The sequence below is a fragment of the Trematomus bernacchii genome, unplaced genomic scaffold (genome assembly GCF_902827165.1).
Source record: "Trematomus bernacchii unplaced genomic scaffold, fTreBer1.1, whole genome shotgun sequence".
NCBI lineage: Eukaryota > Metazoa > Chordata > Actinopteri > Perciformes > Nototheniidae > Trematomus > Trematomus bernacchii.
Window position 1 is genome coordinate 400534 of NW_022987518.1, and position 72089 is coordinate 472622.

At 40.3% G+C, this 72089-nt stretch overlaps 2 protein-coding genes and 1 long non-coding RNA gene across 4 annotated transcripts; 1 reads left to right on the forward strand and 2 right to left on the reverse strand.

Moving 5' to 3' along the window:
- Nucleotides 1-15921: 15921 nt before the first annotated feature.
- LOC117471635 (cationic trypsin-like) lies at nucleotides 15922-18606 on the reverse strand. Its single transcript, XM_034116774.1, has 6 exons — nucleotides 18549-18606; nucleotides 17611-17785; nucleotides 17245-17430; nucleotides 17074-17135; nucleotides 16223-16368; nucleotides 15922-16126 (listed from the first exon to the last, which is right to left on the reverse strand). The coding sequence occupies exons 1-6, from the start codon at nucleotides 18589-18591 to the stop codon at nucleotides 15944-15946; spliced, it is 795 nt and encodes a 264-aa protein (XP_033972665.1). The 5' UTR covers nucleotides 18592-18606; the 3' UTR covers nucleotides 15922-15943.
- A 4383-nt stretch (nucleotides 18607-22989) lies between these two features.
- Nucleotides 22990-24269, forward strand: LOC117471652. 2 transcript variants are annotated; one of them, XR_004554806.1, is made up of 4 exons: nucleotides 22990-23063; nucleotides 23217-23404; nucleotides 23508-23569; nucleotides 24020-24269. It is a non-coding gene; the product is annotated as an uncharacterized LOC117471652 (long non-coding RNA). The 2 variants fall into 2 exon arrangements; XR_004554805.1 differs by having other exon boundaries at nucleotides 23217-23364.
- A 3847-nt stretch (nucleotides 24270-28116) lies between these two features.
- Nucleotides 28117-39400, reverse strand: LOC117471594 (cationic trypsin-like). Its single transcript, XM_034116713.1, has 5 exons — nucleotides 39358-39400; nucleotides 34208-34391; nucleotides 33847-34035; nucleotides 33697-33737; nucleotides 28117-28304 (listed from the first exon to the last, which is right to left on the reverse strand). Exons 1-5 carry the CDS (start codon nucleotides 39398-39400, stop codon nucleotides 28117-28119), a joined length of 645 nt encoding a protein of 214 aa, XP_033972604.1.
- Nucleotides 39401-72089: the final 32689 nt, after the last annotated feature.

Genomic DNA, 72089 nt, shown 5'->3' on the forward strand with positions numbered 1-72089 from the left:
TAGTGCAGATCTCGAGTTTCTGCAACTCTGCTCAAGGCGGAGCTGTAAGAAGCTCCTCAATGGTGGTGTTATAGCATTGTTAATGATCCTGAATACCAAACGAACTCTTGAAAGCTAAATTAATTTATCAAAACGTAAAATAACAAGCCCTAACTCTCTTTAAAGTGACATCCTGTATTCCTAACTCCTTCAAATAATTCCTCACCATCTCCCTCTGTGTTTCACACTTTTCTGCATCTCAGTACTACGTGTTCAACTGATTCCTCCTCCTGACATTCCTCACACAAACCGGTCTGGTGTTTCCTATTAATTTCACACAACGCTTTGCTCAACCTCTGCAGTTTAACCCGGAAACATCTCCAGAGTCAGTCACAACAATCCTTCTTTCACAACCTTCAGCTGTACATGGAAGCTGCTAGAAAGGCTGCAGCCCGACAGTTTGTTTGTGGTGGAAACAGTGAACATCTGTCTGTCTATGGCCACTCTGCATCTGACACCCCCCCATGGACACAAACTGTTACTGCAGGTTCAAAGATATTGATTAGTTGAATTGTGCAGAAATGTGTTCACGTGACGCTGTATTCATAAACAAACAAACAATCAGTGAAATATTGATTTTGACTCTTTATTTTATTTTAAATGACAACATTAAACAAAAAGTTGATTTTGTGGGAAAGACAAGAATTACATGCATTACTTCAGATTGAGCTAACAGAGAATGAGATCAGCATGCTCAGAAGAATAACAGACTATATTATTATATTATATATTTGGACATTTGTTGTTTTAAAAATGCAAACTCTGTATAATATTGTGCAAATTATTTTGTATTGAGAAAAGGTTATCATTTTGCGATGGGTTCCAAAATTAAATTTAAAAAATATACATTTGTTATTTTGTACCGTAACAAAAGTTTGCAAGCAAGAATGTTCTAACTAACATTTATAACTCAGACACCACCTTCTAAAATGATCTTAAAGAGCTTTTCTAATAAGAGTTGAATATTTAATATAAACCAACCAATTGTAAATGTATCATCAGCCAATTTAGAGTCAATCAGAATGTTTTAATACATGTGAAGGTCTGTTCAATGACACGACCTCTCACCCAATTAAAACTTTATCATGGAAAGCGACGACCGGTAAGCCCTTCGATCCAGACCTTGTATTCGTCTGCACAGAGGTCCATAGCTGTTGATGGTCCAGTACAAGTCTTATTATAACCGCGAATATGCACTCCGTAAATCATCTTGTTGAACATCATTCCTCCACCGAGTCCCCCTGAGAGAGAGAGAGAGAGAGAGCGCCGAGGGTCTGATCACCGGTCGAGAGAAGAGATTGCGAGAGACGAGAGACGGTGAGAGAGAAGGAGAGAGAGAGAAGATGAGAGGGAGAGAGAGAGAGAGAGAGAGAGAGAGAGAGAGAGAGAGGAGAGAGGACGAGGGAGAGAGAGAGAGAGAGAGAGAGAGAGAGAGAAGAGAGAGAGAGGAGAGAGAGAGAGAGAGAGGAGAGGAGAGAGAGGAGAGGAGAGAGGAGGAGAGAGAGAGAGAGAGAGAGAGAGAGAAAAATATATATGTACAAATTGTTAAACACAGACTTTTGCATCATTTACTGGAATACTTATTTATTACAAGCTGGTTAATCAGGTCAACTCACGGGTCTTGTATCCACTCCATTTTTTTGATAACAGAATACTTTTTCAAATGTATGGAAATTGATCACTTTATCGAGATTGCATGTGATCACACAGTCGTCCACCATGGTGTTTGCACATTGGAGAGTGGCTGGCATACTGATCTTGTATGTACAGTAAAAAACATTTTAAATTCATGTTTTTCCTGTGTATGTAAATATTTTTCAACAATGTTACCAACTTCCCTGGACACCTAACTGCTGGAAGAAACTACCAATCTTTTTAATTGGCTGCATCTCAACAATTAAAATGAAAATCCTACCAGAAAGAAACTACCTATTTTCCATGACCCTGTGAACCTGGGCTGGTTCTCCTCTCAGAACTCAATAGTTAATACATTTTAAGGAAAAAAGCCAAGAATCAAACTACACTTGTTACGACATAACATGTTTTGTATTTATTTATTTTCTTATGTTGCTTGTAAAAACTCGATGTCTCACAGGCTCAGGTAACTTCAGCAGCGCGATGTCATGGATGCCATTCTTGTCATATATTTCAATATGTTTGATATTGATAACAAGAGGTTTTTGTTTTGCTTTGCCACCTGGATGCACACCTAGAATTGCTAACACCGTACTGCAAATAATTAAAGTTTGAAGAGTGACATCAGTAAATTACTGCAAATGCATCAAATTGTAATTGTTGAGGTTATTTAACATGGACACAAGACAAGTACATTTTTGTCTCAAATCAGATTTTTTGTTTTTAGATTGAATGTATGTAAATAATTAAAGTAAATATTTCTCACCTCCCTTTCGTCACACAGTGAGCTGCAGTCAGAATCCACTGTTCACTGATCAGAGATCCACCACAAACCAGTGTGATTGTCACATCCTTTATCAGCTCCACATGGTACAGACGTTCAGTAGCATCACATGTTTGACCCTCCGTATATTCTCTTCTGCAGATCCACCACTCTGCCCACTGTCACACCTGAAAGAGAAAACCCACCACCAGGAGACAGTGGTTGTTGTAGAGAGGGTTGGGAGGGTCAGTTACGTGATGAGGAAATGTAATGAGTAACTGGATCTGAGTATCAAAATATTAAAGTAATGTAACCTGATTACTTTCTGTTACTTTTGGATAACCTCAATATCTAATGCAGTGCAAATGAATAGAAGATAAAATAAATATCAATGAGATGTTTTTTTATTTAAGTGTATTACAGTATGTAAGACAACAGAAGAATGTGACCTTAGAAAAGAAGACACCAAGATATTTAGGATTATAAATGATTGATTCTATAGGAAAACCTGCCTTTCATTCAGCATACTCAGTAGCCTATACACCAACACTGAAACACACAGTTAAGCTCACACACACTATTTTATGAACATATAGGTTCATCTGTTGAATTAAAAACAGAACAAATGAAGCAAAGAAAGTGAAAACCATGAAGCAGATTCAGGCATATATATATATATATAGATTCACACTTAAAGTATTAGAGAACAGAACAGTTTACAGAGAACAGAGAACAGCTGATCTTTCACAACAAACACTAGATGCTCTAACTACAGTTAATGTATTAAGAGTGTTAGAAATTAAAATTCAATGTTTTATGGCATGATTTAGTCTAAAACATACCGTCAGTTCAAAAGCAGTCAGATGAAGAACTTATTACTTTTAGTATTGTGTTCACACCTTAAATGGTGTGAAAGGAGGGATTGTTAGAAATTAAAATCAATGTTAAACAGCATAATTCAGTCTAAAACATATTGTCAGTTTAAAGCTGTTTTATTGTGGAAAAGCCCGGAAGTTCTCAGGAAATCAATGCCAAGCTTTTATTCTGAAAAATCCTTTATCCGGTTAGCTTGTGACTAATGTTGCGTTTTCTGAATGTAAAGTGAAAATGACTTGGAGTGTTACACACAAACGTACGGACTTTTCACACTACTATCTACTATCGATAGACGTTAAGATATTATTACTGCTGAATATTAAATGAAGGTCTAGTCGATCGTAGTGTTTACAGATACGTGAGAAGCTATGACGTCAGAGGGAATTTCCGTAAAATAAGAACTGTGCCGGAGCGGAACCACTAGGACTTCTAAACTAAGTATTACAGCTGTTTATAAGGTATTAAATAGAAAGTCATGACAGAGATAATGAGGAGAAAATGCTTAAGGAAGTAGGCAGAGAATATCAATGTCGAAATCATCTGTGCTCTCGCGATATCGAACCGGCAAATGAGTAGGGGGCCACCCACTATTTGCACAGCGGGGGACAACGAGACGTGGATAAAAAGGCAGGACGAAAGATAACGCGCTCTCTTCCCTTCGCTGCAGCCTCCCTCAAGACAACACCGGCTTTGTCTCTCCATTCACCATGCTTGTTCTTTAACCACGTTACTTAATTAAACTACCCATTTGAACCTTTTCAGAGACTCCATTAGTCTTGTTATTTTAAGTTTCTTTCCTGGGAGCGAGAAGATCACAAATTATCAACATTTGGCTGACCCAGACATGTGATATCAACACTGGGAGAGAAATCGCTAGTTTCGACGGAGATTCCGCCAACCAAAAGACACACAAAGGGCCCATACACAAACGGTAAGGAGAAGCCAGTTATATCAAATTCTTCAATAGCTTATATAGAACCATTTAGATTTGTGTGTTTTGCGGCGAGCAGGACATCCTGAGAACAGCTGTTAATTTAATGTTAAAAATAAATTTAAACCAAACCACGTGGCGTTGTTTTACAGCAAGCAGGGTGAGTCTATTTTCCTTTCTTTGATTCATTAATCAACTGCATGTTTTTTTAAACCAACTGCATGTTTTTTTAAACCAACTGCATGATTATAATGTATGTGTTTTCCAAGCCGGATATATTAATGTGCTTTTAAGCCGGTATTTATATAATCTTTTAAAAAAAATAATAATTAAAAAAAAAAAAATAAAAATAAAATAAAATTAATAAAAAATAAATAAATAAATCCCAGATATTGTTCGGATGACATAGGATATTTGTTATCAGGAGCGAAGGTACTATTCAGTAGATTAGTGATTCATCTTTGATACATTTAAGGACTATATCCAAACTACTTATTATATTGTGTTTGACGACTTATAGATGGACTCTTGTCGTTTTGTATATTCTCAAGACAGATGGTATCTTCTTGACAGAGAAATAGATGGTATCTTTTCTCGTTATTAGCAAGTTAAAGATGGAATCTTCTTGTTAAAGAGAGTTGATGGCATCGTCTCGTTTTTAGTCTCAAGATCAGATGGAATCGTCTTGTTTCATTGTCCCAAATAAGTGAGATGGTCTCTTGTTTAATTGGTGATAAGAGTCTGTGGAAGTCTGAAGTATACTCTTTAATCATTGCGTGTGCATTACGGAAAGAAATGCGGCATTCGTGCGTTAGATAGACGATATTCTCCTAATAGTGTTTGACTGGCTTCCCATTTGGTCGCATAATAGCGTGAGAGTTGCTCAGACGACCATAGGCTAAATAGTTTTGATGGTCTCTAACTATTTTGTATTAACTTGTTTAAATTGTATAGCATATTGAGAGCGTCGTGCTGATATACTGCTCTGAAGTTTAGCCTGGAATGAGGTCTCCTTGTTGAGATCAACACCTCCAGGATTTCAACGCATCAGAGACGGCCATTCTTCTTGCAAAAAACTCTTTGTTCTGCAGGTCAGCATTTGAAATCAGTTGCCATCTTGTTTTGACCTCATGTTGACAAACAATGACATGGCAGTCGCCATTCTGTGAAATGCTAATTCAGAGGACCAGTTGTTGTCTTTTTGAAATCCATTCAGTTTCACTCACATGAGGCTAATTCAATATTCATGACCTCCATAGTGTGTAGAAAAAAAATCATTCTTCTTGAGTCAAAGTTGGAATTAGATATTCCATTTTGCTGAATCAGGTTATCTATACCGTTGGAGTTTGGTTTTTGAAGAAAAAGATTATTGTATTTTCTAAAAAGCTCAAATCTGATTTTTGAAATATTAGTCCTTGCAAAGGAGTTTTACCTGCTTATGCTTATACTGTGCGATGTGGTTTGGCTGTTTTATGCTTTGTCGATTAATCCTAAAAATTGTGTGTGCTGATGGCTGTTTTATGCTTTGTCCATTAATCCTAAAAATTGTGATTGCAAGTGTATTCGCTGGTTTAAGTTTGACTGTTTAATCATAAAGTGAATTTCTTTCCCATATCAAAAGTAGTTTTTAAGAAAATAAGCTTCTTGTTAAAAAGAAGTCCGTTTCTAGAAAAATTTAAAAGGGGGGGAAACAAAGCTGAAAATTACAACAGCGCACTCTGCTGGTTGTACAGAATTGTGCACAAGAAATAGGGGTAAAAGGACAAACGTATAAATACAACACCAATTGATTATAATTATGCTAAGGTTTACTTTCAAGTATTATAGATGAACGCGTACTTCATCACACATAGATAGAATCACAGGTGGTTCCTGATATTAAGATAAGAAACCTTACATAAGTCTTTCAACCTAGACTGTAGAATACCTAAACACCACACAATTGAAGTAAAAACATAGTTTATGACATTAGCATAATTTCATGCACTTTGGAATACACTATACACAGTAAAGCCAGATTTTTACGAGATTTCTATTTGCATATTTCAAAGCCAAGCCACTGTACAAGGTTTAAAAAAAAAAAAAAAAAAAATAATAATAATAAAAAAAAAACTTTTGCATATTTTTATATTTCTTTATTAATCTTAAAAAAAAAAAAAAAAAAAACCCAGATATTGAAGTTAGGTTCGGATGACATAGGATATTTGTTATCAGGAGCGAAGGTACTATTCAGAAGATTAGTGATTCACCTTTGATACATTTAATAACTATATCCAACTACTTAAGCAATATGTCGCCAAAATACACTAAGTTAGGAGCACCCGCAGAGCCAGGGTCAACTGCAGACATCAAGGCAAAGGTACATGTCAGATCAGATGCCACAACACATGCATCAGACAGACAAAAGAACTGGAAACAGATACAGGAATTGTTTGATCAATGGCAAACAAGAGGGTTGATTCCACCAGATGATCAACCTGGACCAACAAAAGCCCATAGAAGAGCAGTACTCGACTATGAACAGGAACAATGCCTACAACAGCTAAATGTATGGAGGGAAGCTGAACAAAGGTTTATAAGAGTTACAAGTCTAATACTCCATCTGGAATATGCCAGCCTATTGACAGACAGCATAAATGTGGTCCAAGTAGCAGACCTACCAGTGAGGGAAGACATAGCAGAAAAAACTAAAGACGCTCAAGTTATCCAAACTCCAAAGCTGTATCTAAGCCTGGCCGAAGTCCCTCCTCCCTCCCCAAATGTTGGATTTATAGAAGCATTGCAGTTCAATGGAGTCTCCACGGACAAAAGTGTCAAAGAATTGGAGTATGAAGTAAGAGTGCTAACCAGCAAATCCAAACAGCTGATGGAAGAGAACATACGATTAGAAGAAATCACAGAAGAAAGACGACGAGAAAGACAAACACAAAAGACAGAGCGGGAAGCGCTACAGATAAGACTTTTGAAGATGCAAGTAGCTGAGAAAGACATTGAGGCTTGTAGGAAGAAGACAAGGAGAAGGGAGGAGAAGCTTTCAGAGAAGGCAGGGCGAACACCTCTAACAGTTCAAACTCAGGAAGAACCAGAGAATCAAATGCAGAACCAACAAAGCGGAGGAGGAAGTTTCAGAGGAAGACGTTTCCAGAATGGTGGCTGCTACACATGTGGTCAGACGTCACATTGGTCCAATGCATGTCCCACACAACTCCGTCAACAGCAAGCACCTGTGTATCTTCCTACCCAAGTACAGCCACAAGCACCACAGTATCTTCAACAGCAAGCACCTGTGTATCTTCCTACCCAAGTACAGCCGCAAACACAGGTATACCCTCCCATACAACGAAGGGGCAGAGGAGGAGGACGTTTTCAATCAACAGCAAGAGGTTCCCAAAGTGAAGGATGCTTCAAATGTGGTCAGCTGACACATTGGTCCAGAGAGTGTCCGCAGAACATTGCACCAAACAACGGCCCTCCACAAAGTTACCCAAGGGGAGGTTTCCATGACTATAACAGAGGCAGGGGGTCTCAGGGATGGCAAAGAGGAATAGTATTTCCAAACATGAATGTCTTGAATGTTATTTAATAATAGTGAGTAGCATATTGCATTTAAATATAAATCATCCACAGATTAGTATAAGAAGATTAAAACATAGTAGAAAATTTAGCAGACTATTTTTGTAATTATGAGAAGGAAAGAGATTACGAGTGATGTTGTTCCCCCACACAGAAAACTATTGTGCCCACACAGCTAGTGAGGTCAAGAAAATGGGTTTACGCCCAAAAGATGAAGATGAAAGCCTAGTCCTCGCCCAAGACGGAGGGTCCTTACCAAGTCCTCCTGTTTAAATTGACTGCAGTTCAAGGGGCAGTACAGGCTACACCTGATGTGCAGCTGCTAAGACCAAAAAACAGAAACTCGATTCTGCTGTGGTGAAGTCTGGCTACAAAGGGAGGTGTTTCAATAAGATCGCTTGTCTCAAACCAGTGAAGAAGTCAACAAGAACCCAGCAGAACTAGAGAGTGACTGTTAGCGGGAGAACAGTGACAGAGTGACAGAAACTGGCACAACATTTACCAGCCACCATAGATAGACCCCGTCAGAAGACCGGGGCTGTGTTTAAAGGGGAACTTCATTTATTAAGTTGAGGTATATATGGAGTCAGATTACATTCTCTCATAAACACATTTTTATAATAGGTCTGAAGTTTCTGATTTAAGGCATGAGCTGCCAACTAAATAACATAACACTGAGCTTGGATGAAGAAGTTGTAGGGTTTTTTTTTTTACAACAGTTTCAAGAATCAGTCTTCATTTATTTATGTTCAAGTGAATTTGTTGATTTATAAAGTAGTGCATAAAGCAATATCTATTTTTAAGTGAGGGACATCAGCCCTTCATGTTCTTCTGCGTGCAACCCTCTGTGAGAGTAGTTCGTATTTCCCACTAGTTTAAAGACATATTATTCTGTCATGATTTGTTTGTTTAACAGTGTCAGCCAATCTCTAATACTAGAGCTATTAAGACGTATTAGCAACACCAGTGTGGTTTTTTCGCAGCAACACTGATACATAGTACCATGACAAAAGCCATTATTGAACCAACAAGAAGTAAACTATATTTTTGTACTAATGACAGATTTTTAGTCAAGGTGCATTTATACCATTGGAAGACGATACATCACACAACATCTTTGTACGCCTTGTGGGTACACAGAGGATTTATATGTGTTTGCTACGACGTTATGGGTTTTCCATGTCCTATCCATAATAGAGTAATCATTGCGATATTAATTGAGCATGTTATGCTCAAAGGAGGGAAGGTCATGATTAGTCAGATAATGGATTTCGGTAACGTTGTAGTTGATAAATACTAACATGCTGTCAACAATAGGTCGCATAACAACAAAAGGTATACCAAAGCTTGGGCCTCCTCCAAGGAGGGAGTGGTCCAGTTTTAGATATTAGACAAATAGAAGTGGATGAATATGTCAGAGCTTTGAGTAATATTTTCCAAGTTTTTGTCTACACAGGCTAGGAAAGACTGCACAGATACCAGACGAGACATCAGAAGAGACTCCTGTTCGGCCAGGTGATTGGGTAAGGGTGAAAGTTCCCAAAACACAGTGGGCTGATCCCCGGTGGTCGGAACCGTGACAAGTTGTAAAGAACTTCCCACGCGCTCCGGTTTAAAGGTAAAGAAAAAGGAGCAAATTGACACCACCTCACACATTGTCACCGTTCACTGGCAACTTCCAGAGAAGTTATTGGAAGCTAGGACTGATTTGGCAGAGCTGGAACAAAAACAATAAATAGAAATACGATTAAGATCAACAGCTCAAGAGACGAATTGTCTTTAGATTTTTATAGATTGTACACTAAAGTGAAAACCTATTTTGTTTTTTCACCTGAAAAAGAGTCCAACGTTTAGTTTCTGTTTTCGTATACGTTATTTTTGTACTCATTTACATTCTGTAACTGACAAAACCATGGATAAAATAGAGATTATGTCAAGAACAAAGCCAAAGCAATTGTGGGGTCCCCTAAGGATAGCCCCAGAATAGCATTGTTGATTGTGCTCATTACACTTGGCACCTTTCTGGTTGGATGGGGAGTACAATATCATGAAAGACATGGATCCATTAGTTCACTCGTAGAAAATGCCCACATCACTAACAAAACACCAGCTGTGTTTCAGAGACTTTCACTTATCCCCAGAGCCAAAAGATCAGTTGAGCAACAAGAGGAGGAGTTAGAAATACTCGTTCACAAAGATGAGGAGGTTACAATCAAGATCATTCACCCCCCCTATATGCAGTTCTTGTACCAAATGATGAGATGGGTTTAAGTGATCGGAATATTTAAGTGATGGGGATTTACAATTTAGGGGAATCTCCAAATACACTGGATCCATGTTTTAGTCTGTACCAGAAACACCCCCGTTAAGACTATGGACAACCGACTGGTGACCTGAGCACAATTATTGAAAAGTTATTATAGTAGAAACAGGGTACTAACCCACGAGGACAACTGTATGTACAAACTCTATGAACAAAATTCCCCAACAGATTGTGGCGACAGTGCACAGATGTATCCAGTCACAAAAGTTACTATTGCGCTAAGTAATAGTGAGATTTAAAAAATTCGAGAATATATGGGGACGTCCTTTTATAGTGTGTGAAATATGTGGTGCTTGAAACATGTAAGTATTTCAATTTATAGAAGAAGATGGTTTATTGGATGAGTTATTTGGAGTAGATGTGTTACAGTGGCTGAAAGCAATGTTTAGGGATTTAGTAGACATTAATTGTGTTTAGATGGCATTTAACAACTAAAACAGATGGTATGATTAGAAGATAGAGTGGAGAAGGTTGGATTTACTTTACCTCAGTGTGTTAGAATTTCTATAGGTAATGCGTCCCGAGACCTGGACTCTCTCTCTCTGTCTGTCAGACTACTACGACCCCTATCAGACAAAAGACCTCACTACAGGAGACTCGTCCTCCTTCTCCATCGAACAGACAGAACCAGAGCTGAACCAACAACGACAAGACTGCATCCAGAACCAGAACAGCATGCTGACATAAAGAGGCATACTCTCATCAGGACATGAAGTTCCAAGCTGAGCCACGAGATATGGCACAAGAGCAGAGTGTGGGACATGAAAGCAGAATACGCCCTCCATACAACAGCGAAGAGACTATAAAGAAGGAGATGAAATGCAAAGCAGTTGGGCCACTGAAAAGAGTACCAGCGGAAGGGTTCAAGAGCTGGTGGACTGAGGAGAAGAAGGAACCAGAGGAGAAGACGGAACCTGAGGAGTTGGCATGGTCGAACAGAATGTGAGGGGGTCGTGGCTTGAGACAACATGAGGAGGAGAAAAAGGAAAACGGGAATTAGTGAGTTTATACATAAACACACTTATTCACAAACAAACTTGAATTGACTTTGACGTAAAGACAAAAAGATTTATTAGCCATGAATTAATAGATTGGGAAATTAAAATAGCAATAAAGAGGAAATAATCCTAAAACACACTGAGGGTACTATGAGAAAAAGGGGCAGACATGATGGAAATATTCACTACACTTTAAACAGTGAGTGTTTTGGGACTTAGGAGTACAGAGTAGAACATATTCTTCAATCTTTTCATCATGTAAACGAATTATTCCCTAAGAGATACTTATTCATGGGTGAATTTGGTAGAGATCTAATGTGTTACAATATTGATCTCCAGTTAAAGGGATAGTTTTAGTGACCACTCTATAAGAACAGACACATCTGTGTTTGTTGGAAAATGTTAAAGGGGACTTAGTACCAAGCCAAATATAGTATCCCAATCTAAAGTATTGTTTTCGCCATTGTAGCATAGTTATTACCATAGGAGAACTGTTTGTCTCCAAGATGGAGAGTTGGAAAAGACACTGGGCAAAGAGCGATTGAACATTTAATTTTGGAAAAAGCAATATCATTGGGAGTAATACATGCGGGACCTTGGATCACTCATTGCAATGGTGCATATTATTGACAACCCATATCGTTTAGGGAGAAGGGGTCACTCAACCCACCCAGCAGTTGTTTTAAATCTTACTTGCAGCTACACAGGGAGCGCACGGCACCAAATTATGAGTTTAAAAGACAAGCGTCACCACCTCCTAATGGTCATCCATTTAATCAGGGATGACCTGAAATTTAGAGATGTTATTTAAAGTAGAAACATATCCGCCATAAGTGAAAATTCCTAAATTGAACTACAAACCATGGATGAAATACTTCTGTTTTTAAAAAAAATCCTTGATAAAGGAGGGAATAACTGTTACATGCTCGGACGCCCAAGGTTCCACACACTGTTAAAGGGGTTAGCATAGTTCTTTAAGCAGACCAGAATTGAAGAGAAATTGGTATAATGAGTTATTGATATTCCACCGGTTTTCACACCATTTAAGGAACTTTATCACTGCATTAGAACGGACCACCCAAAGGTACTGAAGTAGGAACCATAAGTGATGAAATTCTCCAATTGTTGTAACTGACCAAAATCTTCTCCCAGAAATGACTGTCTGAAATGCCGTATCCCAGAGTAGATGTTTGATGGTATCATGGAACTAAACCCTTGTATGCAGTCTTGCTACAGGATTAGACTGGGACCTGTGCACTTGTACAGCCAGTGATGTTTTATATGCAGTACCAATGACAGTGGGGCAGTTAATCAACATGGCGAAACGCCCCAAAACCAGTAGGGCTAAGAGACCAGTCAAAGGAGGGAGTTTAGGCTCGACAGTGTACAAGGATAGCATAGGGGTGCCCAGGGGAGTGCTAGATGTTGGAGTTGCATTCCATGTACCCGCACCCTAACGTACCGATTGATCACCACGGCCTTTTCTAGAGAACATATTACTTTCATACTTTAAAAAGTATGAAAGGGGGGAGGGTAAATTTCTCATAAGGGAACAGTTTCAATTGCTAGCAGAACAAGACGACTCAACCCATATACAGATATTGATGAAAATGAAGACAGTGTGTAAATGATGTTAAATGATATGGATGATAAATGATGAGATTGTTCAAAGAATGTCCAAATCATGTGATATTTCAAATGATGAAATATATTTCAAATGATGAAATCATTAGAATGAAGAACCAGCTACAAAGTGGTATTACTTTGCACTATTCAAAAAAGGTTTCTAACTTTTATGTTTTATACTGTTATTAGTGATGTGATTTTTAAATAGTATGTTTTTATACTTTGTAAAACAAGTGCCTTAACACTGAATGTGGTATGGGAACGGTTTCTGTGAAAGGAGGGAGTAAGAAATGTTCTAATACCACAAGTTGCTGCTATTTTAAAAAGTGATATTGAATGTTAAAACTAAAAGTTATGCACAAGGGAAAACTTTTACACCAGAAGACCAACCAATGTATTGTTTGTATTTTTGATGACGGTTATTTGAACCATTCCATTTTGATAGTATGTTTTTGATATGAGTTATGTACTATGCAAAGTTCAGATGAAGAACTCATTGATTTCAGTATTGTGTTCACACCTTAAAAGGTGTGAAAGGAGGGATTGTTAGAAATTAAAATTCAATGTTTTATGGCATGATTTAGTCTAAAACATACCGTCAGTTCAAAAGCAGTCAGATGAAGAACTTATTACTTTTAGTATTGTGTTCACACCTTAAATGGTGTGAAAGGAGGGATTGTTAGAAATTAAAATCAATGTTAAACAGCATAATTCAGTCTAAAACATATTGTCAGTTTAAAGCTGTTTTATTGTGGAAAAGCCCGGAAGTTCTCAGGAAATCAATGCCAAGCTTTTATTCTGAAAAATCCTTTATCCGGTTAGCTTGTGACTAATGTTGCGTTTTCTGAATGTAAAGTGAAAATGACTTGGAGTGTTACACACAAACGTACGGACTTTAACACTACTATCTACTATCGATAGACGTTAAGATATTATTACTGCTGAATATTAAATGAAGGTCTAGTCGATCGTAGTGTTTACAGATACGTGAGAAGCTATGACGTCAGAGGGAATTTCCGTAAAATAAGAACTGTGCCGGAGCGGAACCACTAGGACTTCTAAACTAAGTATTACAGCTGTTTATAAGGTATTAAATAGAAAGTCATGACAGAGATAATGAGGAGAAAATGCTTAAGGAAGTAGGCAGAGAATATCAATGTCGAAATCATCTGTGCTCTCGCGATATCGAACCGGCAAATGAGTAGGGGGCCACCCACTATTTGCACAGCGGGGGACAACGAGACGTGGATAAAAAGGCAGGACGAAAGATAACGCGCTCTCTTCCCTTCGCTGCAGCCTCCCTCAAGACAACACCGGCTTTGTCTCTCCATTCACCATGCTTGTTCTTTAACCACGTTACTTAATTAAACTACCCATTTGAACCTTTTCAGAGACTCCATTAGTCTCGTTATTTTAAGTTTCTTTCCTGGGAGCGAGAAGATCACAAATTATCAACAAGAGCATCTTCAGTATTGTAAACACATCAGGTGTCCTCCTAATGACATGCAGCAGATATACAGAACTTCAGTTTACATTAAAGGCTAAGCCTACAGGATAGAGAGTAGTTTACTAATGCTGATTTAGTGAGTACATGACTTCAAAGCAAACACAGTACACAGTATTTGTGTTTAATCAGGTGTTCACAGCGTTTAAAGAAAGATATTGTAAAACAGAAGAATGAACGTTTTCTAAACTAAAACCAAAAAGCACTCGTTTTGAGGTGATGTGAGAGTGAGTGAAGCAATGTGTGAGTATGAGTTTAGTAACTTGTGTTCTTTATTGTAAATGTATTGTAACATTATAAACCTGTTGTGTTCATGTTCCAGTAGGGGAATAGAGTCACCCCTTTCTTTGTTCACTGTTTCCATAATCCTGTTCAATGTAATCCATCACTCCCTAAGCTTGATCGGAGAGGACGACCTTCTCCCTCTTCAGAACGTTTACATACACGGTGAACATGTGGCAACACAAGTGGTCAGTATTCAAACAGTTCAAACAGTTAATCATCTCAGGATCAACTCAGACTACGGACAACACGATCACAACTGGTGGCTTTGCAATACGTAACACCTCTGTCTTTGAAGTAGGCTTCATTTGTGAAGGTCGGATAAACCAAGATGTGTACTTTAACTATATTTTGATGATAATACTTTTCTACTTTTACTCAAGTAAAATATCTGAGTACTTCTACTTTTACTAAAGTACTAGATCTGAGTACTTCTCCACCTCTGGTTAATGTCCAATGGCTGTTGATATAGAGCATATTCATAGAGTGTATTCCTAAAGCCTACAGTTGATGTTAGATAATGAGTAATAGAAGACGCCCCCACCCGATAAGAAAAATATAATCTTACTGATATTTTCTTATGATAAAATAATACTTATATACTTGAAGACACGATGATGTCAGTTTTTTGATACATGTTTCAGCCATAGGGCAGGAACATTTGATAAGTGATCAAAAATTTGCAAATGGGCCCATCTGTGTAGCCAATGGGGTTGTGTTGACAGAACTGTAAAAAACTAGGGCACCCTGAATACATCATGGCCAGAGAAGCAGACTGCTGTAAGATCTCATTCATTAGTAACATAAAGCAACTATGATCAATATTAAATCGAGCTGCCCCCACATGGACACAAACTGTTACTGCAGGTTCAAAGATATTGATTAGTTGAATTGTACAGAAATGTGTTCATGTGACGCTGTATTCATAAAGAAACAAACAATCAGTGAAATATTGATTTTGACTTTCTTTTATTTTAAATGACAACATTAAACAAGAAGTTGATTTTGTGGGAAACAAGAATTACATGCATTACTTCAGATTGAGCTAACAGAGAATGAGATCAGCATGCTCACAAGAATAACAGACTTTTCATTTTAAAAATACAAACTCTGTATAATATTGTGCAATTTCTGTTGTATTGAGAAAAGGTTATAATTTAGCAGGTTCCACATTTAAATTAAAAAAGAGGTGAAAGATACATCTTTATTGTGTATTGTAACAAATGTTTGCAGGCAAGAGTGTTTAAACTAACATTTATAACTCAGACGCTACTATCTTAAAGAGCTTTTCTAATAAGAGTTGAATATTTAATGTAAACCAACCAATTATAAATGTATCATCAGCCAATTTAGAGTCAATCAGAATGTTTTAATACATGTTAATACATGTCTGTTAAACGGCAGTTTCTTTCAAAATGTAATCTATTGGAAATTTACGTTTGGTAATGCGTTCGATCCAGTCTTTGTATTTACAGACGTTCATAGCTGTTCCTGGTCCAGTACAAGCCTCATCAAAACCGCGAACAATCACTCCGTAAATCATGCAGTTGAACATCACTCCTCCACCAGAGTCCCCCTGAGAGAGAGATATGTACAAATTGTTAAACACAGACTTCTGCATCATTTACTGGAATACTTATTTATTATAAGCTGGTCAATCAGGTCAACTCACATCACTTATATCCACTTGATTTCTTTTGAAACAGAAGACCACTTCACGACCAGCGTATTCATTTGTGGCATATGAACAGCTTTCGGGGGGACAGATGACAACCTCGGTGTTTGCACATTGGAGAGTTTTTGACTCAGGGCCGCCCACTAGATGACAAAATCAAAAGGTGTTTTACTACATTTTCTACTGATCTTGTAAATTCAAATAAACTTTTGACTGGCAAATTCATGTTTTTCCTATGTACTGTATGTAAATATTTTTCAACAATGTTACCAACTTCCCTGCACACATAATAATAATAATTATTATAATAATAATAATAATAATAATAATAATAATAATAATAATAATAATAATAATAATAATAATAATAATAATAATAACAATACATTTTATTTGTAAACCACCTTTCATTGCTAAAAGTAATCACAAAGTGCTACAAGGGGCATAAAATACACACTTAAAAACAGAAGTTTAATAAAAGGCTTTTTTTTAAAGAAAGGATGTTAGGCCCTTCTTAAAGGAGCCAGTGGCCTGTAACAGCTGGAACAAACTACTCTCCCTAATCGGCTGCATCTCAACAATTACAATGAAAATCCCAACAGAAAGAAACCTATGTTCCATGACCCTGTGAACCTGGGCCAATTTTAAAAGCCAAGAATCAAACTTCAGTTGTTATAACATAACATTTTTGTATTTTTGTTTCTTATGTTGGTTGTAAATACTCAATGTTTTATAAATATGTTAAAATATGATAATGCAAAGTTTAATTTTTTTTTAACAAACTTATAACTTAAAAAATAATTCAGTGTGTGCAGTATTTATTGTAAAATAAACAAGATTCATCTCACCGTTGTTCCCATGTTTGTCTGCCGTTGTGGCTCCGTGACCAGCAATCTGAACTGTTTTACCTCTGAAATACAAGAAAAAGACGTAACATTCATAAAAAGATGTCAGGGGTTTATCTCAGTTTGAGTTCCTTAGGAGTTTCACTCTCTGACTTATTTAAGATCACAACTCACATTTGGGGAGGATTTTCACAGTCAGGAAGTGATACAATTTCAAATCCCATCTCAGCTTTAGGTAACTTCACCAGCGCGATGTCATGGGTCCCTATATCGTCTCTATATATTTCAGCATGGTTGATATTGATATTAACTGTTTTTACTTTGCCAAGTTGATGCACAGCTAGAATTGCCATCCTCGTGCTGCAAATAATAAAACATTGAAGGGTGACATCAGTTAATTACTGCAAATGCATTAAATTGTAATTCTACGGGTTATTAAACATGAGGACATGATATGATATTTTATGTTATTTAAATGTAAGTCTAAAATAATATTTATTGATTGAATGTATGTAAGTAATTAAAGTAAATCTTTCTCACCTACTCACACAATGAGCTGCAGTCAGAATCCAATCCTTATTGATCAGTGATCCACCACACACGAGTTCCCCGTTCTCATCAATCAGCTGCACATGGTACAGACGTTCAGTAGCAGCACATGTTTTACCTCTGATGATTCTCTTCTGCAGATCCACCACTCTGCCCACTGTCACACCTGAAAGAGAAAACCCACCACCAGGAGACTGAAAGTTAAACACAGTGGTTGTTGTAGAGAGGGTTGGGAGGGTCAGTTACGTGACAAAGAAATGTAATCAGTAACTTTATCTGAGTCTCAAAGTATAAAAGTAATGTAACCTGATTACATTCTGTTATTTTGGATTACCTCAATATCAAATGCAGTGCAAAATAATACAAGAGAAAATAAATATCAATAAGATGTTTTTTACTAAAGTGTATTATGTAAGAAAACAGAAGAATGTGTCCTTAGAAAAGAAGACACCAAGATATTTAGGATCATAAATGATTGATTCTATAGGAAAACCTGCCTTTCATTCAGCATACTCAGTAGCCTATACACCAACACTGAAACACACAGTTAAGCTCACACACACTATTTTATGAACATATAGGTTCACCTGCTGAATTAAAAACAGAACAAATGAAGCAAAGAAAGTGAAACCCATGAAGCAGATTCAGGAGGTAGAAGTATATATTCACACTGAAAGTATTAGCTACAGAACAGTTTACAGAGAACAGATAACATCTGATCCTTTATAACAAACACTAAATGAAATCTGATCTGGAATTCAGCTTCCAGGATCCTGATGGGTTTCAGAAGAAGAGACAACAACACACTGGCTTTCTAAACAGTTTGAAATTCAACTCAACTCTAAATACTTAACTCACCTAAGTGCTATCTCAGAGCATAAGAATGGTGAAAGTAGGCAGCAGAAGTCTGAGTAGAAGCTGATACTCACCGGCCAACAGCAAAAGGAGAAGACTTGTCATCATGCCTGCCATCTCTGCCAGCGTCTGCCCTCCTGGTGCCACAGTGGAGCTTTCTAAACCTCTTCACACTGTCCTGTTGGCCTTCCAGCCACCAATCACCTCAGGAAGGTTTATCCACACAACCCCATTGGCTGCACAGATGGGCCCATTTGCACATTTCTGATCACTTATCAAATGATCCTGCTCTATGGGTGGAAAATGGATCAAAAATACAAGAACTGACCTCATTGTGTCTTCAAGTTGATACGTATTATTTAAGCATAAAAATAAAATATTAGTAAGAGTTGGCCTTAAAGCTCCCATGTCATGCTTTTCCGGTTATTACCCGTCCCCTTGTGTGTTATGAAGGTTTTTATGCATGTAAACGGTGTGCAGAGTCAAAACCCTGAAAGTACACCCTGTAGCGAGTAAAACTCTAACACAGAAAATACCTCCCCAAAACGCCTCGTTGGAGATACGTCACTGCCCATTTGATTCTTCCGGGTACCGCCTGATGTCATGCGGTACCCGGAACGAAATGGACCAATCCCGAAGAGCTATGGCCACACCAGCAGCGGCGTGTTCCTCCTCCAGAGGTTCGATGAACCGGCATTTCACAGACGAAAGCTTCCAAAAACATTGCCCAGTTTGAGGCCGGATATGCACAGCTTGTTTGGACCGTTTGGAGCAGGGGAAGATCTGGGTATACAACCTGTAAGTTTGCATTGTTATTTGTGTATTTATCAAACAAGACTGTTTAAATGTGTAAACTGTGTTGGACTGCTAAGCCATTGACACAGTGCTAACTGTGCTAACTAAGTTGCTAGAGTTTCCATATATCAACTCTAATATCAGCAGATGGCCTTGCATACATGTATCTCATAGCAGGAGAATGTCTGCATTCACACACAAAATACCTATTGACAGTATACTGCGGGTGATTTGCCGGTCAGTCGCGAAACGTAATTACATTATAGCTGGCGTAGCGATCTAACACACGGAGCTTGAGCTAGTTTTGGTCAGAAAAACATTTTTGTGATGCTACGTTGCTAGCGTTTAAATATATCAACTACAATGTCAGCAGATGGCCTTACATGTTTGTCATGGCAGGAGAATGTCTGCAGTCACACACACGGAATACTCATACAGTATACTCCGGTTTACCGTACATTGTGACCGTACATATACTGCATGTAGCTAACGAGGCTAGCTGTATGCTAGCGCAAAACAATGTATTCATGCAAGTTACATTGTATGGTAGCAGAATACCCGTATACGATTGCAATTATAAACACGTTATTGCTAGCCTAATATGAACCACTAGCTTTTGTTCATAGTAGTGTTATTACACTGCATTATAGTTGCCTTTCCTCCAAGCTAACGTTCATATCGTGTTAGCTACCAAGGTAAACAAAGCTAGGTTAGCATATTAGCAGGCAAGCTGTTCATTACACAACTACTACTAACGAATCTAAAACAACTAAGTTTCTCTAATATTTTGTGATTTGCATTTGATTTCGTCCAGCCAGATCCTGGCGGACAATCCATGACGGGGAAGGGATTCTACTACTACTGAGGCGTCGTGCTAAAAGGCACCGCACCGCACCGGCTGTGCGCAGGCAAGAGGAGGAGGAATGGATGATATACCGTGTATATATGTATATTTATGTTCATTTTGAACATTTCTAAAAATAAAGTTTAATGGAAATACTTAGTAGGCCTATCCTTTCTTCCCTGAATTCATATATAGCAAACCATGATTTGATTTCTCATCAAACAGTAGTAGTTTATAACGGGTAAAAATAACTTACTCTTTGTTATGAGCGGCTCGTAGGCCACAACGGAAAGACAAGGAGACATACACGAGTTTACAAAACCACGGCACATTTATTGTGGTAAATGCAAAGATAGGTGGTTGAGAGGATCGCAGAGTTAGTCTTCCTGCAGCCGCTTTGGAGAGAGACTGGGGCCGTAGTGTCCGGAGGTGTCCGTGATCGTGCTGATTAGCTTCTTCAGCTCCACCCCATCGTAAGACAAAGGCCCTGGGGCCGTCACACTCTTCTATAACAACAGTTAAAAATATATATGTATATAAAATATACCGCTGTACCGACGCCATGATAAGACTGATGTTACGCTGAGAGCAGCCGGGAAAAGCACTGACATGGGCGCAGCCTCTCTGGTGGTTGACTAATCAGAACGAGTGGCCGAGCTGACCAATCGGAGCACACTAGGCTCACAGGGAGGGGGGGGCAAGAGCTCCAACGAGTCGTTTAGTGGAGAAAGTGAATACTGCTGAATACACATGCTTGACAGAGATGCTGTATGCGAAACCAATGTGAGTTTGGAAAATTGCACAGTATAAATCTATTTTAGTATACCTCAACAATGTAATTATGATCAGTGGAAATGGCCATGACATGGGCCCTTTAAGTTGACGTTTTGACTGGAAGGAACTCCATTTGAAGCAATGAAGTGAACAAGTTACTGTATATCTGTACAGTAGGTGACTGCATTCACTCTGCATGTGGCCCCTTTAAACCTCTCAGAGATCAGTTCCTTCCTTCAAACAAAGGGAATAATAACCATTTACTCTGGGCTTTTGGGTTGCTAAGATGGGTTTGTGTGTGTGTGTGTGTGTGTGTGTGTGTGTGTGTGTGTGTGTGTGTGTGCTGTAATGCGGGATTTATTTATTTTATTTTTATATCTTTAGTTAGTATCGAAGAAAAGGTGGTCCTCACATCGGTACATTTACAGGAATACATGTGTGGGTGCCTGTGTGTGTGTCTGTGTGTTGTGTGTGTATGTGTGTGTGTGTGTGTGTGTGTGTGTGTGTGTGTGTGTGTGTGTGTGTGTGTGTCTGTGTGTTGTGTGTGTGTGTGTGTGTGTGTGTGTGTGTGTGTGTGTGTGTGTGTGTGTGTGTGTGTGTGTGTGTGTGTGTGTGTGTGTGTGGCTGCTCTCAGCTCTGTAACACGTCGGTGTAGCTTAAGTCAAATCGAGGAGATAAAATTGTAAAATGAAATGTCTGAATTGTCCATTGAAATGAACCACGAGGTTTTAGTGATAGATTACACCGACATTTTGATATTTAAATTGACATTTGGATATATGACAATAGCAGCCGTAGTGTGCTCACGTTTGGTTTATCAATTTATGATGTTCACACCATACGATAACACCCCCACACCAGTAGGCAAATTCAGCGATGTGTGGAGTCCTCTGTTTCAACACCAAATACATATTGGACTGAGTATGCAAACGGGCATAATCTGATCAAAAACCTTGTGGTTCATTTCAATGGACAGTAAAACATGGAAATTATTTAACGACTGAAGAGAGGAAACTCAGCAGAGCCAAGATCACACAATTGACATTTTAATTAGAAATAAAAATACAATTACTGACCCAAAAAAATCCAGTCTTGTGAGAGTGAGGACCACCCTTTCTGCTGCTACACTTAAAGAGAACAAATACAACATTTCAGCACACAAACACTAACACACACACACACACACACACACACACACACACACACACACACACACACACACACACACACACACACACACACACACACACACACACACACACACACACACACACACACACACACACACACACATACACACACATACACACACCACACACACACAACACACACACACACACCACACACACACACACACACACACACACACACACACACACACACACACAAAACACCCTCATAGTACTATAAGCCCTACACCAAGCTATCACTTTTAAGATGACCTTCTTCCTGCAGTGCTATTTAACAATTTCTGATTTAAATCCAGTTATGTCCAGTTTCTTATAATAAAACTCTGAAAGTCGGTGAAATCATTTACATTCAAATGCCCAAACATTTTTTTTTTAATGTCTTATCACATATCGGATAAATTGTCGTCTCTGCTTAAAATAAAGAAATTGCAGAAATAGTGGGTTTTAAAAAAACACAATAAACAAGTGATACTCAACCTTAACTTTACTTCACTTCACGTGTACCTTTGCAACCCAAAAGCCCAGAGTAAATGGTTATTATTCCCTTTGTTTGAAGGAAGAAACTGATCTCTAAGTGAATGCAGTCACCTACTGTACAGATATACAGTAACATGTTCACTTCATTGCTTCAAATGGAATTCCTTCCAGTCAAAATGTCAACTTAAACTAATATTTTCTTATTCTTTAATAATACGTATCTACTTGAAGTCACAATGAGGTCAGTTCTTGTATTTTTGATAAATGTTTCAGTCATAGGGCAGGATCATTTGATAAGTGATCATTAATGTGCAAATGGGCCCATCTGTGCAGCCAATGGGGTTGTGTGGATAAACCTTCCTGAGGTGATTGGTGGCTGGAAGGCCAACAGGACAGTGTGAAGAGGTTTAGAAAGCTCCACTGTGGCACCAGGAGGGCAGACTCTGGCAGAGATGGCGGGCATGATGACAAGTCTTCTCCTTTTGCTGTTGGCCGGTTTACTTAAAAAGGTATATACAATTAAATTAAATGATTTGATGTAAATTTAAAATGTCAACATAAAATAAGTAACATGTCTTCATGTTAAATAACCTCAACAATTACAATCTGAAGCATTTGCAGAAATTAACTGATGTCATCCTTTAAACTTTATTTATTTGCAGGATGGTGAAAGCATATTTCGGTGTGCATCCAGGTGACCAGATAACACAAGTTGAGATCCAAGAAGAACCTGAAAGAAGGACAGACATTAATGGGAACCATGACATCGCTCTGCTGAAGCTACCTGAGCCTATGAAGGGTCTTGAAACTGTAACACATCCTGACTGTAACAAACGTACCGTACTGAGAGGTTTTTTTTTCAATATGTCCGAAAGTTAAACTCCTAAGGAACTCCAACTGAAAAGAAAACTGAAATCTTTTTATGAATCTTAAGTCTTTTTCTTGTATTTCAGAGATGATACAGTTCAGATTTCAGGACTTGGACCCACAACGGCAAACGCAGATGGTGGAAAAGGTGAGATGACTTGTTTATTTTATAATAAAACAGTTCACACTGAGTTCTTTTTTAAAGTTTTGAGTTTGGTAACTTTTTAGAACACTTTGTAGTATCATATTTTACCAAACACATTCATAAAACATAAAGTATTTATAACAAACATAAGAAAGAAAAATAGAAAGATAGGAAGATAAATGAATAAAAAGACAACAGGGAGAAACATTAAAGGAGAGAAGAGGATATATTGTTTTATCTTATCACTTCAAATTGTTCTGTTGTTGGGAACTGCGTGGCCATGCTGGTGTGAAGAGGAACCAGCTCTAAATGTACTGCAGGACAGGAAACAGGTTTTATTGAGGGGGTTATTTTGTCTTTCAGAGTTTTAGAGAGTTTTTCCAGGTTAGCATGATCTGTTAAAAGATTGAACCAATGGTCGATTGATCATTTTGTTCTGTCTTTCCTGTGTAGTGAAATAGTTACAGTTATTGCATTGAACAGCTGTTTTCACCAGGCTGTCAGGAGGCTGAACTCTCCCCCCTCCCTCCCACCTCTCCCCCATGCCCCCATTGGACCTGGACTTTCACACCCCACACACACATCCAGCACCAGACACTTTCTAAGCTGCATTTGACAGTATTTTGCACTAATGTAACATTTTTACTGCAATATATTCATCATTCTAGTGATTGTTATTTTGTACATATTGACTGCCCCTTAATGTGTGCATATATATATATATATATATATAAGTGGGTGTACAGGTGTGTATATATGTATAGTCCTCGGGATTGTGGGAAACAGTATTACGATCTCTCTGTCTGTACACAAAAACTGTAAGATTGACAATAAAGTTGACTTGTTGGAGATGTTGTGGGATGTTGAGAGTGGTGGTGTGTCCTCTGTGAAGGACCTGATATTGGATAAGTTGGATTTTTGAGTAACGTCACATGGGAAATGTGTTATTAGATATGGGGTGTGCCAGTTAATGTCTGTCAGATTAATGTATAGATTTCTGATTTCCATGGAAACAGTTTTGTCGACTTGTGACTTTTTTTTGGGTTGAAGGGAACAAAGTGTAATTAGTAAAGGAGGATACAGTTTGTGGACATTATGGATATCTATTGTCTTTTTCACTGTTGCCTGTTGGTGGAAACATTGTTGACAAATATTTACATACATAAGAAAAACATGAATCTGCCAGTACAATTTGTTTTAATCTTCAAGTTCATTCAATTATGTATTAAAAACAACACCTTTTATATTGTCATCTAGGAGTCAGACACTCTCCGATGTGCAAACACCACGGTTGTTAAGTGTGTATTCAAAAGCTGTCCGTCTGCCCAGCTGGTTGGTTTACATTAAAAGATTAACTATAATTAGTAACGTTCTTTATGTAATGGGAAGAAACTCAGCTAACTGATCTTTTTTTTTTTTAGCAAAAAAAACCACAAGGCTAACGCTGAGCCTCTGAATTAGCCCTGGGAGAAAAAATCTTAACGCCGTTAGCACAGAACTCTAGCTATACCAATCGATATACTTATTGGATCTGCACAAACAAGCTTAGCTAACATCCTGAGATTCCACAGATGAAATATAAGGATCATCACTGAGCGATCAGAACTCGTGACAGGGGAAGCAAATACAGACAACACACGACGTAGCAAAACACGGAGATATGCTCACCTTTAGCTGTTATTCTGATCAAAAGTCGTGTTCAATGGCATTAAAACGAGAAAAAACGTGGCTGAAGGTTAATCCATAGGTTACTCCAATGTGTCTGTCACTTTGAAAAAATTATTGATAATCCATAATTCAATTTTTATGCAAAATTCGGAGAATAAAAATTAGCTGCTAATGAATAGCCACCAGAGTGTGTCGCAGCTCCGGTTTTAGCTACGCGTCACTCTCACTCCTTATTTGGTAACCTGTGTGTGTATGTGGAACTTTCCCTCGATTCCATTGGCTCTAGCGGTTAAAATTAGATTGAGATGTCAATCATCCAAATCGACCAAGGGGGGCCAGAGATAGGTCAAATCCACCCAAATGACCCCAGAAGTGTTTTTCTTTTGCTAAATCTCTCTAAAAAGGTCAAATGTCACTTGTTTTGCATCAATCTTGATACAGGGTACTTATTATATGTTGTACTTTGAATTCCTAAAGCTTTTAGTCTACTAACCCATCATCCAAGGGTAGTTTTCACTATAAGTAAAATAGTGAAAACTAATTGTTGGACGGACACTATAATTGACTGTTTTTTACTATGTTCAATCTGAATTTTCTTTAAAATAAAAAACATCTATATTGATTCTGACTTTTCTACATCCAACTCACAGGTTTATCATTACTTTGAGAAAAAAGATTATTAATTTTCCCCTTTTAGAAGGGAAGATATGGTCATTTGTTCTGGGAATGGCATTTTCGAGCCTGAGACCTGAAAAACAGGCTCAGTGCTTAACAGGTTAAACTATTGTTATGAATGTTTTTTATTTTAAATATGGAACTCAATTGTAAAATGAAAGCTGCGAGCAGCGATGAGCGGTTCTTCAACGATCCACACTGGTCCGCTGTTGTCTGCACGTCGACGCGTCACGCAGATATTTCCAGGACTCAGCCGTTAGCAAACGTGGGTAGTTTCTGGCCGATCAGACAATGGGAGTTACAGCAGTAACATAAACATTGTGTTTGATAACGAGTGATCTGTAGCCATGGCACCGGCTTATGATGACACCCCATAATCGGATTAGATGTCTAGAGGGCTGCCTCATTACCAAACGTGTGAAGTTTTGGGCCTTTTGGAGCATTTCCACTGAAGTTTTGAGAAAAACTGGTTTAATGGCGAGCATTGTGTTTCCATGGCAACAGCATATTATGACAACCCATCATAGGCTTGGATGTCTTGAGGGCTGCATCATTATATAACATGAGACGTTTTGGGCCGTTTGGAGCATGTTCAATGGAGTTATGAGAGAACCGTGTTTCATGGCGAGAATTCAGTGTGTGTGTGTGTCCCATGTTGTGATGTGTGTTTCTGTGCTTTTGCCCGTCGTTTCCCCTACAGTATGTTTGTGTGTGTTTTGCTGTGATAACAATAGGGTCTTCGCCGACCTCTGGTCTCAGACCCTAAATATAACCCTTTTTTAAATTCAACAGAAAGTGCAGTGTCTGAGTTATGAATGATATATTATACTTTCTTGCTTTCAAACTGTAACGATTAAATATGAATGTTTATTTCCACTTGAAAAAGACAGATGATCAAATATATAAGTCTGTTTTTTTTCTAAATAATGCACTGTAATTTGTATGTATCCCACCAAAGGAAATTATTGTATAAAGTTATCTTTTAAAATAAAATAAAGATTCATAATCATTATTTCACTGATTCTTTGTGTTTTTATGATTTAAAAAAATACATGAACAGAATATAGAAAAATGTATTTCCACTCATCAATATCTTTAAACCTGCAATTACTCTTTTTGTCCATGTGGGGGCAGCTATAATACGGCAGGCTGCTTTTATTGTAAAAGATTAATATGAGTGTTTTACTTCCTTTCACTCACATCACAAAGTCCAAAAGAAACCAGCATATCTTGTGGCCTTTAGTTTGTGCATAAAAAAAAGAGTCACCGTGATTGTGCTGCTACTTCTTTGAAGGGAAGGAGTGATTTATCTGTTATTATTATCTGTTGTTATATAATGGTGAACAGGAGAAGTGAGTCGACTAAACTCTGAAAATCATAAAAGGTTGAAGATAAAAACCATATGCTCAGATTTTTGCTTTTGCATATATTTTATTTCTTAACCATACTGTTTAACATTAAATTAATAGAACAAGAAATACATATCCCATACAAAATATATATTAAAAGGATAATGCAGAAACTTGCATCATGCCACCTAGCTGAGTTTTGAACTGGGGTCTCTAGAAAGGAGCTTTTAAGAAAACCACAAAACAGCCATTAAGTCATTGAAAGATGGACTCTAACCGTAACCCTAACTTTTTGACTTTCATGGAGACACTCAACTCACATCACCCGAAAAATAAAACTCAAACATCAATTACAACCACTCTCTGTCGAATTTGTGGACACCTGTGTCTTCTTCCGCAACTCCACCGAGCCTATCAAAACCCTTGCAACCAAGGTATTTTTCAAAAACACAGACCGCCACGCACTCCTCCATAAATCAAGCTACCATCCGAGGCATACGTACAGAGGCTTGATAAAGTCCCAGCTGATACGCTTCCACAGGATTGGTGCCTTCCCGGAGCATAGAGGAGGCAACCAGCACCCTCTTCAGTGCACTGAGACCAAGGGGTTACTCAAGGCGCTTCCTTAGAAGCATCAAAGTGGAGGTCGGCCGAACTTTTAAAGACAAATACAACACCATCTCAACCCAGCCTTCCGGACCGACCCTCGTCCCCCTGATCACCACCTATTCTAAGGACCTGGGGAGCCTTTTAGGCGATCTCAGGTCCAACTTTGAGGGGGCGAGGGCAGACAGTGATGCGCTGCGGCAATGCCGGCTGATCTCCGCTTACCGCAGAAATAAAAACTTGAAGGACCTCCTAGTCCACACCAATTTCAACCAAAAAACACCAAACAGGGAGGCGCCTTGCGTCTCTGAGGTTGGTTTCCTCCGCCTCCCCCACATTTCTAACCCATTCAGTAGAGCTGGCGCAAACCTTGTACAGGCCCTGACACCTAACACCAAGAATGCAGAATATGCTGTCAGGTGCAGGGCCTGCCACAGACTCTATGTGGGGGAGACACGGAATGAGATCAGCCTCAGAATCAAACAACACATTTATCAAATGAATAGCAGTGACGGCACGAGCATTTTATATGCACATTTTAAACTCCACGGCCCAGATAAGGTACAATCCTTGGGCCTGGAGAGCAATAGGGACTGGAGGTCCAGAGACAGGCGGCGGAGAGGATTCATCAACTGAAAACAATCAACCCCACCGGTCTAAACGAGAGGTACCGGTGATGGATCCGCCTCCCCTTGTTTATAACCCGCTTCAACTGATTTTGATCTCCTACCCTTCCCATAGCCTCCCTTATCTCTCCCCTGGGGGGCTTTCGAATCCCCTCCCTGCAGGCCGAGTCAATGTGAAGGAATCAAGTTGGTTTTATTTTTAATATTTGTTCCATAAATGTTATCAAATATATTATTATACTATATTATTTTATTTATTGTAACTCTATTGTCTATTTTATGGAATTATTAATTATTTTAATTAATTATTTATTATATCCGAGCAGGAATGAAGGGACCTTCCTCACCCGGACCCTTTGTCCAGCATGGTTTGCCTTTTTGAATATGTTGTTTCCATTTATATTAATATATCTTGTAAATAGTTTTAATTGTAATTGTATTTATTCTAATTGTACCACTTGTTTGCATGGCTTGATTTTTAATAACTAAGGGTCCATACGAGGAGGCCATCCCTCCCTCTTCCTGCTTCTTTTCATTTACTTTTTACCAATATTTATTTCATGTCTTGCTTTTTTTATGATTGTATCCCTTTCTTATCCCTCCTTCACTGGATTCCTTAAAACCTGCAGAGAGAAATCACCTTAAATACTTGCGGCCTGTCCTATGTGGAATCTTTTCATTGATGAACCTGGGTCCTTCTGGTTTTAATCACACTTCATTTTATGACAATTCGTTCCTTATTATTGTGTGTTTATTTATTTATCTCTTTATTTTATTATCTTACTCATGTATTCAGCATGAATTTGTTTTGTTGTGTGAATTCTTTACAAAACACGTTTTTACCTTAAACACTGCTCTATTAATGTCATGTTTATCTGCATGCTTTTTCAAGATATTGTCTCATGAATGTTTTTACACCATTGCTAGGCCATTTGAAGGGTTCCCTAAGGACGGGTCCTCTCCAGCCACCTCCTTTAGGGGTCCCCGGAAGGTTAGGAGATCTCTAGGTCCCGCTGCTCTGTCTCCTCTGGGATCTGGTCTCCTCTTGCCTTTTTAATTGATTTTACTTATTTGTACTTTTAACAGGGCTTTCAGAAACATTGTATGTATTTCCCTTGGAGTTTTTAGAAAGGTTTTTTTTAACCACAATATTATCCCCGAGAGCCAGTCCCCTCCGGAGCACTGCCCTTTCCCCTAACCTAACCCTAATCTGATCTGAATTCAGCTGCAAGGATCTGAATGGGCATCAGTCAAAGAGCACCACATCACACGCGATTCATAAACATTTCACAATGTGTTAAAACATGTTTTGCTTCCTAATATTAAATCTTCCTAATAAAAAAGGTATAACAACATGTCTAATGGATTATCTCAGATTAAAATACATCACTCACTGTACTGCTCACCCAGTTGACAGGATGGAAGGAGATGTGGGTTTGGTACAAATCAAATGTTTAATAATAACACAAGCAATACACTGGAGAAAATGCTGCTCCAAAAACAAGTTAAATGAAAACGAGGTGTTTTCACTTGAAATAAGGAAAATAATCTGCCTATAGAACAAGTGGAAATGAGCTTGGTAACATTTCTTGAAAAAATATATGATATTTAGATAAATCAGAGAACTAATTTAAAACTATATTTGACCAGAATCAGGAAATGTTGTTACAAAATAAGCTGCAAATACTCAAAAGTTTTCTGTTTTCTGAAGTTAGTTGGTGATTTTCTAATAAATATGTAAAATAATATGTGTTTCATCTGAGATACAACTCAAACTAAGATTGTTTGACTTAACAAGATGATGCATTGTCTAAAAACAAGACCTGATATCTCACTGCAGTGTTACTTCTGAAGTTATTATGTCTTATATCAGGTGTAGAGACATATTCTGACTAGATATTAGATAAATATATTTGACAAGATTTCGAGTTTTTGTAGTGTAACAGATACAATCCAACAGAAACAAACTACACAATACTTCTGTTCATGGAGGGCTTCTCCGGGGCTTCCTACTTCTCCCCTCCAGAACGCAGCCTACTGCAAGAGACCAGAACCAGGTGACCAGCATGCTTTCATTTAGTGACTGATTACCTGATGCTGATTGGCTGTCTGGTCTCCGGTGAGTCACTCCCATCTCTCCAGCAGCCGGCGCTCTAACCACACCTGAATGCCACACTCAGATAGATGCTGCTGTGTAGTTGTAGAGTAGATGTGTTGAGATTACTCCAGAAACACACAACCCTTTCATCATCTTCTTCTTCTTCTTCTTCTTCTTCTTCTTCTTCTTCTTCTTCTTCTTCTTCTTCTTCTTCTTCTTCTTCTTCTTCTTCTTCTTCTTCTTCTTCTTCTTCTTCTTCTTTCTTCTTCTTCTTCTTCTTCTTCTTCTTCTTCTTCTTCTTCTTCTTCTTCTTCTTCTTCTTCTTCTTCAGGTTTTACAGTTGTTGACATCCAGTTTAATGGTGCCTCTCCGCCACCTTTCTGTTCTGGATCAGATAATACTTAAAGTCCTCATTCTAAACCCCTCACAATAAAATGAGAAAATACATTTATGAAACAACAAAAGAAACCCAAGAAAGCCTACTCAAATCAAATGAAAAATAAATTGTATTTATGTATTTATTTGAACAAAGACCTTACATACAAATACAATAATCTCAGAAAAGAGACGAGATGATTTATGGCAGATTATAGCTAATATCTCATTTCCATCTGAAGTCCTGAGGCAGGTATAACAATCAACAAACACTCAAAACATTGCATAATCTCTATCAAACAAACAATTATAAAAAAAAGGATTAAAGTACAGGTCAATAAAATAGTACATAGTACAGTTAAAATATAATATTACAATACAATTAAAATGGACAAAAAGGTTGCTTAATGTAATTTGTTTTGCACCATGAGAGAAAGAGTGAAGTCATAAACTCAGCTGGAAGACAATTCCAACGTTCGATGCTTAAATGAAAATGAAAATGGAAATGCCTCGGTTATATTGAGGGAAGGTTATATCTGCGTTTAGTGCAGATCTCGAGTTTCTGCAACTCTGCTCAAGGCAGAGCTGTAAGAAGCTCCTCAATGGTGGTGTTATAGCATTGTTAATGATCCTGAATACCAAACGAACTCTTGAAAGCTAAATTAATTTATCAAAACGTAAAATGACAATGCCCTAACTCTCTTTAAAGTGACATCCTGTATTCCTAACTCCTTCAAATAATTCCTCACCATCTCCCTCTGTGTTTCACACTTTTCTGCATCTCAGTACTACGTGTTCAACTGATTCCTCCTCCTGACATTCCTCACACAAACCGGTCTGGTGTTTCCTATTAATTTCACACAACGCTTTGCTCAACCTCTGCAGTTTAACCCGGAAACATCTCCAGAGTCAGTCACAACAATCCTTCTTTCACAACCTTCAGCTGTACATGGAAGCTGCTAGAAAGGCTGCAGCCCGACAGTTTGTTTGTGGTGGAAACAGTGAACATCTGTCTGTCTATGGCCACTCTGCATCTGACACCCCCCCATGGACAAAAACTGTTACTGCAGGTTCAAAGATATTGATTAGTTGAATTGTGCAGAAATGTGTTTATGTGACGCTGTATTCATAAACAAACAAACAATCAGTGAAATATTGATTTTGACTCTTTCTTTTATTTTAAATGACAACATTATACAAGAAGTTGATTTTGTGGGAAACAAGAATTACATGCATTACTTCAGATTGAGCCAACAGAGAATGAGATCAGCATGCTCACAAGAATAACAGACTATATTATTATATCATATATTTGGACATTTGTTGTTTTACAAATACAAACTCTGTATAATATTGTGCAAATGATGTTGTATTGAGAAAAGGTTATCATTTTGCGATGGGTTCCTAAATTAATTAAAAAAAATATACATTTGTTATTTTGTACCGTAACAAAAGTTTGCAAGCAAGAATGTTCTAACTAACATTTATAACTCAGACACTACCTTCTAAAATGATCTTAAAGAGCTTTTCTAATAAGAGTTGAATATTTAATATAAACCAACCAATTGTAAATGTATCATCAGCCAATTTAGAGTCAATCAGAATGTTTTAATACATGTGAAGGTCTGTTCAATGACACGACCTCTCACCCAATTAAAACTTTATCATGGAAAGCGAAGACCGGTAAGCCCTTCGATCCAGACCTTGTATTCGTCTGCACAGAGGTCCATAGCTGTTGATGGTCTGGTACAAGTCTTATTATAACCGCGAATATGCACTCCGTAAATCATCTTGTTGAACATCACCCTCCACCAGAAGGGAAAACGGAGAGAGAGAGAGAGAGAGACTTTGGATCCCGAGAGAGCAGGAGATGATGGAGGAGGAGAAGACGAGATGGGCAGAGAGAGAGTGAGGAGGAGAGAGAGAAGAGAGAGAGAAGAGAGAGAGAGAGAGGGGACGAGAGAGGAGGAAGAAGAGAGAGAGAGAGAGAGAAATATATGTACAATTGTAAACACAGACTTTTGCATCATTACTGGAATACTTATTTATTACAAGCTGGTTAATCAGGTCAACTCACGCGTCTTGTACCCACTGCAGTTTTTTGATAACAGAACACTTTTTCAGATGTATGGAAATTGATCACTTTATTGAGATTGCATGTGATCACACAGTCGTCCACCATGGTGTGTGTGCACATTGGAGAGTGGCTGGTCATATGTAATCCATTTACTGTTAGATGGACAATATCAAAAGGTTTGTTATATACTACATTATCTACTGATCTTGTATGTACAGTGAAACACATTTTAAATTCATGTTTTTCCTGTGTATCTAAATATTTTTCAACAATGTTACCAACTTCCCTGGACACCTAACTGCTGGAAGAAACTACCAATCTTCTTAATTGGCTGCATCTCAACAATTAAAATGAAAATCCTACCAGAAAGAAACTACCTATTTTCCATGACCCTGTGAACCTGGGCTGGTTCTCCTCTCAGAACTCAATAGTTAATACATTTTAAGGAAAAAAGCCAAGAATCAAACTACACTTGTTACGACATAACATGTTTTGTATTTATTTATTTTCTTATGTTGCTTGTAAAAACTCGATGTTTTATAAATATGTTAATATATGATAATACAACGTTTTTACAAACGTTAACAAACTTATAACTTAAAAAATAACTCTGTGTGCAGTATTTATTGTAAAAAAAAAAAAAAGATTCATCTCACCATCTGTGGCTCCAAGTCCTGCAATCTGAACTTCTTCACCTCTGAAATACAAGAAACAGACTAACAATTCATAAAAAGATGTCAGGGGTTTATCTCAGTTTGAGTTCCTTTGGAGTTTCACTTTCGGACTTATTTAAGATCACAACTCACTTGACAGGACGTTTCTCACAGTCAGGAAGATTTACAATTTCAAATCCCTCCACAGGCTCAGGTAACTTCAGCAGCGCGATGTCATGGATGCCATTCTTGTCATATATTTCAATATGTTTGATATTGATAACAAGAGGTTTTTGTTTTGCGTTGCCACCTGGATGCACACCTAGAATTGCTAACACCGTACTGCAAATAATTAAAGTTTGAAGAGTGACATCAGTAAATTACTGCAAATGCATCAAATTGTAATTGTTGAGGTTATTTAACATGGACACAAGACAAGTACATTTTTGTCTCAAATCAGATTTTTTGTTTTTAGATTGAATGTATGTAAATAATTAAAGTAAATATTTCTCACCTCCCTTTCGTCACACAGTGAGCTGCAGTCAGAATCCACTGTTTACTGATCAGAGATCCACCACAAACCAGTGTGATTGTCACATCCTTTATCAGCTCCACATGGTACAGACGTTCAGTAGCATCACATGTTTGACCTCCGTATATTCTCTTCTGCAGATCCACCACTCTGCCCACTGTCACACCTGAAAGAGAAAACCCACCACCAGGAGACAGTGGTTGTTGTAGAGAGGGTTGGGAGGGTCAGTTACGTGATGAGGAAATGTAATGAGTAACTGGATCTGAGTATCAAAATATTAAAGTAATGTAACCTGATTACTTTCTGTTACTTTTGGATTACCTCAATATCAAATGCAGTGCAAATGAATAGAAGATAAAATAAATATCAATGAGATGTTTTTTTATTTAAGTGTATTACAGTATGTAAGACAACAGAAGAATGTGTCCTTAGAAAAGAAGACACCAAGATATTTAGGATTAGAAATGATTGATTCTATAGGAAAACCTGCCTTTCATTCAGCATACTCAGTAGCCTATACACCAACACTGAAACACACAGTTAAGCTCACACACACTATTTTATGAACATATAGGTTCACCTGCTGAATTAAAAACAGAACAAAGGAAGCAAAGAAAGTGAAAACCATGAAGCAGATTCAGGCATGTTTATATATATATAGATTCACACATAAAGTATTAGAGAACAGAACAGTTTACAGAGAACAGAGAACAGCTGATCTTTCACAACAAACACTAGATGCTCTAACTACAGTTAATGTATTAAGAGCATCTTCAGTATTGTAAACACATCAGGTGTCCTCCTACTGACATGCAGCAGATATACAGAACTTCAGTTTACATTAAAGGCTAAGCCTACAGGATAGAGAGTAGTTTACTAATGCTGATTTAGTGAGTACATGACTTCAAAGCAAACACAGTACACAGTATTTGTGTTTAATCAGGTGTTCACAGCGTTTAAAGAAAGATATTGTAAAACAGAAGAATGAACGTTTTCTAAACTAAAACCAAAAAGCACTCGTTTCGAGGTGATGTGAGAGTGAGTGAAGCAATGTGTGAGTATGAGTTTAGTAACTTGTGTTCTTTATTGTAAATGTATTGTAACATTATAAACCTGTTGTGTTCATGTTCCAGTAGGGGAATAGAGTCACCCCTTTCTTTGTTCACTGTTTCCATAATCCTGTTCAATGTAATCCATCACTCCCTAAGCTTGATCGGAGAGGACGACCTTCTCCCTCTTCAGAACGTTTACATACACGGTGAACATGTGGCAACACAAGTGGTCAGTATTCAAACAGTTCAAACAGTTAATCATCTCAGGATCAACTCAGACTACGGACAACACGATCACAACTGGTGGCTTTGCAATACGTAACACCTCTGTCTTTGAAGTAGGCTTCATTTGTGAAGGTCGGATAAACCAAGATGTGTACTTTAACTATATTTTGATGATAATACTTTTCTACTTTTACTCAAGTAAAATATCTGAGTATTTCTACTTTTACTAAAGTACTAGATCTGAGTACTTCTCCACCTCTGGTTAATGTCCAATGGCTGTTGATATAGAGCATATTCATAGAGTGTATTCCTAAAGCCTACAGTTGGTGTTAGATAATGAGTAATAGAAGACGCCCCCACCCAATAAGAAAAATATAATCTTACTGATACTTTCTTATAATAAAATAATACTTTTATACTTGAAGACACGATGATGTCAGTTTTTTTATCCATGTTTCAGCCATAGAGCAGGAACATTTGATAAGTGATCAAAAATGTGCAAATGGGCCCATCTGTGTAGCCAATGGGGTTGTGTTTACAGAACTGTAAAGAACTAGGGCACCCTGAATACATCATGACCAGAGAAGCAGACTGCTGTAAGATAGTCATCTCATTCATTAGTAACATAAAGCAACTATCATCAATATTAAATCGAGCTGCCCCCACATGGACACAAACTGTTACTGCAGGTTCAAAGATATTGATTAGTTGAATTGTACAGAAATGTGTTCATGTGACGCTGTATTCATAAAGAAACAAACAATCAGTGAAATATTGATTTTGACTCTTTCTTTTATTTTAAATGACAACATTAAACAAGAAGTTGATTTTGTGGGAAACAAGAATTACATGCATTACTTCAGATTGAGCTACCAGAGAATGAGATCAGCATGCTCACAAGAATAACAGACTATATTATTATATTATATATTTGGCCAGTTGTTGTTTTAAAAATGCAAACTGTATAATATTGTGCAAATTATGTTGTATTGAGAAAACATTTATAACTCAGATGCTACTTCTAAAATGATCTTAAAGAGCTTTTCTAATAAGAGTTGAATATTTAATGTAAACCAACCAATTGTAAATGTATCATCAGCCAATTTAGAGTCAATCAGAATGTTTGAATACATCTGAAGGTCTGTTCAATTACACGACCTCTCACCCTTTAAGACAAGCTAAACAATCCAATAGACAGTCTAGACATGTTTTTGGTTTGATAACCCCAGCGATCCAGGGTAGGTATTTACAGACATCCATAGCTTGTGCTTCAACACAAGCCTTGTCAACACTGCTAACATGCACTCCGTAAATCACGTTATCGACCATCACTCCTCCACCAGAGTCCCCCTGAGAGAGAGAGAGAGAGAGAGAGAGAGAGAGAGAGAGAGGAGAGAGAGAGAGATGAGAGAGAGACAGGAGAGAGAGAGAGAGAGAGAGAAGAGAGAGAGAGAGAGAGAGAGAGAGAGCGAGAGAATAGAGAGAGAGAGAGAGAGGAGAGAGATGAGAGAGAGGAGTAGAGAAGAAGTGCGGAGAGGACGAGGAGGAGCGAGAGAGGAGAGATTGGACGAGAGAGAGAGAGAGGTACAAATTGTTAAACACAGACTTTTGCATCATTTACTGGAATACTTACAAACTAGTAAATAAGGCCAACTCACTTCAAATGCATCCGCTTCTCCTTTGTAACAGAAGGTATGTTCATAAATAAATCCAGGTGGACATTCTCGGTCCGCACACTGGACCACGTTGATCTTTGCACATAGGAGATTTACTGACTCCGTCATTACTAGATGAGAATATCAAAAGGTGCGTTTTACTACATGTTCCACTGACCATGTACATTCAAAGAAATGTTACTTTATTGGATACATAATAATAATAATAATAATAATAATAATAATAATAATAATAATAATAATAATAACAATATATTTTATTTGTAAACCACCTGTCATTGCTAAAAGTAATCACAAAGTGCTACAAGGGGCATAAAATACACACTTAAAAACACAAGTTTAATAAAAGGCTTTTTTTTAAAGAAAGGATGTTAGGCCCTTCTTAAAGGAGCCAGTGGCCTGTAACAGCTGGAACAAACTACTCTCCCTAATCGGCTGCATCTCAACAATTACAATGAAAATCCCAACAGAAAGAAACCTATGTTCCATGACCTGTGAACCTGGGCTGGTTCTCCTCTCAGAACTCAATATTCAATACACAAGGAAAAAAGTCAAGAATCAAACTACACTTGTTACAACATAACATTTTGGTATTTTTTTTTTCTTATGTTGGTTGTAAATACTCAATGTTTTATAAATATTTTAAAATATGATAATGCTTAAGTTTAAAAAATGTTTAACAAACGTATAACTTAAAAAGTAATTCAGTTCTCACCTTTGGTTTTGTCGCTCTTTATCGTTGTGAGTGTATGACCTGCAATCTCAACTGTTTGACCTCTGAAATACAAGAAAAAGACGTAACATTCATAAAAAGATGTCAGAGGTTTATCTCAGTTTGAGTTCCTTAGGAGGTTCACTTTCTGACTTATTTAAGATCACAACTCACTCGACAGGAGGTGTGCCACATTGAGGAAGTGTTACAGCTTCAAAACCCTTCTCAAGGTTGTTAACCTTCAGCAGCGCGATGTCATGTTTCCCAGTGCCTGCATCATATATTACAACATCTTCGATTTCAAATGTTTTTGTGTTGCCTCCTGGATGCACACGTAGAACTGCTCTCACCTTGCTGCAAATAATTAAAGTTTGAAGGGGGACATCAGTTAATTACTCCAAATGCATGAAATTGTAATTGTTGAGGGTATTTAACATGGACATAAGAGAAGTTATTTCATGTTATTTACATTTTAGTCTCAAATCATATATATATTTTAGATTGAATGTATGTAAGTAATTAAAGTAAATCTTTCTCACCTCTTGTCTGGCACACAGTGAGCTGCAGTCAGAATCCACTGGTCAGTAATCAGAGATCCACCACACTCGAGTGTGCCTGTCCGATCACTTTTTATCAGCTTCACATGGTACTGACGTTCAGTAGCAGCACATTCTGTACCTCCGTATATTCTCTTCTGCAGATCCACCACTCTGCCCACTGTCACACCTGAAAGAGAAAACCCACCACCAGGAGACAGTGGTTGTTGTAGAGAGGGTTGGGAGGGTCAGTTACGTGACAAAGAAATGTAATGAGTAACTTTATCTGAGTCTCAAAGTATAAAAGTAATATAACCTGATTACTTTTGGATTACCTCAATATAAAAGGTAGTGCAACATAATAGAAGAGAAAATAAATATCAATGAGATGTTTTTTTATTTAAGTGTATTATGTAAGACAACAGAACAAAGTGATCTTAGAAAAGAAGAAACCAAGATATTTAGGATTAGAAATGATTGATTCTATAGGAAAACCTGCCTTTCATTCAGCATACTCAGTAGCCTATACACCAACACTGAAACACACAGTTAAGCTCACACACACTATGTTATGAACATATAGGTTCACCTGCTGAATTAAAAACAGAACAAATGAAGCAAAGAAAGTGAAAACCATGAAGCAGATTCAGGAGGTAGAAGTATATATTCACACTGAAAGTATTAGCTACAGAACAGTTTACAGAGAACAGAGAACATCTGATCCTTTATAACAAACACTAAATGAAATCTGATCTGGAATTCAGCTTCCAGGATCCTGATGGGTTTCAGAAGAAAAGACAACAACACACTGGCTTTCTAAACTGTTTGAAATTCAACTCAACTCTAAATACTTAACTCACCTAAGTGCTATCTCAGAGCATAAGAATGGTGAAAGTAGGCAGCAGAAGTCTGAGTAGGAGCTGATACTCACCGGCCAACAGCAAAAGGAGAAGACTTGTCATCATGCCCGCCATCTCTGCCAGCGTCTGCCCTCCTGGTGCCACAGTGGAGCTTTCTAAACCTCTTCACACTGTCCTGTTGGCCTTCCAGCCACCAATCACCTCAGGAAGGTTTATCCACACAACCCCATTGGCTGCACAGATGGGCCCATTTGCACATTAATGATCACTTATCAAATGATCCTGCCCTATGGCTGGAAAATGGATCAAAAATACAAGAACTGACATCATTGTGTCTTCAAGTTGATACGTATTATTTAAGTATAAAAATAAAATATTAGTAAGAGTTGGCCTTAAGTTGACGTTTTGACTGGAAGGAACTCCATTTGAAGCAATGAGGTGAACATGTTACTGTATATCTGTACAGTAGGTGACTGCATTCACTCTGCATGTGGCACCTTTAAACCTCTTAGAGATCAGTTCCTTCCTTCAAACAAAGTGAATAATAACCATTTACTCTGGGCTTTTGGGTTGCTAAGGTACACGTATAGTGAAGTAAAGTGAAGGCTGAGTATCACTGGTTTATTGTGTTTTTTAAAAGCAAAGCACTATTTCTGCTATTGCTTTATTTTAAGTAGATATATATATATATATATATATATATATAAGTGGGTGTACAGGTGTGTATATATGTATAGTCCTCGGGATTGTGGGAAACGGTATTACGATCTCTCTGTCTGTACACAAAAACTGTAAGATTGACAATAAAGTTGACTTGTTGGAGATGTTGTGGGATGTTGAGAGTGGTGATGTGTCCTCTGTGAAGGACCTGATATTGGATACGTTGGATTTTTGAGTAACGTCACATGGGAAATGTGTTATTAGATATGGGGTGTGCCAGTTAATGTCTGTCAGATTAATGTATAGATTTCTGATTTCCATGGAAACAGTTTTGTCGACTTGTGACTTTTTTTTGGGTTGAAGGGAACATAGTTTAATTAGTAAAGGAGGATACAGTTTGTGGACATTATGGATATCTATTGTCTTTTTCTCTGTTGCCTGTTGGTGGAAACATTGTTGACAAATATTTACATACATAAGAAAAACATGAATCTGCCAGTACAATTTGTTTTAATGTACAAGTTCATTCAATTATGTATTAAAAACAACACCTTTTATATTGTCATCTAGGAGGCTTACCTAAGTCAGACACTCTCCGATGTGCAAACACCACGGTTGTTAAGTGTGTATTCAAAAGCTGTCCGTCTGCCCAGCCGGTTGGTTTACATTAAAAGATTAATTATAATTAGTAACGAAAAACCACTAGGCTAACACTGAGCCTCTGAATTAGCCGTGGGCGGAAAAATCTTAACGCCGTTAGCACAGAACTCTAGCTATACCAATCGATATACTTATTGGATCTGCACAAACAAGTTTAGCTAACATCCTGAGATTCCACAGATTATAGAAATATAAATATCATCACTGAGCGATCAGAACTCGTGACAGGGGAAGCAAATACAGACATCACACGACGTAGCTTTAGGTAGCAAAACACGGAGATATGCTCACCTTTAGCTGTTATTCTGATCAAAAGTCGTGTTCAATGGCATTAAAACGAGAAAAAACGCTGCTGAAGGTTAATCCATAGGTTACTCCAATGTGTCTGTCACTTTGAACAAATTATTGATAATCCATAATTCAATTTTTATGCAAAATTCGGAGAATAAAAATTAGCTGCTAATGAATAGCCACCAGAGTGTGTCGCAGCTCCGGTTTTAGCTACGCGTCACTCTCACTCCTTATTTGGTAACCTGTGTGTGTATGTGGAACTTTCCCTCGATTCCATTGGCTCTAGCGGTTAAAATGAGATTGAGATGTCAATCATCCAAATCGACCAAGGGGGGCCAGAGATAGGTCAAATCCACCCAAATCACCCCAGAAGTGTTTTTCTTTTGCTAAACCTCTCTAAAAAGGTCACATTTCACTTGTTTTGCATCAATCTTGATACAGGGTACTTATTATATGTTGTACTTTGAATTCCTAAAGCTTTTAGTCTACTAACCCATCATCCAAGGGTGGTTTTCACTATAAGTAAAATAGTGAAAACTAATTGTTGGACGGACACTATAATTGACTGTTTTTTACTATGTTCAATCTGAATTTTCTTTAAAATAAAAAACATCTATATTGATTCTGACTTTTCTACATCCAACTCACAGGTTTATCATTACTTTGAGAAACAAGATTATTAATTTAACCCTTTTAGAAGGGAAGATATGGTCATTTGTTCTGGGAATGGCATTTTCGAGCCTGAGACCTGAAAAACAGGCTCAGTGCTTAAGAGGTTAAACTATTGTTATGAATGTTTTTTATTTTAAATATGGAACTCAATTGTAAAATGAAAGCTGCGAGCAGCGATGAGCGGTTCTTCAACGATCCACACTGGTCCGCTGTTGTCTGCACGTCGACGCGTCACGCAGATATTTCCAGGACTCAGCCGTTAGCAACGTGGGTAGTTTCTGGCCGATCAGACAATGGGAGTTACAGCAGTAACATAAACATTGTGTTTGATAACGAGTGATCTGTAGCCATGGCACCGGCTTATGATGACACCCCATAATCGGATTAGATGTCTAGAGGGCTGCCTCATTACCAAACGTGTGAAGTTTTGGGCCTTTTGGAGCATTTCCACTGAAGTTTTGAGAAAAACTGGTTTAATGGCGAGCATTGTGTTTCCATGGCAACAGCATATTATGACAACCCATCATAGGCTTGGATGTCTGAGGGCTGCATCATTATATAACATGAGACGTTTTGGGCCGTTTGGAGCATGTTCAATGGAGTTATGAGAGAACCGTGTTTCATGGCGAGAATTCAGTGTGTGTGTGTGTCCCATGTTGTGATGTGTGTTTCTGTGCTTTTGCCCGTCGTTTCCCCTACAGTATGTTTGTGTGTGTTTTACTGTGATAACAATAGGGTCTTCGCCGACCTCTGGTCTCAGACCCTAAATATAACCCTTTTTTAAATTCAACAGAAAGTGCAGTGTCTGAGTTATGAATGATATATTATACTTTCTTGCTTTCAAACTGTAACGATTAAATATAAATGTTTATTTCCACTTGAAAAAGACAGATGATCAAATATATAAGTCTGTTTTTCTTCTAAATAATGCACTGTAATTTGTATGTATCCCACCAAATCAAATTCTTGTATAAAGTTGTCTTTTAAAAAAAAAAGATTCATAATCATTATTTCACTGATTCTTTGTGTTTTTATGATTTAAAAAAATACATGAACAGAATATAGAAAAATGTATTTCCACTCATCAATATCTTTAAACCTGCAATTACTCTTTTTGTCCATGTGGGGGCAGCTATAATACGGCAGGCTGCTTTTATTGTAAAAGATTAATATGAGTGTTTTACTTCCTTTCACTCACATCACAAAGTCCAAAAGAAACCAGCATATCTTGTGGCCTTTAGTTTGTGCATAAAAAAAAGAGTCACCGTGATTGTGCTGCTACTTCTTTGAAGGGAAGGAGTGATTTATCTGTTATTATTATCTGTTGTTATATAATGGTGAACAGGAGAAGTGAGTCGACTAAACTCTGAAAATCATAAAAGGTTGAAGATAAAAACCATATGCTCAGATTTTTGCTTTTGCATATATTTTATTTCTTAACCATACTGTTTAACATTAAATTAATAGAACAATAAATACATATCCCATACGAAATATATATTAAAAGGATAATGCAGAAACGTATCATGCCACCTAGCTGAGTTTTGAACTGGGGTCTCTAGAAAGGAGCTTTTAAGAAAACCACAAAACAGCCATTAAGTCATTGAAAGATGGACTCTAACCGTAACCCTAACTTTTTGACTTTCATGGAGACACTCAACTCACATCACCCGAAAAATAAAACTCAAACATCAATTACAACCACTCTCTGTCGAATTTGTGGACACCTGTGTCTTCTTCCGCAACTCCACCGACCCTATCAAAACCCTTGCAACCAAGGTATTTTTCAAAAACACAGACCGCCACGCACTCCTCCATAAATCAAGCTACCATCCGAGGCATACGTACAGAGGCTTGATAAAGTCCCAGCTGATACGCTTCCACAGGATTGGTGCCTTCCCGGAGCATGTAGAGGAGGCAACCAGCACCCTCTTCAGTGCACTGAGACCAAGGGGTTACTCAAGGCGCTTCCTTAGAAGCATCAAAGTGGAGGTCGGCCGAACTTTTAAAGACAAATACAACACCATCTCAACCCAGCCTTCCGGACCGACCCTCGTCCCCCTGATCACCACCTATTCTAAGGACCTGGGGAGCCTTTTAGGCAATCTCAGGTCCAACTTTGAGGGGGTGAGGGCGCTTATCGCAGAAATAAAAACTTGAAGGACCTCCTAGTCCACACCAATTTCAACCAAAAAACACCAAACAGGGAGGCGCCTCTGGGGCCTCATTTATAAAGGGATATACGCTCAAAAAATGGCGTACGCCAGTTTCTACGCAATGTTTGCGATTTATAAAATACTAACTTGACGGGAAAATGTGCTGTCCTCCACGCAAACTCTAACCCATGCGTACGCACTAAGCACACAAACGGGAGAGACGAGAAACTGCGACAACGTTGGCAGAAGGAAGAATGGAGAGAAATATGTGGAAATAAGACCATAAATAAAATGTTACCTCTCATTTATCAAATATGAAGAATTCGTTTTCAAACATTGATTAAAGCCAATCTTTAAATGATTAAACAAATGCCTGTTTGAGACTCCTCAGTGCACACAAAAACATAACTTGGAGAAATAAATAAATACGGATATGTTATTTAAAACCACCTCGAATATGTTGTGTTAATGTTATGAAATGTTTTCTCATAAATGATGCGGTAAGCAGGAGGACAGAATTACGTCTAAACTGACGCCGTTTTGCATTTCTATAGGTTGTAGATACGAGCATGGTTTTATATACTATCACGTTTAATCGTGTTTTATGCCGTTTGCCAAGACTTGATAAGTCGCTCGTAAAACACAGGAGGTATGGAAACTAAGAACACCATATGTGGTAAATTGTACAGCTAATATAACACAACACATTGTATTTCCTTTAACTGGTGGATTATGGATATATGGTTGCTGATCGACAACTGGACCACTTATTTATTTATTTTGGTGACGATCCGACCTCCATGCTGCTACTCTGGTTCAAACTGCATCCACCAAACAATATGATTTATCTCGACCTCCCCAAAATAACCAAAATCTGACACGGTGTGAGATGTCTTTTTTAGCTGTTCTATCGTAATTTCCTGCGATCTTCTTCGTGCAGTCAGTCAGAATGAATGAATGAATGAATGGGCGTTTCTTTGACTATTTATAGGCAAATATGGGCGAGTCAATGTGAAGGAATCCAGTTGGTTTTATTTTTTATATTTGTTCCATAAATGTTATAAAATATATTATTAAACTATATTATTTTATTTATTGTAACCCTATTGTCTATTTTATGGAATTATTAATTATTTTAATTAATTATTTATTCTATCCGAGCAGGAATGAAGTGACCTTCCTCACCCGGACCCTTTGTCCAGCATGGTTTGCCTTTTGTAAGGAATGCGTGGAAAGGGTAGGACCCAAATGCAGACTACAAAATAAGGTAAAAAAGTCTAGAAACAAAAGCGAGCTTTATTTTCAAAGCTGAACAATAGCATGGCATGAAACACATAGGTTCTACAGAAACTGACCGTGACCAACATGGTGGGAGACAGGAGAAACAAACAATGAACCGACAAGGCACACAGGGGAAGACAGGACTAAATACAGAGAGGGGTAATCACAAGACGAGACACAGCTGGGGTAAGGGAGGCAGAAACACAAGGGCAACAGGTGAACACAATCAGACACACCAGGGAAACTAAGACAGGAAGGCAAACACAGAAGACACAAGGAGGAAAACATTTCAAAACAAAACAGGAAACCAGAGACAGAAAAAGACAAGACAAAACACAACACAGACAGATCGTGACATAACCCCCCCCCTCAAGGGACGGATCCCAGACGTCCCAAAAAACATAGTCCAACATTTCCAAAAGGGTGGGTGGAGGGGGTCCGGAGGACGGGCCCGAAAGGGGTCCCGGGCGGACGGCCCGGGGGCAAGGCAGAGTCCAAAAAGGGGCGAATGCCACGGCTGGAAGAATCAGGGGGCCGAGCCCGAGGGCGAAGACTGCGGCTGGAGAACTCAGGAGGCCGGGCTCAAGGGCGAAGACTGCGGCTGGAAGAATCAGGGGGCCGAGCCCGAGGGCGAAGACTGCGGCACTCAGGGGGCCGGGCTCGAGGGCGAACAAGAAGGCGCCGACGGGACAGCTCCGGAGGCCGGGCAGGAAGGCGCCGACGGGACAGCTCCGGAGGCCGGGCAGGAAGGCGCCGACGGGACAGCTCCGGAGGACGAGCAGGAACCAGTATCGGCCGGACAGGAACCGGAGCCGACGGGACAGGCGTAGACGGGGTCCTGAACATGACATGGGCTGGTGTCGACTGGACCCCCAACAAAACAGGACACAGAGTTGGCAGGACCCCCGGTGGAACAGGTGTCGGCGGGACCTCCAACAGGACAGGACATGGAGTTGGCAAGACCCCCGGCAGGAGAGTAGTCGGCGGGACCTCCAACATCACAGGACATAGGGTTGGCAGGACCCCCGGGAGGAGAGTAGTCGGCGGGACCTCCAACATCACAGGACATAGGGTTGGCAGGACCCCCGGCAGGAGAGTAGTCGGCGGGACCTCCAACATCACAGGACATAGGGTTGGCAGGACCCCCGGCAGAAGAGTAGTCGGCGAGACCCCCAATGGGACAGGACATGGAGTTGGCAAGACCCCCGGCAGGAGAGTAGTCGGCGGGACCTCCAACATCACAGGACATAGGGTTGGCAGGACCCCCGGCAGGAGAGTAGTCGGCGGGACCTCCAACATCACAGGACATAGGGTTGGCAGGACCCCCGGCAGAAGAGTAGTCGGCGGGACCTCCAACAGTACAGGACATGGGGTAGGCGTCGGCCGTAGAGCCAACAGGACACGGGGGGCTGGCGTCGGCCGGAGAGCCAACAGGAGACGAGGTGCTGGAGTCGGCCGGACCACCGACAGGACACGAGGGGCTGGAGTGGGTCGAACCACTGACAAAACATGGGGGGGCTGGCGTCGGCCGTAGAGCCAACAGGACACGTGGTGCTGGAGTCGGCCGGACCACCGACAGGACACGAGGGGCTGGAGTGGGCCGAACCACTGACAAAACACGGGGGGCTGGCGTCGGCCGGGGAGCCAGTACTGGAGCCGAAACTGAAGCCGGAACCATGGCTGCTGGGGCCGGAACTGGGGCCGGAACCATGGCTGCTGGGGCCAGAACTGGGGCCGGAACCATGGCTGCTGGGGCCAGAACTGGGGCTGGAACCATGGCTGCTGGGGCCAGAACTGGGGCCGGAACCATGGCTGTGTGGGCCGGTTCTGGAGCCGGAACCATGACTGTGTGGGCCGGTACTGGAGCAGGCACCCTGGCTGCTGGGCACGGAACCGGAACACGGAACCATGGCTGTGTGGGATGGTACTGGAGCACGGTACCATGACTGTGTGGGGCGGGTACTGGTGCACGGAACCATGACTGTGTGGGCCGGGTACTGGAGCAGGCACCCTGGCTGCTGGGCATGGAACAGAAGCCTGGAACCTGACTGTGTGAGCCAGGTAATCGAACACGGAAGCATGGCTGTGTGGGCCGGTACTGGTGCACGGATCCATGGCTGTGTGGGCCGGGTACTGGATTACGAGCTGGCTTCCTGACCTTGCGTTTCTTTGAGGTCTTTTGGAGGCTCCGTGGACCTCCAAACGCCAGACGGGATCCCAAAAAAGGGTCAGAGAATGGAGACTGGCACTCGGGGCTACGTACAAAAACTCTGAGCCATTCAGGCAACGAGCTCCTCAGCCATGGCATGTTAGACACCGCCATCTGTGCCTTCTTGAGGATAGCCTCTTTGTCCCTTCTTGACGAGGTTCCACTCCACTCGACATAATAACATTGAAGGGTAAAGTCTAGATCGAACAGATCTACCTTAAAATCTTCAAAATCTGCTGGGTCCATATTTGGTCGGTTCATTCTGTAAGGAATGCGTGGAAAGGGTAGGACCCAAATGCAGACTACAAAATAAGGTAAAAAGGTCTAGAAACAAAAGCGAGCTTTATTCCAAAGCTGAACAATAGCATGGCATGAAACACATAGGTTCTACAGAAACTGACCGTGACCAACATGGTGGGAGACAGGAGAAACAAACAATGAACCGACAAGGCACACAGGGGAAGACAGGACTAAATACAGAGAGGGGTAATCACAAGACAAGAAACAGCTGGGGTAAGGGAGGCAGAAAACACAAGGGCAACAGGTGAACACAATCAAACAATCAGACACACCAGGGAAACTAAGACAGGAAGGCAAACACAGAAGACACAAGGAGGAAAACATTTCAAAACAAAACAGGAAACCAGAGACAGAAAAGACAGGACAAAGCACAACACAGACAGATCGTAACACCTTTTTGAATATGTTGTTTCCATTTATATTTATTTATCTTGTAAATAGTTTTAATTGTAATTGTATTTATTCTAATTGTACCACTTGTTTGCATGGCTTGATTTTTAATAAGTAAGGGTCCATACGAGGAGGCCATCCTCCCTCTTCCTGCTTCTTTTCATTTAATTTTTACCAATATATATTTATTTCATGTCTTGCTTTTTTTATGATTGTATCCCTTTCTTATCCTTCCTTCACTGGATTCCTTAAAACCTGCAGAGAGAAATAACCTTAAATACTTGCGGCCTGTCCTATGTGGAATCTTTTCATTTCTGAACCTGGGTCCTACTGGTTTTAATCACACTTCATCTTATGACAATTCGTTCCTTATTATTGTGTGTTTATTTATTTATCTCTTTATTTTATTATCTTACTCATGTATTCAGCATGAATTTGTTTTGTTGTGTGAATTCTTTACAAAACACGTTTTTACCTTAAACACTGCTCTATTAATGTCATGTTTATCTGCATGCTTTTTCAAGATATTGTCTCATGAATGTTTTTACACCATTGCTAGGCCATTTGAAGGGTTCCCTAAGGACGGGTCCTCTCCAGCCACCTCCTTTAGGGGTCCCCGGAAGGTTAGGAGATCTCTAGGTCCCGCTGCTCTGCCTCCTCTGGGATCTGGTCTCCTCTTGCCTTTTTAATTGATTTTACTTATTTGTATGACTTTTAACAGGGCTTTCAGAAACATTGTATGTATTTCCCTTGGAGTTTTTAGAAAGGTTTTTTTTAACCACAATATTATCCCCGAGAGCCAGTCCCCTCCGGAGCACTGCCCTTTCCCCTAACCTAACCCTAATCTGATCTGAATTCAGCTGCAAGGATCTGAATGGGCATCAGTCAAAGAGCACCACATCACACGCGATTCATAAACATTTCACAATGTGTTAAAACATTTTTTGCTTCCTAATATTAAATCTTCCTAATAAAAAAGGTATAACAACATGTCTAATGGATTATCTCAGATTAAAATACATCACTCACTGTACTGCTCACCCAGTTGACAGGATGGAAGGAGATGTGGGTTTGGTACAAATCAAATGTTTAATAATAACACAAGCAATACACTGCAAACAATGCTGCTCCAAAAACAAGTTAAAGGGCCCATGTCATGGCCATTTCCACTGATCATAATTACATTGTTGAGGTATACTAAAATAGATTTATACTGTGCAATTTTCCAAACTCACATTGGTTTCGCATACAGCATCTCTGTCAAGCATGTGTATTCAGCAGTATTCACTTTCTCCACTAAACGACTCGTTGGAGCTCTTGCCCCCCCCTCCCTGTGAGCCTAGTGTGCTCCGATTGGTCAGCTCGGCCACTCTGTTCTGATTAGTCAACCACCAGAGAGGCTGCGCCCATGTCTCAGTGATTTTCCCGGCTGCTCTCAGCGGAACATCAGTCTTATCAGGCGTCGGTACAGCCGTATATTTGATATACATATATATTATATTATTATATAATATTATATTATAGAAGAGTGTGACGGCCCCAGGGCCTTTGTCTTACGATGGGGTGGAGCTGAAGAGGCTAATCAGCACGATCACGGACACCTCCGGAGCCGAGGTGCTATTAAGCCCAGCTGCCCGGAGTCACACGACGGCCCCTGTCTCTCTCCAAAGCGGCTGCAGGAAGACTAACTCTGCGATCCTCTCAACCACCTATCTCTGCATTTACCACAATAAATGTGCCGTGGTTTTGTAAACTCGTGTATGTCTCCTTGTCTTTCCGTTGTGGCCTACGAGCCGCTCATAACAAAGAGTAAGTTATTTTTACCTGTTATAAACTACTACTGTTTGATGAGAAATCAAATCATGGTTTGCTATATATGAATGATATGTTATAGGTGCAAATAATTCAGGGAAGAAAGGATAGGCCTACTAAGTATTTCCATTAAACTTTATTTTTAGAAATGTACAAAATGAACGTAAATATACATATATTGTTGTCGGCATCTTGGCTATAGCAGCCGGGGCTTTTTGAGACGATGCCTCAGTGTGGTAGTCCAGTCATGTATTGTCCGGCAGGATCTGTCTGGACGAAATAAAATGCAAATCACAAAATATTAGAGAAACTTAGTTGTTTTAGATTCGTTAGTAGTAGTTGTGGTACGAGTGTGGATATATCTAATGAACAGCTTGCCTGCTAATATGCTAACCTAGCTTTGTTTACCTTGGTAGCTAACACGATATGAACGTTAGCTTGGAGGAACGGAGTGTAATAAAACTACTATGAACAAAAGTTAGTGGTTCATATTAGGCTAGCAATAACGTGTTTATAATTGCATTATTCTACGGGTAGTCTGCTACGTTCGGTCATACAATGTTTCCCGCTAGCATGTATAGCTAGCCTCGTTAGCTAAACATGCATAGCTAGCCTCGTAGCTATACATGTACTGTCACAATGTACGGTAAATCACCCGGAGTATACTGTATGAGTATTCCGTGTGTGTGACTGCAGACATTCTCCTGCCATGACAAACATGTAAGGCCATCTGCTGACATTGTAGTTGATATATTTAAACTCTAGCAATTTAGTTAGCACAGTTAGCACTGGCTTAGCAGTCCGAAACATGTTTACACATTTAAACAGTCGTGGTAGCTACCTTGTTTGATAAATACACAAATAACAATGCAAAACTCACAGGTTGTGTACCCGAATCTTCCCCTGCTCCAAACGGTCCAAACAAGCTGTGCATATCCGGCCTCAAACTGGGCAATGTTTTGGAAGCTTTCGTCTGTGAAATGCCGGTTTCTTCGAACCTCTGGAGGAACACGCCGCTGCTGTTGTGGCCATAGCTCTTCGGGATTGGTCCATTTCGTTCCGGTACCGCATGACATCAGGCGGTACCCGGAACTAAATGGAAGAATCAAATGGGCAGTGACGTATCTCCAACGAGGCGTTTTTGGGGAGGTATTTTCTGTGTTAGAGTTTTAGTCGCTACAGGGTGTACTTTGAGGGTTTTGACTCTGCACACAGTTTACATGCATAAAAACCTTCATAACACACAAGGGGACGGGTAATAACCGGAAAAGCATATGGGAGCTTTAAATGAAAACGAGGTGTTTTCACTTGAAATAAGGAAAATAATCTGCCTATAGAACAAGTGAAAATGAGCTTGGTAACATTTCTTGAAAAAATATATGATATTTATATAAATCAGAGAACTAATTTAAAACTATATTTGACCAGAATCAGGAAATGTTGTTACAAAATAAGCTGCAAATACTCAAAAGTTTTCTGTTTTCTGAAGTTAGTTGGTGATTTTCTAATAAATATGTAAATAATATGTGTTTCATCTGAGATACAACTCAAACTAAGATTGTTTGACTCAACAAGATTATGCATTGTCTAAAAACAAGACCTGATATCTCACTGCAGTGTTACTTCTGAAGTTATTATGTCTTATATCAGGTGTAGAGACATATTCTGACTAGATATTAGATAAATATATTTTACAAGATTTCGAGTTTTTGTAGTGTAACAGATACAATCCAACAGAAACAAACTACACAATACTTCTGTTCATGGAGGGCTTCTCCGGGGCTTCCTACTTCTCCCCTCCAGGACGCAGCCTACTGCAAGAGACCAGAACCAGGTGACCAGCATGCTTTCATATAGTGACTGATTACCTGATGCTGATTGGCTGTCTGGTCTCCGGTGAGTCACTCCCATCTCTCCAGCAGCCGGCGCTCTAACCACACCTGAATGCCACACTCAGATAGATGCTGCTGTGTAGTTGTAGAGTAGATGTGTTGAGATTACTCCAGAAACACACAACCCTTTCATCTTCTTCTTCTTTTTCTGATTTTACGGCCGGTTTACATCCAGTTTAATTGTGCATTTCCACAACATTTCTGTTCTAGAGTACGGATCAGATAATACTTAAAGTCCTCATTATAAACGGGGGGTTACGTATTGTAACCCTAGTTATATAAGCACAGGTGGAGCCCTCTACTGGACTCTATGGGTACTACTCTCTATCATGCTGTGCGTGCTTTCACCTACTGAATTTACGTAAACGTAGCCGGCCAATCGGGGCGAGCCTACCTGAATGCGCGCGCAGGCCCACAGTATATAAGGCGGCTACACCCGCCGCCCCACTATCCTATACACTCTTCAGCGAGCAGACTAGGAAAGACAGGGCCCCCAGGTAGAGGGCTCCGCCTGTGCTTATATAACTAGGGTTACAATACGTAACCCCCCGTTATATCTCACACAGGCTATAAACGCATAGGCAGGCGAGTCCTCCAGCCCTGTATGGGGCTGATTGCGCACCATGTCTCCCGAGTCCCTCAGGAGCATGGGAAAACACAAGTGCTTTATGTCCAGGGGGGGGGGGGGTCAGATACCTGCTGACCCACAGCCACCCCCCTCTCACCAGTCATGCGTTGCCTTGGCAAGCACAGACGACGAGAAGGAGCCAGACATGTCCAGGAGATAAAAAATGTATGAAGGGGCCTGGCGTAGACCAAGACGCCGCCGTGCATATATCTTCTACACTCACGCCGCTGAATAAGGCTGTTGACACAGCCACAGCCCGTGTGTAGAATGTGCATGGACCCCAGTGGGGAGGGCTCTCCCCGCCCGTCCATAGGCATTGGTTAATGCACCCGCATAGCCATCCTGTTAGGCGCTTCTTTGAGAGGGCTTTTCCAGCCAACACCATCCCCAAAGCACACAAACAGTTGTTCAGTGCGCCTAATAGCAGCCGTGCGCTCTACATAGCATGCTAGCGCACACACTGGGCAGAGGAGGTGCAATTTAGCCTCCCTGGCCCCAATATGGGGTGGAAGATTAAAGCCACCTAACTGAATAGCCCTTGACCTGAACAAACTTCTGATACTCTTAGGAGTAAAGGAGGGGTTCGGCCTGAGTGTCGCCCCGCTACGGTCACCCTGGATCAAAAGACAACTTGGGTGTACCGACAGAGCGGTCAGCTCGGACACTCTTTTAGCCGAAGTCAAGGCAAGTAGCAATGCTGTCTTCCATGACAGTGCTTTCAGGGAGGAGAGCTCCAGAGGCTCAAATGGTTCTGTGACCAGAGCCTCGAGCACCAACAGCAGGTCCCACTGCGGGGCGGAGGCGTGCACTACTGGGCGCTGCCTCCTGACCCCCTGCAAAAACCGCGCCATAAGCGGCTGACTGAAGGCTGACCTGCCTCCAAATCCCTCATGGCAGGACGAAATGGCTGCTGCATACACCTTAATGAATGAGCCAGCCCCCTGTCCACCAGTATCTGTAAGTAGGTAAGAATAGAGCCCAGCGTGCACGACAGAGGCTCTAGACTCCTTCCTTCACACCATCGCCGGAATCCCGCCCACTTTGGCCTGTAACAAGCTGTGGTGGATTCTGCTCTTGCTGCTTGGATAGTCTGAATAACGTTATCAGACAGCCCCACCTGTCCCTCTCAGGAGTCAAGCCTGGAGAGGTTGGCCCAGAGTGGGTAACGCCCCTATTGCACCTGCTTCTTGAGACAGCGCTCCCCAGACCTGAGGAATCGCCCAGGGCTGGCCCACCATCATCTGTGTTACCCCCGCGTACCACGGCGCCAGGCGGCGATCTGGGGCCACCAGGATGATTGACAGCTGTTCCCGCCTCACCCTCTCCAGGAGGGGGGGACAAGGTGCAGCGGTGGAAAGGCGTAAAGCAGCTTTTCTTGGCCATGGCTCGTGTGCAAATGTGTCGGACCCCCAAGGGCGGGTTGTCCCACCGAGCCAGGGAGAACCCACAGGGCACAGTGGCTGTTGCGCCGATTGGCGAACAGGTCCACCTCTGCTCTACCGAACTGAGTCCAGACCTGCTTCACCACCTCCGGGTGAAGCCTCCACTCGTCTGGCAGGGGTCCGCCTCTTAACATGAGGTCGGCCCCCCTGTTCTCCCGTCCCGGGATGTGCAGGGCCCTTAGAGACAACACAATCTGTGAAACCCACAGCCACAGGTTCTCTGCTGCGGTCAACCAGGCTATTGAGCGGACTCCGCCCTGCCTGTTGATTTTCGCCACTGTGGTGCAGTTGTCGCTCCTTACTAGCACATGTTTGCCCTGTATTAAGGGTTTGCCGTGCTGTAGGACCAACATCACTGCTTGCAGCTCCAGGAGGTTGCTGTGCCGCGCCTCTGCCAGAGGCCAGCAACCACCAACAGCTCTCTCTAGGCACGTCCCCCCCCCCCATCCTGTCACTGAAGCATCTGTGAAGACTGTGATATAGGAGGTTACCTGCCCCAGTGGAGCTCCCCTCTGCAGATTCTCTGGGGACCCCCAGAATCGGAGGTTGCTCTCTACTGAGGGGGGGGATGGTCACCAGACATCGTTTGTGTCTTAAGATCTAAACGAAGGCCGGTAAACCACCTCTGCATGCGACGTGCATGCAGCAGTCCGAGTGGCACTACAGAGTGAGCAGCCGTCATGAGACCCAAAGTCTGCATGATGATCAAAGCTGTCACCGTCGCCCCCTGACGCAGCCTGCAGACTGCCCGCAGCAGGGATGCCTGTCTGCTTTCTGTCAGGGTGACACGTAGTCTGCCTGCATCGAGCATCACCCCCAGATATTCTACCTGCTGGTGAGGTATGGGGGAGCTCTTCTTCCAATTGACCGCAACTTCTTTTTCAACCCAACTTGGTGAGGCGTAGGATCAATTGGGCTGTGTGAAACATTGCCCATTTCCCTGGACCTGGCCATGACTATGAGGTCGTCCAGATAAAAGAACACCCTCATGCCATGGTTCCTGCAGCGGTTGCAGCGTCGTGGCTGAACGTGCGTGGGGATAGGGAGTAGCCGAACAGCAGTCTGTTGTACTCGTAGGCTACCCCCTGGAAGGCAAAACGCAAATACTTTCTGTGTCTTGGAGCAATTTTGCCATGAAAGTAAGCGTTCTTCAGGTCGATGGTTGTGAACCAATCGCCTGGCTGCGCCAGTCCCAGTAACTGTTTCATAGTTAACATATGGAACTTCTTGCATGCAATGTGCTGGTTCAGGCATTGAAGATCCAGAATGGGCCTGAATTCTCCTGTCTTCTTGGGAACCAGGAAGTACAGGGAATAGTGCCCCTTCTCTCTGACTTGAGAGTGCACATGCCGAGAGGAAACCTATCTCCTCCTGGGATGACAGATTTGCCTCTCTCATGCCTCTGAACGGAGGAGGGATGCTGCAAAACTGGAGTGAATAACCCAGTCTCAGTGTCCTGTCCATCCGCTCTGTTAATACACCACTGCTTTTCCATTCCCCATAACATTGTGTTAGGGGATGTGCCAATCAGCTGCGGAGCCGCTCCGCCATAATGCTGTTTTCTCTTAGAGAGAAAGAGGCATTAATTGGAGCTTCTTCTGTCCATGAACGCACCGCGGCCCGCTCTCGGGGGGGGGGGGCGCGCGTCGTCATAATGCCGTCTTTGAAACGGACATTATGGGGACATGTGGGAATGTGGAGAGAGATGACTCTTACTCTGGGATAAATGCAATCGTTTTTTACTGAATGCATTTTACACACACATATCACTCTAGAACTAGAGTTACACTACGTAACCCACTATTCTTCTGTGGAGGTCCCTGAACGCACCGCGGCCACTCTCACAGGGGCCGCGCCTCATAATGGGTGTCCAATTAACATCGTATGAAAATGGCCTTGCCGATCTCAACGAGACATTATGGGAAAATGTGGAATTGTGGAGAGAGATGACTCTTACTCTGGGATAAATGCAATCATTTTTACTAAATGCATTTTTCACACACACATCACTCTAGAACTAGGGTTACTGTATACGTAACCCACCGTTCTTGCAACAGGGCCTCTTTTCGACTTTCTGTTGAAAGGAAACCTATCTCCTCCCAGGATGATAGATTTGCCTCTCTATTGCCCCTGAATGGAGGAGGGACGCCGCAAAGCTGGAGTGAGTAACCCAGTCTCAGTGTCCTGCCCCTCTACTCTGTCAGTACACAGCTGGGCTTCCATTCCCCACAAAACTGTGTTCAGGGGACATGCCAGCAGCTGTGGACCCACAGCTAAGAAGCTGTAGTATTCTCTGGTGGCCTACTCCACTGCCAAACCTTCCATAAAAGGGAGTTTTGGTATGGGGGCTGACACAGAAAAAGGGCCCGATTTTCTACTGAGGTTCTTGAACGCACCGCGGCAGCTCCCGTGGGGCCGCGGCTCTGTCAAATGCCGTCTCTTTGAAACGGACATTATGGTGAAAAGTGGAAATGTGGAGAGATGACTCTTACTCTGGGATAAATGCAATTGTTTTCACTGAATGCATTTCTCACACACACATCACTCTCTTGAACCCGCACAGTGCTTTGACAGCACTACGGTTTATTCCACTCACGTGCACGCGCCCACCTGCTGGCTCCTATACTGGAGTTTACAGAGGGGGCGGGGAGTGTGGGACAGTGTTCTTTCCTCTGGGGATGAGCAAGAAGCAGCCTACTCCTCACCCACGTGACCAAGGAGATCGATCCAAAGAGCCCTTCCGTAAACACGGGGGCTCCCAGGAGATCAACATGGTCCTTTTTGGAAAGTGCCATGCGGCGTGATCCCTCACCGGGATATCACACGGCAGACAACGGCGGCGGCCACGATCAAGCTACAAATAATCGCTCTGATCTGGTGAGGTGGGGGCATCTCCAGCAATAAGCGAGATGCCCAACACACCCGTGTTTATTTGCAGTCGCCCTGTCCCGCGGTAGCGTGGCAGAGCTCTTTTCAGCTCCCTGCCCAGCCTGCTGCCTGCTGGGAGCAGCTGCGCTCCGCCGCCATGGTCATCACCTAGGGCGGTGGACCTCCATGGACCGAACCCGGAAGTGCCCGACAACGGCAAACGGAGCCATCCGCCCCGCTGGAATGGCGAACGTGAATGGCGAACGTGAATGGCACCGCCTCGGCCATATCCTGGTCCCCCAAACACTCTAACAGAGGTGGTGGAGATCGGTGCCCGTGATCAAACCAGGGCAGGTGGGGCATGGCCGAGATTCCAGTAATGGTGAGTCCATTTTTCGTTTCTTCTAATCTTCTAATCTTCGTATGTTTAACTCTTCGGTTGTCAGCTCGTCTGAAGAGAAAAAGGATAGTGGGGCGGCGGCTGTAGCCGCCTTATATACTGTGTGCCTGCGCGCGCATTCAGGTAGGCTCGCCCCGATTGGCCGGCTACGTTTACGTAAATTCAGTAGGTGAAAGCACGCACAGCATGATAGAGAGTAGTACCCATAGAGTCCAGTAGAGGGCGGAGCCTGTGTGAGATATAACCCTCTCACAATAAAATGAGAAAATACATTTATGAAAAAACAACAAAAGAAACCCAAAAAAACCTACTCAAATCGTATGAAAAAATAAATTGCATGTATGTATTTATTTGAAGAAGGATCATGCATACACATACATTAATCTCAGAAAAGAGACAAGATGATTTATGCCAGATTTGAGCTGATACAGCATTCCAACTATATGTTATGCTATATCTGAAGTCCCCAGGCAAGTATAACAATCAACAAACACTCAACATTACATTACATTACATTACATTACATTACATTACATGTCACTTGTTAGACGCTTTTATCCAAAGCGATTTACATACTCAATACTGTGGGCAATCCCCACAGGAGCAATTTGGGGTGAAGTGTCTCAGGGACACAACGACATGCTGACTGCAGTGGGGTTTGAACCTGTGACCCCCCTGACGACATGTGCTCCCCTGATCCAGCTTTGATCCAAACACCAACGCACTAGTCCACTGCACCACAGCCTCCTCAAAACATTGCATAATCTCTATCACACAAACAATTATAAAAAAAGGATTAAAGAACAGGTCAATACAATAGTACATAGTACAGTTAAAGTATAACATTACAATACAATTCAAATTGATTTTGCACCATGAGAGAACGAGTGAAGTAAATACAAGTCATAAGATCAGCTGGAAGAAATGTCCAATGTTTGATAGTCTTAAATGAAACTGCAAATGCCTCGGTTATATCGAGGGAAGGTTATATCTGCTTTTGGTGCAGATCTCGAGTTTCTGCAACTCTGCTCAAGGCGGAGCTGTAAGAAGCTCCTCAATGGTGGTGTTATAGCATTGTTAATGATCCTGAATAACAAACAAACTCTTGAAAGCAAAATTAATTTATCAAAACGTAAAATAACAAGCCCTAACCCAGGGGTCTGCAACCTGCTCTGGCTCCCTTGAGCTTAGACAAAAATAAGAAGGAAATAAAATAAAAATATTTGCAGGACTATTTATATATTGTTGCACAGTTGAAAATGTTTTGTATCTTGTATTTTGAGGTGATACTGTGACCAGGGTTCGAGTTATGTGGGAGCCAATGCTGAGCTCCCATAAGGAGGGGTCTGAGCTCCCACGGATGCAGTGAAATCATACATCTGTGGGGGTCGCTAATACATTACCAACAAACATTATTTTAATCACAAATAATGCAAGTGTCAATGTAATGAGTATTTATTTAAGAAAAACATGTTTTCCAAAAGAACTACGCATCTCTTGAATGACAATATGCCTGCGCTGCACCTCCAAGGTGCACAATACATTATTGCGCAATCTATGCCTGTGAGCGTGCTGCGCGAGCCGAGATGATGTGTGTGTGCGTAGTTGAACCTTTTCATATTTAAGTTTGTAGCAAGTAGAGGGCTGCTGTGTGTGTGTGTGTGTGTGTGTGTGTGTGTGTGTGTGTGTGCATGTGTGTGTGTGTGCGTGCGTGCACACGCGTTAGTTTTAAAGACTGCTTTGACAAAAAATCCATAAAAAATATCATCTGTGGAAGCCGTAGTACTGTAAAAAGCACGACCAATCATCTGAGCCGGCCCGGCTAAAATAACTGGATGGCCTACCTGCCTGTCAGCCTTCCATCTGTGCACAAACTTATCTCGTGCCCTCATTGGTCATGTGCGCGTTCGTGTGTGTTGGAGGAGGGGCTCTGTAAGGAAGTGGCAGATTTTTTCCGGCTGTGTATTTTCACATTACCTAAATTACCTACCCCACCTTTAACTCTTTTTAGAGTGCAGCTATGTTTTATTTATTTCAAAGTGGCCCCATTTAAATTATATTAATTTTCTTCAAATGTGCAGAGGACTCCCTAAGTGCTGTGTTGATTTATTTTAAAGTAGGCCTGTGTATTTTTTTTTATTCTCCTTATAAGAGTTCTTTGTTTCTTATTAGAGGTAAACAGTTTTCTATAATGTAATAAATAATAAATGCAAAAAAACTGTAATTTTTGGCTATGATAAAACAATATATACAACTTTATAAGCTATCAAGCTATCAAATATGTTTTGCGGCTCCAGACAAAACAATTGTGGAAAAGGGGGCAAAATGGCTCTTTTGGTCAAAAAGGTTGCAGACCCCTGCCCTAACCTGTGACCCTCAGTTATGCTCAGTACTCTCTTTAAAGTGACATCCTGTATTCCTAACTCCTTAAAATAATCTGTGTTTCATAATTTCTATATCGCAGTACAACGTGTTCAACTGATTCTTCCTCCTGACATTCCTCACACAAACCGGTCTGGTGTTTCCTATTAATTTCACACAACGCTTTGCTCAAACTCTGCAGTTTAACCCGGAAACATCTCCAGAGTCAGTAACAACAATCCTTCTTTCACAACCTTCAGCTGTACATGGAAGCTGCTAGAAAGGCTGCAGCCCAACAGTTTGTTTGTGGTGGAAACAGTGAACATCTGTCTGTCTATGGCCACTCTGCATCTGACACCCCCCCATGGACACAAACTGTTACTGCAGGTTCAAAGATATTGATTAGTTGAATTGTGCAGAAATGTGTTCACGTGACGCTGTATTCATAAAGAAACAAACAATCAGTGAAATATTGATTTTGACTCTTTCTTTTATTTTAAATGACAACATTATACAAGAAGTTGATTTTGTGGGAAACAAGAATTACATGCATTACTTCAGATTGAGCTGCCAGAGAATGAGATCAGCATGCTCACAAGAATAACAGACTATATTATTATATTATATATTTGGACATTTGTTGTTTTACAAATACAAACTCTGTATAATATTGTGCAAATGATGTTGTATTGAGAAAAGGTTATCATTTTGCGATGGGTTCCAAAATTAAATTAAAAAAATATACATTTGTTATTTTGTACCGTAACAAAAGTTTGCAAGCAAGAATGTTCTAACTAACATTTATAACTCAGACACTACCTTCTAAAATGATCTTAAAGAGCTTTTCTAATAAGAGTTGAATATTTAATATAAACCAACCAATTGTAAATGTATCATCAGCCAATTTAGAGTCAATCAGAATGTTTTAATACATGTGAAGGTCTGTTCAATGACACGACCTCTCACCCAATTAAAACTTTATCATGGAAAGCGACGACTGATAAGCCCTTCGATCCAGTCCTTGTATTCGTTCTACACAGAGGGTCCATAGCTGTTGATGGTCTGGTACAAGCCACTTCAAAACCGCGAATATGCACTCCCGTAAATCATCTTGTTGAACATCACTCCTCACCAGAGTCCCCTGAGAGAGAGAGAGAGAGACGACGAGAGAGCAGACCGAGACGACGGAGAGAGAGAGACGAGAAGAGATGAGAGAAGACGACGAGAGGAGAGAGACGAGAGACGAGAGAGGATGAGAGAGCAGAGAGAGAGAGGCGAGAGAGAGAGGATGAGAGAGAGAGAGAGGAGAGAGAGGAGAGAGAGGAGAGAGGAGGAGAGAAGAGAGGACGCGAGAGAGGAGAGAGAGAGAGAGAAGAGAGAGAGAGAGATATGTACAAATTGTTAAACACAGACTTTTGCATCATTTACTGGAATACTTATTTACTATAAGCTGGTTAATCAGGTCAACTCACGGGTCTTGTACCCACTCCAGTTTTTTGATAACAGAACCTTGTTTCAAATGTTTGGTAATATTTATCTTTAGCGAGACTGCATGTCATCACACAGTCGTCCACCATGGTGTTTGCACATTGGAGAGTGGCTGGCATCTGTAATCCATCTACTGTAGATGACAACATCAAAAGGTTTGTTATACTACATTATCTACTGATATGTACATTAAAACACATTTTACTGGCAAATTCATGTTTTTCCTGTGTATGTAAATATTTTTCAACATTGTTACCAACTTCCCTGGACACCTAACAGATGGAACAAACTACCACTCTACTTAATTGGCTGCATCTCAACAATTTTAAAATGAAAATCCTACCAGAAGAAAACTACCTATTTTCCATGACCCTGTGAACCTGGGCTGGTTCTCCTCTCAGAACTCAATAGTTAATACATTTTAAGGAAAAAAGCCAAGAATCAAACTACACTTGTTACAACATAACATGTTTGTATTTTTGTTTCTTATGTTGGTTGTAAATACTCAATGTTTTATAAATATGTCAAAGTATGATAATGCAAAGTTTAAAAAAATTTTAACAAACTTATAACTTAAAAAAGAACTCTGTGTGCAGTATTTATTGTAAAAAAACAAGATTCATCTCACCATCTGTGGCTCCAAGTCCTGCAATCTGAACTTCTTCACCTCTGAAATACAAGAAACAGACTTAACATTCATAAAAAGATGTCAGGGGTTTATCTCAGTTTGAGTTCCTTTGGAGTTTCACTTTCTGACTTATTTAAGATCACAACTCACTTTTTGGGAGGATGTTTGCAGTCAGGAAGATCTACAGGTTCCAATCCCTCCACAGGCTTCTCAAGCTGCAGCAGCACCATGTCATGGCTCTCATCCTTCCCATTCTTTACCTTAGTAAATAAAGCAACACGTTTGATAACAAACATGTTTGGTTTTTTGTTGCTAACTGGATGCACACCTATAACTGCTTTCACCGTCCTGCAAATAATTAAAGTGTAAAGAGTGACAACATTAAATTACTGCAAATGCATCAGATTGTAATTGTTTATTTAACATGAAGACATGTTATTTTATGTTACCATTATTTTAGTTTTCAGATTGAATGTATCTTCGATTTTAAGTAAAATGTTCTCACCACCCCGGCTCCGCACAGTGAGCTGCAGTCAGAATCCAATCCTTATCGATCAGAGTTCCACCACACAGGTAGGTCTTTGTCCCATCATTTGGTATCAGCTTCACATGGTGCTGACGTTCAGTAACATGTTTTACCTCCGATGATTCTCTTCTGCAGATCCACCACTCTGCCCACTGTCACACCTGAAAGAGAAAACCCACCACCAGGAGACTGAAAGTTAAACACAGTGGTTGTTGTAGAGAGGGTTGGGAGGGTCAGTTACGTGACAAAGAAATGTAATGAGTAACTTGATGTGAGTATCAATATATTAAAGTAATGTAACCTGATTACTTTCTGTTACTTTTGGATTACCTCAATATCAAATGCAGTGCAAATTAATAGAAGAGAAATTTCATTTCAATTAGATGTTTTTTTATTTAAGTGTATTATGTAAGACAACAGAAGAATGTGTCCTTAGAAAAGAAGACACCAAGATATTTAGCATCATAAATGATTGATTCTATAGGAAAACCTGCCTTTCATTCAGCATACTCAGTAGCCTATACACCAACACTGAAACACACAGTTAAGCTCACACACACTATTTTATGAACATAAAAAAGCACTCGTTTTGAGGTGGGTGATGAGAGAGTGAGTGAAGCAATGTGTGAGTATGAGTTTAGTAACTTGTGTTCTTTATTGTAAATGTATTGTAACATTATAAACCTGTTGTGTTCATGTTCCAGTAGGGGAATAGAGTCACCCCTTTCTTTGTTCACTGTTTCCATAATCCTGTTCAATGTAATCCATCACTCCCTAAGCTTGATCGGAGAGGACGACCTTCTCCCTCTTCAGAACGTTTACATACACGGTGAACATGTGGCAACACAAGTGGTCAGTATTCAAACAGTTCAAACAGTTAATCATCTCAGGATCAACTCAGACTACGGACAACACAATCACAACTGGTGGCTTTGCAATACGTAACACCTCTGTCTTTGAAGTAGGCTTCCTTTGTGAAGGTCGGATTAAACCAAGATGTCATTACAACAATAAGTAGGCCATGAATTCCTCTCTACTACTTGAGTTGGACCCAAGATACTCTCAACAAAGGACCGACCTGTTTCAATTGTTCTTTTGCCAATGAATACAATTGTACTTCTGTTTGCAGAACTTGCAATGGTGTGGCTCATTACATCTGATCTACCTCCATGATTCTTGCTTTAATGTTTGATTGCACTTACTATAAGTCATTTTTGATAAAAGCATCAGCTAAATGAACTGAAATGAGGGTAAGGAAGAGCTCAATGCCTTATCTCTGAGTTGCATTATGCCACCTAGATAAACTTTAACTGGCTTCTCTGGAAAACAGCCATTTCAATCTGATCTGGAATTCAGCTTCCAGGATCCTGATGGGTTTCAGAAGAAGAGACAACAACACACTGGCTTTCTAAACAGTTTGAAATTCAACTCAACTCTAAATACTTAACTCACCTAAGTGCTATCTCTAAGCATAAGAATGGTGGAAAGTAGGCAGCAGAAGTCTGAGTAGAAGCTGATACTCACCGGCCAACAGCAAAAGGAGAAGACTTGTCATCATGCCTGCCATCTCTGCCAGCGTCTGCCCTCCTGGTGCCACAGTGGAGCTTTCTAAACCTCTTCACACTGTCCTGTTGGCCTTCCAGCCACCAATCACCTCAGGAACGTTTATCCACACAACCCCATTGGCTGCACAGATGGGCCCATTTGCACATTAATGATCACTTATCAAATGATCCTGCCCTATGGCTGGAAAATGGATAAAATATACAAGAACTGTGTTCATTGTGTCTTCAATTAGATACGTATTATTTAATCATATCATTAAATACTCAGAATCAGAATCAGAATACCTTTATTTGTCCCACAGAGGGGAAATGTACATTTGTTACAGCAGAAAAGAGCCAGACAGCTTAATGTTAACTTAGAAGCATAACAAAATATGAAGGATTTAAAAAAAAAGAAATTACACAATTAACAAAATACACATTCTGTAATAATTGGAAGATATAGCGGCCAGGTATATATCGCACGGTTATTAAGGGCAAATATATATATATGCACATCATTTGTATTTCACAGTAATACATACTTGTAGTAAGAGTTGGCCTTAAGTTGACGTTTTGACTCCATTTGAAGCAATGAGGTGAACATGTTACTGTATATCTGAAGGTGACTGCATTCACTCGGCATGTGGCACCTTTAAACCTCTCAGAGATCAGTTCCTTCCTTCAAACAAAGTGAATAATAACCATTTACTCTGGGCTTTGGGTTGCTAAGATGGGGTTTGTGTTGAATGTGTGTGTGTGTGTGTGTGTGTGTGTGTGGTGTGCATGTGTACGTGTGTGTGGTTGTGTGTGTGTGTGTGTGTGTGTGTGTGTGTGTGTGTGTGTGTGTGTGTGTGTGTGTGTGTGTGTGTGTGTGTGTGTGTGTGTGTGTGTGTGTGTGTGTGTGTGTGTGTGTTGGGGTGGAGGCTGCTCTCTCAGCTCTGTGCTCACAGACAGAGCTCTGTAACACGTCAGTGCTGCTTCAAGTCAAATTGAGGAGAATTTCAATGTAACTGGACTCTGATCAGAAACACTAAAGACTTATTGGATTGTTCTGGTAAGTTATTTCATCTTTATTTCTACGTGTGTAAAATGTGTGATCCTTGGCTCTGCTGCGTTTCCCTCTTCAGTCATTTAAGTATTTCCATATTTAACTGTCCATTGAAATAAAAGATGTTTCTATCAGATTATGTCTGTTTGCCAACTCAGTTAAAACAGAGGACTTCACAAACCGGACTTCACACATTTAGTTGCTATCTGATGAATTTGCCTCATGGTGTGTTTGCACATCGTAAATAAATAAAGGAAACGTTAGCACACTACGGCTGCTATTGTAATGAATCCAAATGTCCATTTCAATATTACTGTCTCATTGTAATCTCTCACAGACTCCATTGTGTTCACGGGCATATCCAAATGGACGGTCCTCTAACAGAACGTGTATCTTATCATCACTTATTCTGCTCCTGCTTACAGCTCACGGTATTATGACACGTACTTAATATGCCTACATGAGGGTACTTTTCTGTCCTGGAAGTTAAAGCTTTGATAAGGCATGAGGGAACTGTGTCTCTGTGCACATTCAGACTCATATTACAGTATCAATGTCCACCACTGAGTGATACTCACAACAAGTGGACATGGATTTGTTTGGAGGGGTCACGCAAACAGAAAACCGTGGGAATAATGTTGAAATGCAGAAAGAGAAGAAGTAAGAACACAAAGAGGTTAACATATTCAAAGGAGAGGAGAGAATAGAAAACAAGAGGAAAGGAAACAAGGAAAGAGAGCGACAAAGAGGACATAAAAGGGAGGAAAGAAGAATAGTGAATACACAAATAATTGTGGTAAATTCCATTTTGGTAACACTTTGCACAGACTTTATCTCAAGTGCATTCTGAGGGCAATTGTCACTCATAACTCATAAACACACATTTGAAAGATATGAAACATTACATGATTTATAATGAATTACAAATGTCTTATGGATGCTCCTGACTAGTTATAAACTACAGGTCGACTGAAGGGGGATTTTAACACATCAACAGACACTCCCCTACACACAGCTCACAGTATGCGAGGATAGTCCATGCATTTATAATTTGATAATATATGCATTTGTATTATTACTGCATATGAGAATCAGAAGACCTTCATTCATCCCACAGAGGGGACGTTTACATCATTACAGCAAAGAGAAGAGCCAAAGATCTCTTAATATTAATTACAATTTTACAAAATACACATCCAGTAAGAAGAGATGGATGTGGAAATCAGTCAGTTTTCCGCTCTGTCGTACACGCATTTTTATACAGGTACACACAGTACACAGGTTTTTACATCAAACACCATATACAAATACACACACAGTTTATATGCACACATGCCCATGCAGTTGAGAGGTCAGAGCGGAGGCAGCCAGTCTAGCCGGCGCCAGTGAGCAGGTGGGGGTTAGGTGCCTTGCTCAAGGGCACTTCGGCAAGTGGCCAGGAGGTGAACTGGCCCCTCTCCAGTACCCAGTCCACACTCCGTATTTCTTGGTCCGATCGGGACGTGAACCGGCGACCCTTCGGTCCAAAGTCCAATCCCCTACAGACTGAACCGCTGCCGTACCAGTTATGAGATAGCAGCCAGACAATAGTATTAAAGGTGGGGAAGTATATATTGCTCAGTTATTGATAGCAAGAAGTTGAGTTGTCTAGCTAAGAGACGGCAGCCAGTAATAATAATATGACACGATGACAGTCTTTTAGATTTTTATTGTATTATATATATTTTATTTTTCTTGAATTTTTCTTTCATGGAGGGTTATTACAGTTTTTGTGTATATGCATAAATGTACATGTGTATGATTGCAGGCTACTCGATGCACTCTGTGAGTATATGAGGTATTAGAGACAGTTCTGATTTAAGTAAGAGGGAGATTGTGTTTGTTTTTATCATTATTTGTATAAAACAGACTGATTCTGACATTAGGACCGAGCACAACTCATACTGTGCTGTGTTTTAACTTTAACACAATTGTGGATGAATGATGTGAAATATAATCAAGTGTTAAATCAGACTTTAGTTCCACCTGGAGTAAATCCACAAGCTACCCTGCAGTATACAAAGTCATTCAAACTAGCTGCACCTTTACCAGCTTGAGAACACTTTCATGATCAATCATTATAAAACATATCATATATATTATTCTGAAATGGACCAATCTGCACAATGACTACTTTTACTGTCGCTACTTTCACTATATTTTGATGGGAATACTTTTATACTTTTACTGAGGAACTCAAGTACAAGCTCTGAGTACTTCTACTTTTACTCAATTACAGATCTGGAGTACTTCTACTTTTACTCAATTACAAGATCTGAGTATTTCTACTTTTACTCAATTACAAGATCTGAGTACTTCTACTTTACTCAAGTACCAGATCTGAGTATTTCTACTTTTACTCAAGTACAAGATCTGAGTACTTCTACTTTTACTCAAGTACAAGATCTGAGTACTTCTACTTTTACTTCTCCACCTCTGGTTAATGTTCAATGGCTGTTGATATTATAGAGCATACAATGCCTTGCAAAAGTATTCACCCCCCTTGGCCTTTTTCTTGTTTTTTTTGGAGAATTTGTATTATTTGATGAACACAACATGCCTACAACTTTGAAGATGCAAAACATATTTTTATTGTGAAACAAACAAGAAATAATAATGAAAAAGAGACGAAAACATGAGCGTGCATAACTATTCACCCCCCCAAAGTCAATACTTTGTAGGGCCACCTTTTGCAGCAATAACAGCTGCAGGTCTCTTGGGGTATGTGTCTATAAGGCACATCTTTCCACTGGGATTTGTTTCCATTCTTCTTGGCAAAACTGCCTCCAGCTCCTTTAGGTTAGATGGGTAGGGCTGAACGATGAATCGAAATTGCGATTTGAAATGATGCGATTATCAAATCGCAAAGCCTGCGATTTTTTTCTTGTGTGTCAGTCATCCACACCCAATCAGAAGTGCTTTGCTCCACATGTACCAGTCATTGTTAACCAATCAGAAGTGGCCCATGATCGAATGTGATAGACAGATTGATCCAATCACCTGCCAAGTATTTCTGAAAGTGCCTGCCCTTTTCCAAATGGCTTCCAATGGAGCTTTCATAGATGGTTTGGTGAATCAAAGCATCTGAGTCAGGTTAGTAATGCTCCATCACATGTTTCTATACAGGGTGACTCTTAAACTGAAGCTTGACTTTAAGCAACCCAACGGAAGTTTCATGTAAGTTTAGTTCTTTCACTCGTAGCTCAGGCTGCGGGGGTTGCTAGAGACGGGAGCACGTTGATACAACCTTCCTAGCCGGAGATATGGCTGCATTTTTACAATAAACTTCAGTTGGGTCGCTTAAAAACAAATATCACAAATCGAAACACAATATCCTGTCAAAAAAATCACAATTTCTCCAAATCGTGCAGCCCTAATGTACAGCCTTCTTTACTGCTTCCCTGCTGGAAGGTGAACCTCAAGTATGTCCCTGTATTTAGCTCCATTCATCACTCCTTCTATTTTTACCAGCTTCCAGTCCCTGCCGATGAAAAGCATCTCCACAAACATGATGCTGCCACCACCTTGCTTCACTGTGGGGATGGTGTTCTGAGGGTGATCAGAGGTGTTGGGTTTGCGCCAGACATAACGTTTACCTTGATGGCTAAAAAGTTCAATTTCAGTCTCATCCGACCACAGGACCTTCTTCCACATGTTTGGGGAATCTTCCACATGCCTTTTGGAGAACTCCAAACATGTTTTCTTATTTTTTTTGCCTTAAGCAATGGCTTCTTTTACCAGCTCCTTCTGGTATCCTCGGCCTCTTTGTTGCCTCTCTGATCAATGCTCTCCTTGCACGGTTGTGAGAGTTTTGGTGGGCGGCCCTCTCTTGCAGGTTAGTTGTCGTGGCATATTTTTTCCATTTTAAAATAATGGATTCAATGGTGCTTCGTGGGATGTTTTTTTATAACCCAACCCTGTCTCATACTTTTCCACAACTTTGTCCCTGACCTGTTTGGAGAGCTCTTTAGTCTTCATGGTGTCGTTTTTCTCACTTAGAAAGGCCACTTGCTGTGGTATGGAGGACAGAGGCCTTCTACAGCAGGTGTATATATACAGAGACAATGAGGCACTTGATTTAACACAGGTGGACTTTATTTAAATAATTGTGTGACTCTGAAGGTCTTTGTTTGGGCTAAATAGCAAAGGGGGTGAATACATATGCACACACCACTTTTCAGTTTTTTATTATTTTTTATGTTTTAAAAACGTGCTCTTTTTTTAACTTCACCAATTTTGACTGACTTTGTTTGGGGTCTTGCCATAAAATCCCCCCAACAATATTATATTATTTTTGTTTGCAAGAAAATAGGGAACATTGCAAGGGGGGTGAATACTTTTGCAAAACACTGTAGAGTGTATTCCTAAAGCCTACAGTTGGTGTTAGATAATGAGTAATAGAAGACGCCCCCCACCCAATAAGAGAAATATAATCTCACTGTTATTTTCTTATAATAAATTAATTCTTATATACTTGAAGACACGATGATGTCAGTTTTTTGATACATTTTTTCAGCCAATTGATCATCTGTGTAGCCAATGGGGTTGTGTTGACAGAACTGTAAAGAACTAGGGCACCCTGAATACATCATGACCAGAGAAGCAGACTGCTGTAAGATAGTATCTCATTCATTAGTAACATACAGCAACTATGATCAATATTAAATCGAGCTGCCCCCACATGGACACAAACTGTTACTGCAGGTTCAAAGATATTGATTAGTTGAATTGTGCAGAAATGTGTTCATGTGACGCTGTATTCATAAACAAACAAACAATCAGTGAAATATTGATTTTGACTCTTTCTTTTTATTTTAAATGACAACATTAAACAAGAAGTTGATTTTGTGGGAAACAAGAATACATGAATTACTTCAGATTGAGCTCAACAGAGAATGAGATCAGCATGCTCACAAGAATAACAGACTTTTATATTTGCCATTTGTCGTGTTGAAAATACAATAATATTGTACTGTATAATATTGTTGCAATTTGTATTGAATGTATGAAAGAGTTATATTTTACAATCCAAATTTAAAATCAAAAAGGATCATAACAATAGTTTGAAAGCAAGAATGTGTAAACTTACATTTATATCTCAGACACTACATTCTGAAATAACAATCAAAATCACAATTGTTTGTTTGTCATAAAGGACGTTACTATTAATAGTTAATCTTTTAATGTATATCAACCACGAGTAAATGTATCAATCAATATTTTCTTCTTCATGTGTTAGTCTTCCAAACGACAGGACATTTAAGGCTAAACACATGTTAGACAATTCTATATGTTGTCAATAACGCCTTTGATCCAGCCTATGTATTCACAGACTTTGATAGCTCCACATGGGACAAGAAAGGCGTCATTACCACCCAGGAAAGAAATGACACCGTAAATCTTATTTTCGGACACCAGTCCTCCACCAGAGTCCCCCTGAGAGAGAGAGACGTACAAATTGTTAACCACAGACTTTTTGCATTTATTGGAATACTTATTTTGTAATAAACTGGTAAAACTTAAAAAAATAAGCCAACTCACATGACTTATATCCACCTCATTCTTGTGGAAACAGATCAAGGTGTCATATGTAGAGTAATATGATGGCTTTTGAAATATGTGTTTACATTCAGCAACCTTTGTGTCTGCACAACGGAGTTTGTAAGGGCTATCGGTCCCTAGATGACAAAAAAAAGATGTTTGTTTTTTTTACAATGTTATCTTATGAACTTCACACAGAATAATATTTTACAGACGAATGCAATATATTTTACTGGCAGATTCATATTTCGTGGTGTGTGTGTGTTGTGTGTCTGTGTGTGTGTGTTGTGTGTGTGTGTGTGTGTGTGTGTGTGTGTGTGTGTGTGTGTGTGTGTGTGTGTGTGTGTGTGTGTGTGTGTGTGTGTGTGTAATGATACCAAACTTAAAATAAAATAAAAAAACTTTGACAGTCATGAGCATTTAAAGTTGTTAGTTTAACATAAACAAGATTCCTCTCACCTCTTGTACCATCACGCTTCACCTGTGTGGCTCCATGACCTGCAATCTGAACTCTGAAATACAAGAAAAATATTAACATTCATAAAAAGATGTTGGGGGTTTATCTCAGTTTGAGTTCCTAAGGAGTTTAACTTTCCGACTTATTTAAGATCAACACTCACAATTTGGGGGAGGAGGTTTGCCCACATTCAGGAAGATCTACAAATTCATAAACCGTCACAGACTCACGTACAGTGGCGTTTCTATGTGTACAAAACTGGGGGGGCAGAGAGAGGTGGGGGGAGAGAGAGAGAGAGGGGGGGGAGAGAGAGAGGGGGGGGACAGAGAGAGGGGGGAGGAGAGAGAGAGAGAGAGGGGGGGAGAGAGAGAGGGGGGGGGAGAGAGAGAGGGGGGGACAGAGAGAGGTGGGGGGGAGAGGAGAGAGGGGGGGGAGAGAGAGGGGGGGAGAGGGGGAGTGTCAAATTAATACTGAAGACCACACGGAGCAAACACTGTCAGCGCATACATTTACGTACGGTACACAGCGTGGGGATGTCATATTGTTAATGCACCTTAATACATAAGTAAGGGCACCATCACAAAGCAATTTCTTAACAACAACAACAACCACCATAATGCTTTAGCATTAAAACACCATAGACTGTAAATATAAGGAAAACACAGACACTCATCACCGAGGTCACAATATCAATCGATCCAGCAGAGGCAAAACACAGAAGATCAACAAAATATATGACCATAAATGAACTTACCAAAGCTGAAGGCTCACTTGAAAAAGAAAAGCGGCACGGCGGTCCTTCCTCTGACAAGAATGTTTCTATCACTTTGGGGATGAAGTCCTGTAGTTGCTGGATCAACTGGCTTTCAATTGAAAGCATGGCCAATGGCGTTAAGTCGCAGCTGTCCATGGTGTTTGCGAGTGAAAGTCTTTATCCTTTTGAGGGTGGAAAAGTTCCTCTCTGACTCGGATGTCGTCATCGGAGTTGTTTACTATTATTTTGACCAAAATACAGTCTCAGCAAACGTATCCTCCAAGTTGTTCTCGTGAATGGATTTCAACAGAGACAGGGCAAGTGTTTCCAGTGTGAAGTTCACTGTGGCGGTAGGTTAGAGCGTTGGTCAGCTCAGACTTCAACTTCTCCTTGTTTCCCAAAGCAGGCCACAATTTCACTGCGCAGGTCAAGCTCAGGTGTTAGGAAATGACAGGACATGCTGTGGGACGATGAGCTGTCAACGAGCTTTGCAGCGATCAAATGGTCACTCTGTGAGAACCTCTGTTCCACCTGTGAGATGACTGTGTCACATGCCTCCTTCATTACCGGCGCTGTGGCTGCTGACTCGTCGGCCTGGCTCGTCTGTTCCATCATGAGTGGTGGCGGCCAATGCATCAGTTTGCTTGCCTCGTTTTCTGGACATTTTCCTTGAAGCGGCAGAGCGCGCTGTTGATCCCAGGTGCATCGATGGTTCGTTTTTGCAGAGTGTTGTATAAAACATCCACTTCTGGC

Excerpts from the sequence above, each read along its gene's own strand:
- LOC117471635 (XM_034116774.1), bottom strand. The coding sequence starts at position 18,591 with ATGGCAGGCATGATGACAAGTCTTCTCCTTTTGCTGTTGGCCG. Across the intron at positions 17,431-17,610 it reads GCAGCTCATTGTGTGAGTAG|CACGAGGATGGCAATTCTAG; the intron begins GTGAGAAAGATT and ends TATTATTTGCAG. Across the intron at positions 16,369-17,073 it reads AGACAAACATGGGAACAACG|TGGGCGGCCCTGAGTCAAAA; the intron begins GTGAGATGAATC and ends TTTGTCATCTAG.
- LOC117471594 (XM_034116713.1), bottom strand. The coding sequence starts at position 39,400 with ATGGCGGGCATGATGACAAGTCTTCTCCTTTTGCTGTTGGCCG. Across the intron at positions 34,036-34,207 it reads CACTGTGTGACGAAAGGGAG|TACGGTGTTAGCAATTCTAG; the intron begins GTGAGAAATATT and ends AATTATTTGCAG. Across the intron at positions 28,305-33,696 it reads AGGACTTGGAGCCACAGATG|AGTCTGTGGCAGGCCCTGCA; the intron begins GTGAGATGAATC and ends TCCCCCACATAG.